Source organism: Pan paniscus, chromosome 1 (genome assembly GCF_029289425.2).
Source record: "Pan paniscus chromosome 1, NHGRI_mPanPan1-v2.0_pri, whole genome shotgun sequence".
Lineage (NCBI taxonomy): Eukaryota > Metazoa > Chordata > Mammalia > Primates > Hominidae > Pan > Pan paniscus.
The window spans coordinates 113,488,813-113,560,901 of NC_073249.2; the positions used below are offsets into that span (position 1 = coordinate 113,488,813).

The 72,089-nt window shown below is 36.8% G+C and overlaps 1 pseudogene; it reads right to left on the reverse strand.

The window, feature by feature from the left end:
* Positions 1-34,801: 34,801 nt before the first annotated feature.
* Positions 34,802-36,284, reverse strand: LOC134730808 (heterogeneous nuclear ribonucleoprotein A3-like; annotated as a pseudogene).
* Positions 36,285-72,089: the final 35,805 nt, after the last annotated feature.

A 72,089-nucleotide genomic window follows, 5' to 3' on the forward strand; every position in this document is an offset into this window, starting at 1 on the left:
CTCATCTCTCACCTTATACAGAAATCAACTCAAGATGGATCAAACACTTAAATCTAAAACCTGAAATCATAAAGATTCTAGAAGATAACATTGGAAAAACCCTTCTAGACATTGGCTTAAGCAAGGACTTCATGACTAAGAACCCGAAAGCAAATGCGACAAAAACAAAGATAAGTAGATGAAACTTAATCAAACTATAAAGCTTCTGCGAAGCAAAAGAAATAATCAGCAGAGTTAATTGACAACCCACAGAGTGAGAGAAAGTCTTCACAGTCTATACATCTGGTAAAGGACTAATATCCAGAATCTACAAATAAACAAATTAGCAAGAAAAAAACCCAAGCAAACAATTCCATCAAAAAAAGTGGGCTAAGGACATGAATAGATAACTCTCAAAAGAAGATATACAAACGGCCAACAAGCATATGGAAAAATGTTCAACATCACTAAGCATCAGGGAAATGCAAATCAAAACCACAACGTGACATCACTTCATTCCTGAAAGAATGGCCATAATCAAAAAAATCAAAAAATAATAGATGTTGGCATGGATACAGTGAAAAAGGAGCACTTTTACATTGTTGGTGGGAATGCAAACAATCACTATGGAAACGAGTGTGAAGATTCCTTAAAGAACTAAAAGTAGATCTACCATTTGATCCAGCAATCCCACTACTAGGTATCTATCCAGAGGAAAAGAAGTCATTATAAGAAAAAGATACTTGCATATGCATGTTTATAGCAGCACAATTTGCAGTTGCAGAAATATGGAACCAGCCCAAATGCCCATCACAATGAGTGGATAAAGAAAATATGGTATATATGGGTTAGGCGTGGTGGTTCACACCTGTAATCCCAGCACTTTGGGAGGCCAAAGCTGGCAGATCACAAGGTCAAGAGATCAAGACCACCCTGGCCAACATGGTGAAACCCCATCTCTACTAAAAATACAAAACCAAAAAAAATTAGCTGGGCATGGTGGCGCACACCTGTAGTCCCAGCTACCTGGGAGGCTGAGGCCAAAGAATTGCTTGAACCCAGGACACAGAGGTTGCAGGGAGACAAGATCACGCTGGTGCACTCCAGCCTGGTGAGAGAGCGAGGCTCTGTGGAAGGGAAGGGAAGGGAGGGGAGGAGAGGGGACGGGAGGGGAGGGGAGGGGAGGGGAAGGGAGGGGAGGGGAGGGGAGGGAAGGGAAGGCAGAAAGGTAGATAGATAGATAGATAGATCTCATAGAACACTGCTCAGCCATAAAAAATAATGAAATAATGGTATTTGCAACAACCTGGATGGAATGGAGACTATTATTCTAAGTGAAGTAACCCAGGAATGGAAAACGAAACATCGTATGTTCTCACTCATATGTGGGAGCTAAGCTATGAGGATACAAAGGCATAAGAATGATATATTGAACTTTGGGGACTGGAGGTAAAGGGTGAGGGGTGGCAAGGGATAAATGACTACACACTGGGTACAGTGTACACTGCTTGGGTGATGGGTGCACTAAAATCTCAGAAATCACCACTAAAGAACTTATTCATGTAATCAAACACCACCTATTCCCCCCAAAATCTACTGAAATAAAAAAATTTAGAAAATAAAACAAAAATTCACAGCTTGAATTCAATCTGGATTAGAATCATACTTCAGGATATTCATTTAAAATTTGCCACAGTTTCCCATATGGTAAATCATCTTTAAAACTCCAGATTTTTCAAAGTGATTTTCAATTTTTCAAAGTAATTATGCCCTTTTAGAATCATTTGCTATTTCTAAATCTGAAAACTGGAGAAACTTGCATATGAACGATATGATACATAATATTGTATCAATGTTAAACTTCCTAAATGGGATACATGCTAAAATATTTGGAGGTAAAATATCTGCAACTCACTCTCAAATGGGTCAGGGAAGAAAACAGATAAACACACACACACACACACACACACACACACAATCACATTAGAAAAAGTACAAGTGTGCTTTTGCAGCAAAATAATAATTAAGACACACTGGTACTATTGTACTGTATTGTTCTATTCTTGCAACTCTTCCGACATGTGAAATTTTTCACAATAAAAGTTGGAGAAAAATAAACAAAACCAAACCACCTCATCCTGCCTCAACAATATTTATTTCATACCTTTAGATCTTTTAGATCTAAACAACAGAGCTTTGAGGCTCCGGTACTTTTATTTAATAGCACAATAAAATTTAAACATCTCTGTCTTAGTCTGGGCTACTATAACGGAATACCACAGGTTGGGTTGCTTAAACAGAAACTTATTTTTCACAATTACGGGGGATGGAAACTTTAAAATCAGTACCAGCATGGTCACATTTGGTGATGACTCTTGCTGGTTTGCTGTCTTCCTGCTGTGCTCTCACAAGCCAGAGGACAGAGACAGAAATCAAACTCTCTTGGGTCTCTCTTTATAATGGCACTAAGCCCATCATGAGGGCTTTACCCTCATTACCTGATTACCTCCCAAAGCCTCAATCCCCAGATATCATCATATTGGGGATTATGTTTCAACATAGGGATTGTGGGGAGACACAAACATTCAGTCCACAGCAACCTCTAAAAAGAAAGAGCATCAAAAGTCAGTTACTACGGATAGATCCCATATGTAAATATCAGCACCAGTTTGCATTCATATCAAAATGGCATTCACATATGTTAAAATGTTGAGGCATGTTCAAAATTTCCAGTAATCTTTTAAAAGGTAAGAAAAGGATCTGCATGGGTACATTGGCTCACATGTGTAATCCCAGTATTTTGGGAGGCCAAAGTGGGTGGATCTCTTGAGCTCAGAAGTTCGAAAACAGAAAGTGGCAATATGGTAAAACCCTATCTCTACAAAATACACAAAAAACTAGTTGGGCATGGTAGTGCATGCCTGTGGTCCCAGCTACTCAGGAGGCTGAGGTGGAAGGATGGCTTTAGCCCAGGAGGTTGAGGCTGCAGTGAGCCAAGATCATGCCACTGCATTTCAACCTGGGCAACAGGGAGAGATCCTGTCTCAAAAAAAAAAGGGGGGATCTTAGATATTGCTTCGGATGTTAACAAAGCAATTCCAAAGGGCATCGTGCCTTTAACCCTACTGTCAATTCACAAATATACTTACATTTTCCATAAAAAATTATTAGATTTAGTCAGAAAATAAGATCTCCAGTTGTTAAAAAAAAAAAAAAAAAGAAAAACTAGGTTGAGGTCTGGTGCAGTGGCTCACACTTTCAAGCCCAGCACTTTGGAAGGCTGAGGCAAGAGGATTGCTTGAGCTTAGGAGTTCAACACCAGCCTGGGCAACATAGTGAGACCTCGCCTCTATGAAAAATAAAAAAATTAGCCAGGTGTGGTGATGCATACCTGTAGTCCCAGCTACTTAGGAGACTGAGGTGGATCAAGGATCACTTGAGCCTGGCAGACTGAGGCTGTGGCAGCCTGAGTTATAGAGTGAGACCCTGTCTCAATGAAAAAAAAAAATAGGCTGAACAAACTGAATTAAATAGGAAACTCTCAAATATCTTAATAACTAAGACAACTATCAAAAGACTACCAGATGACTTTCATGTGTATAAAAGGGAAACTAAGACCCTCAAAGGTTCAACATCATAACAGCCATCACCATCACCATCAACAGTAAAGTCTCTCTCTCCTGTCTTCTGAGTATCACAATTAAAGAAATAATTAGAAAATTGGAATACTGTGAGTTAGATAAAACTCACAGTTTTTATCTTATAGTTATAATCTTAAATATTTAAATTTAATTTTATATTAAGTTTATTACATAAATTAATGACTATTACATAGTTTAAGTTTGTTTCTTCCTGAATGCTGAACTATGTTTCACGGGATTACAATCATATTGAAAGAGATGAAAAAAAAAGAGAGAATGAAAGAGAAATGAGAAAGAGCTTGTCTAAACCTTGAGCAGGGAAATGAGTTTTCCCCTAATATCTCCAGAAAGGAATATAGTCCTGTGACATCTTGACTTTGGCCCCATGAGATCCATGTTGGACTTCTGACATGCAGAACCATAATTTAAGAAATTTGTGTTGTTCAAGTCACTGAATGTGTGGTGATTTGTTACAGCATCAACTAAAAACAAATACAAAAATAGAATTAAGTTTATTATGCAGTTGTTTATGGGATTGCATGGTAAACACTGGCTTTGATCTGAAAAAAATAGAATGAGCAATTTGGGTTACAAGATTTAGAAATTTGCCAATAGTAATAACAAATTCATCCCACCAGTTACAGTTGCACTAAATTAAAGAATTAAAAATCAAGACAGAAGCTTGCTTCTCTTTTTCAAAAAAGAAAAAAAAAACAAAGGTAAAAATCTACAACCCTAATTAGTTCAAAGCTACAAGCTTTATATATATAGTGAATTAGATAGCTAACATAATTGAATGTAGTAACTCTGGTGAAATTCATCCATTTGTTTCTGTCAATGTATAGTGTTCATTATTTTAGAATAAAACCTTTACCTGAACAATCAAAATATAAGAAAATAGATTTAGACAGTGAACTACAAAGGCGGACCTAACTAGGTTTCTAAGATTTGGGGTATAAAAGAAATAGAAGTCATGCTAGAAAGTATTTCTGAATCCTCATGTAATCTTTGCTGAGATGCATAATTCTAGAAAAGCAATATGCATTACTAAATGGCAGAAAATTTTTGAAGAAAACTAGGAAAATTAGGAACAAAACAAAAAGCAAGCAAGCCTTTAAAAAGAATGCTTCTAGAAAAGGAAAGAAGAGAGATGCATAGTATAAGTAATATGGAGGTAGTGATAATATGAAACAGGAATCTGTAGGCTTTCCAATTCTGACTTTATTAAATAGTAGTATATTGAGAATCAAGTCCCTTCTTCTGGCTTTTGTGGACCAGGTCCTTCTGACTATCCTTCCAAATTCAAATAAAATAGCTAAACACATCTGTGCTTCTTAGGATGATAAAAGGTTTCCTACTGGCGGATTCAAAAGTCACACTAGAGTGCCATCAGTAAGATGGCAGAATAGGAGTTTCCAGCCCTTGTCCCCTCATAGAAACATCAATTTGAACAACAATCCATGCACAAAAAAAAAAACTTTCACAAGACCTGAGGAATCCAGGTGAGAAAGTATAGCACCTCAGTGAAGCATGGAAATAAGAAGGCACACTGAAGACGGTAAGAAGGACAGTTTCACATTACCTGTATCATTCATTCCTACCCTGCATAGCACAGTGTAAAGAGAAACACCCTTTGTATGGGGCAAGGAGAGTAACGTGAGCACATGACTTCACCACAGACCTTAGCACCAGGTCAATGCCTATAGCCCCAGGCTCCAGGTCCACTCCTACAGAGCTAACATCCAGGTCAACCCCTGTGGACCCAGATTCCAGGGCCATTCCACTGCCACACCAGCTCTCATGGCCCCAGGCTCCTGGCCTGCCCCTGTGGACCCAGGCACTCGGCCAGAGAGCCCTTAACTGTAGAACTCCCCCCAGTACCAGGCCAGCCCCCACAGACCCAGGCACTAGGCAAGCCCTCCCTGTGGGCCCTGCAAAATGGCCTAACCAGAATCTGTAAATAGTTGACTGTTGCAGGGCATTCCCTGCAACTGGAATGCAGACTGGAAGAGGTGCCTACTTCTTCAAACGGGCAGATACTAATGCAAGGCAACAAAGATCATGAATCATCAGGGAAATATGACACCACAAAGGCACAAAATGAAGCACCACTAAATGACCCTAAAGAAATACAGATCTACAAATTACCTGACAAGGAATTCAAAACAAACATCTTAATGAAGCTCAGTGAGCTACAAGAGAATCCAGATAGAAAATTAAATGAAGTCAGGAAAACAATGCATGAACAAAATAAAAAAAATCAAAAAAGAAATAGAAACCACAAAAAAGAAACAAACAGAAATTCTGGAACTGAAGAATACAATGAATGAACTGAAAAATTCCATAGACAGCTTTCGACAGCACACTTGATCAAGCAGAAAGAAGAACCAGCAAGCTGTAAGATGGTTCATTTAAAATTACCCAGTCAGAGGAACAAAAAGCAAAGGGAGTTACAAAGAGTGAAGATAGTCTATGGCACTTATGGAGTATCAAAAGAACCAATATATGTATTACAGAAATAAAAGAGAAAGAGAAAGGGGCATAAAGTTTATTTAAAGAAATAATGATGAAAACCATCCCAAATCTGGAAGAAAAAAATGAACATCCAAATCCATGAAGCCCAAAGAACCTGAAATAGATTCATAATAAAGAGATCTTTACCAAGACACATTTTAATCAAATTCTCAAATGTCAAAGACAAGGAGAGAATTTTGAAAGCAGCAAATGACTAGTCACATACAAGGGAACGATTTTAAGACCATGAGTATATTTCTCAGCAGAAACTTTGCATGCCAGGAGAGAATGAGATGACATATTTAAAGTACAGGAAGAAGAGGAAGGGAGGGGCATTCCAAGATGGCCGAATAGGAACAGCTCTGGTCTGCAGCTCCCAACGTGATCAACGCAGAAGACGGGTGATTTCTGCATTTCCAACTGAGGTACGTGGTTCATCCCATTGGGACTGGTGGAACAGTGGGTGCAGCCCATGGAGAGTGAGCCAAAGGAGGGCAAGACATCACCTCACCTGGGAAGCACAAGGGATCAGGGGATTTCCCTTTCCTAGCCAAGGGAAGCCATGACAGACTACCTGGAAAAACAGGACACTCCCGCCCAAATACTGTGCTTTTCCCAAGGTCTTAGCAAGCGGCAGACAAGGTGATTCTCTCCCATGCCTGGCTCGGCAGCTCCCATGCCCACAGAGCCTTGCTCACTGCTAGCACAGCAGTCTGAGATTGATCTGAGAGACTGCAGCCTGGCTGGGGGAGGGGCGTCTGCCATTGCTGAGGCTTGAGTAGGTAAACAAAGCGGCTTGGGGAAGCTTGAACTAGGTGAAGCCCACCACAGCTCAACAAGGCCTACTGCCTCTAGACTCCACTTCTGTGAGCAGGGCATAGCTGAATAAAAGGCAGCAGAAAACTTCTGCAGACTTAAATGTCCCTGTCTGACAGCTCTGAAGAGAGCAGTGGTTCTCCCAGCACAGCATTTGAGCTCTGAGAACAGACAGACTGCCTCCTCAAGTGGGTCCCTGATCCCTGCGTAGCCTAACTGGGAGACACCTCCCAGTAGGGGCCGACAGCCACCTCATATAGACAGCTGACCCTCTGGGACGAAGCTTCCAGAGGAAGGATCAGGCAGCAATATTAGCTGTTGTGCAATATTTGCTGTTCTACAGCCTCCGCTGGTGATACCCAGGCAAACAGGGTCTAGAGTGGAACTCCAGCAAACTCCAACAGACCTGCAGCTGAGGGAACTGACTGTTAGAAGGAAAACTAACAGAAAGGAATAGCATCAACGTCAACAAAAAGGTCATCTACACCAAAACCCCATCTGTAGGTCACCAACATCAAAGACCAAAGGTAGATAAAACCACAAAAATGAGGAGAAACCAGAGTGGAAAAGCTGAAAATTCTAAAAATCAGAGCACCTCATCTCCTCCAAAGGTTTGCAGCTCCTCACCAGCAATCGAACAAAGCTGGACAGGGAATGATTTTGACAAGTTGACAAAAGTAGGCTTCAGAAGGTCGGTAATAACAAACTTCTCCAAGCTAAAGGAGGATGTTCGAACCCATCGCAAGGAAGCTAAAAACCTTGAAAAAAGATTAGATGAATGGCTAACTAGAATAAACAGTGTAGAGAAGACCTTAAATGACCTGATGGAGCTGAAAACCATGGCACGAGAACTTCGTGACGCCTGCACAAGCTGCAACAGCTAATTCAATCAAGTGGAATAAAGGGTATCAGTGATTGAAGGTCAAATTAATGAAATAAAGCAAGAAAACAAAGTTAGAGAAAAAAGAGTAAAAAGAAATGAACAAAGCCTCCAAGAAATATGGGACTATGTGAAAAGACCAAATCTACATTTGATTGGTGTACCTGAAAGTGATGGGGAGAATGGAACTAAGTTGGCAAACACTCTTCAGGATATTATCCAGGAGAACTTCCCCAACATAGCAAGGCAGGCCAACATTCAAATTCAGGAAATACAGAGAACGCCACAAAGATACTCCTCAAGAAGTGCAACCCCAAGACACATAATTTTCAGATGCATCAAGGTTGAAATGAAGGAAAAAGTGTTAAGGGCAGCCAGAGAGAACGGTCGAGTTACCCGCAAAGGGAAGCCCATCAGACTAACAGCAGATCTCTCAGCAGAAACCCTACAAGCCAAAAGACAGTGGGGGCCTATATTCAACATTCTTAAAGAAAAGAATTTTCAACCCAGAATTTCATATCCAGCCAAAATAAGCTTCATAAGTGAAGGAGAAATAAAATCCTATACAGACAAACAAATGCTGAGAGATTTTGTCACCACCAGGCCTGCCTTACAAGAGCTCCTGAAGGAAGCACTAAACATGGAAAGAAACAACCACTACCAGCCACTGCAAAAACAGGCCAAATTGTAAAGACCATCGATGCTATAAAGAAACTGCATCAATTAACAGGCAAAAAAAACCAGCGAACATCATAATGACAGGATCAAATTCACACATAACAATATTAACCTTAAATGTAAATGGGCTAAATGCCCCAATTAAAAGACACAGAATGGCAAATTTGATAAAGAGTCAAGACCCATCAGTGTTCTGTATTCAGGAGACTCATCTCATGTGCAAAGACGCACACGGGCTCAAAATAAAGGGATAGAGGAAGATCTATCAAGCAAATGGAAAGCAAAAAAAAAAAAGCAGGGGTGCAATCCTAGTCTCTGATATAACAGACTTTAAACCAGCAAAGATCAAAAGACACAAAGAAGGCCATTACATAATGGTAAAGGGATCAATTCAACAAGAAGAGCTAACTATCCTAAATATATATGCACCCAATCCAGGAGAACCCAGATTCATAAAGCAAGTCCTTAAGAGACCTACAAAGAGACTTAGACTCCCACACAATAATAACGGGAGACTTTAACACCCCACTGTCAATATTAGAGAGATCAATGAGACAGAAGGTTAACAAGGATATCGAGGACCTGAACTCAGCTCTGCAACAAACAGACCTAATAGACATCTACAGAACTCTCCATCTCAAATCAACAGAGTATACATTCTTGTTAGCACCACATCACACTTATTCTAAAACTGACCACATAATTGGAAGTAAAGCTCTCCTCAGCAAATGTAAAAGAACAGAAATCACAACAAACTGTCTCTCAAACCACAGCGAAATCAAATTAGAACTCAGGATTAAGAAACTCACTCAAAACTGCACAACTTCATGGAAACTGAACAACTTGCTCCTGAATGACTACTGGGTAAATAACAAAATGAAGGCAGAAAGAAAGATGTTCTTTGAAACCAATGAGAAAAAAGATACAACTTACCAGAATCTCTGGGACACATTTAAAGCAGTGTGTAGAGGGAAATTTATAGCACTAAATGCCCACAAGAGAAAGCAGGAAAGATCTAAAATTGACACCCTAACATCGCAATTAAAAGAACTAGAGAAGCAAGAGCAAACATATTGAAAAGCTAGCAGAAGGCAAGAAATAACTAAGATCAGAGCAGAAGTGAAAGAGATGGAGACACAAAAAACCCTTCAAAAAAATCAATGAATATAGAAGCTGGTTTTTTGAAAAGATCAACAAAATTGATAGACTGCTAGCAAGACTAATAAAGAAAAAAAGAATCAAATAGATGCAATAAAAAGTGATAAAGGGGATATCACCACCGATCCCACAGAAATACAAACTACCATCAGAGAATACTACAAACACCTCTACGCAAATAAACTAGAAAATCTAGAAGAAATGGATAAATTCCTGGACACATAAACCCTTCCAAGACTAAACCAGGAAGAAGGTGAATCTCTGAATAGACCAATAACAGACTCTGAAATTGAGGCAAAAATTAATAGCCTACCAACCAAAAAAAGTCCAGGATCAGAGGGATTCACAGCCGAATTCTACCAGCGGTACAAAGAGGAGCTGCTACCATTCCTTCTGAAACTATTCCAATCAATGGAAAAAGAGCAAATCCTCCCTAACTCATTTTATGAGGCCAGCATGATCCTAATACCAAAGCCTGGCAGAGACACAACAAAAAAAGAGAATTTTAGACCAATATCCCTGATGAACATTGATGCGAAAATCCTCAATAAAATACTGACAAACTGAATCCAGCAGCACATCAAAAAGCTTATCCACAACGATCAAGTAAGCTTCATCCCTGGGATTCAAGGCTGGTTCAATATACGCAAATCAATAAACGTAATCCATCACATAAACAGAACCAACGACAAAACCACATGATTATCTCAATAGATGAAGAAAAGGCCTTTGACAAAATTCAACAGCCCTTCATGCTAAAAACTCTCAATAAATTAGGTATTCATGGAATGTATCCCAAAATAATAAGATCTATGTATAACAAACCCACAACCAATATCATACTGAATGGGGAAAAACTGGAAGTGTTCCCTTTGAAAACTGGCACAAGACAGGGATGCCCTCTCTCACCACTCCTATTCGACACAGTGTTGGAAGTTCTGGCTGGGGCAATCAGGCAAGAGAAAGAAATAAAGGGTATTCAGTTAGGAAACGAGGAAGTTAAATTGTCCCTCTTTGCAGATGACATGATTATATATTTAGAAAACCCCATTGTCTCAACCCAAAATCTTCTTAAGCTGATAAGCAACTTCAGCAAAGTCTCAGGATACAAAATCAATGTGCAAAAATCACAAGCATTCCTATACATCATTAACAGACAAACAGAGCCAAATCACGAGTGAACTCCCATTCACAATTGCTACAAAGAGAATAAAATACCTAGGAATCCAACTTACAAGGGATGTGAAGGACCTCTTCAAGGAGAACTACAAACCACTGCTCAAGGAAATAAAAGAGGACACAAACAAATGGAAGAATATTCCATGCTCATAGATAGGAAGAATCAATATTGTGAAAATGACCATATTGCCCAAATAATTTATAGATTCAATGCCATCCCCATCAAGCTACCAATGAATTTCTTCACAGAATTGGAAAAAACTACTTTAAACTTCATATGGAACCAAAAAAGAGCCCACAGTACCAAGACAATCCTAAGCAAAAAGAACAAAGCTGGAGGCATCACGCTACCTGACTTAACCAAAACAGCATGGTACTGGTACCAAAACAGATATATAGACCAATGGAACAGAACAGAGCCCTCAGAAATAACACCACACATCCGCAACCATCGGATCTTTGACAAACCTGACAAAAACAAGAAATGGGGATAGGATTCCCTATGTAATAAATGGTGCTGGGAAAACTGGCTAGCCATATACAGAAAGCTGAAACTGGATCCCTTCCTTACACCTTATACAAAAATTAATTCAAGATGGATTAAAGACTTAAATGTTAGACCTAAAACCATAAAAACCCTAGAAGAAAACCTAGGCAATACCATTCATAACATAAGCATGGGTAAGGACTTCATGACTAAAACATGAAAAGCAATAGCAACAAAAGCCAAAATAGACAAATGGGATCTAATTAAACTAAAGAGCTTCTGCGGGGCAAAAGAAACTACCATCAGAGTGAACAGGCAACCTACAGAATGGGAGAAAATTTTTGCGATCTACCCATCTGACAAATGGCTAATATCCAGAATCTACAATGAACTCAAACAAATTTACAAGAAAAAAACAAACAACCACATCAAAATGTGGGCAAAGGATATGAACAGACACGTCTCAACACATCTATGCACCCAACAGACACATGAAAAAATGCTCATCATCACTGGTCATTAGAGAAATGCAAATCAAAATCACAGTGAGATACCATCTCACACCAGTTAGAATGGCAATCATTAAAAATTCAGGAAACAACAGATGGTGGAGAGGATGTGAAGAAATACGAATGCTTTTATACTGTAAGTGGGAATGTAAATTAGTTCAACCATTGTGGAAGACAGTGTGGCGATTCCTCAAGGATCTAGAACTAGAATTACCATTTGACTCAGCCATCCCATTACTGGGTATATACCCAAAGGATTATAAATCATGCTGCTATAAAGACACATGCACACGTATGTTTATTGCAGTACTATTCACAATAGCAAAGACTTGGAACCAACCCAAATGTCCATCGATGATAGACTGGATCAAGAAAATGTGGCACATATACACCATGGAATACCATGCAGTCATAAAAAAGGATGAGTTCATGTCCTTTGCAGGGACATGGATGAAGCTGGAAACCATCATTCTCAGCAAACTATCACAAGGACAGAAAACCAAACACTGCATGTTCTCACTCATAGGTGGGAATTGAACAATGAGATCACTTGGACACAGGGCAGAGAACATCACAAACTGGGGCCTGTCAGGGGGTGGGGGGGCTGGGGGAGGGATAGCATTAGGAGAAATACCTAATGTAAATGATGAGTTAGTTGATCGGTGCAGCAAACCAACATGGCACATGTATACCTATGTATCAAACCTGCACGTTGTGCACATGTACCCTAGAACTTAAAGTATAATAAAAAAATAAATAAAGTACTGGAAGAAAAAAAAAATGTGTCAACCAAGAATACTATACCTAGCAAAGGTGTCCTTCAGAAATAAAGGAGAGATAAAGACTTTCCTAGAAAAACAAAAGCTGAGGGAGTTTGTAATCACTGAACCTGCCTTACAAGAAATGCTAAAGTGAGTTCTTCAACTTAAAATGAAAGAATGCTAATTGACAACATGAAAATACATGAATTTTAAAAAGTTACTATAAATTCAAATTCAGAATATGCTAATACCGTAATAGTGGTGTGTAAATCGCTTTCAACTCTACTATAAAAGTTTAAAATGTATTAAAACAACTTAGCTATAATAATTTGTTAATGGATATACAATACAAAAGATGTAAACTGTGACATCAATTACATAAAATGTGGTGGGAGGAAAAGTTAAAGTGTAAAGTTTTTGTAGGTATTTGAAGTCAAGTTGTTATCAGTTTAAAATAGACTGTTATAAGATGTATTCAGTAAGCCTCATGGTAAATACACACACACATACACACACACACACAACTGTAGTAGATACACAATATCAGTAAGCCTCATGGTAAATACACACACACACATACACACACACACACACCTGTAGTAGATACACAATAACATAAAGAAGAAGGAATCAGAGCATATCATTATTAAAAAAAAAACTATCAAATTCCAAAGGAAGGTAGAAAGAGAGGAGGAAACAAACTACAAAACATTCAGAAAAAAATTAACAAAACAGCAATGGTAAGTACTTACCCATCAATAATTATTTTAAATGTAAAGGGATTAAATTCTCCAACTAAAAGACAGAATGGTTGAAGGCTTAAAAAAACAAGATCTCCATCCTGGCTAACACGGTGAAACCCCGTCTCTACTAAAAATACAAAAAATTAGCCGGGCGTGGTGGCAGGTGCCTGTAGTCCCAGCTACTTGGGAGGCTGAGGCGGGAGAATGGCGTGAACCCGGGAGGTTTAGCTTGCAGTGAGCCGAGATCGCACCACTGCACTCCAGCCTGGGTGACAGAGCGAGACTCTGTCTCAAAAAAAAAAAAAAAAAAAAAAAACAACAAGATCTATCTATATGCTGCCTACAAGGAACTTTAGCTTTAAGCACACATACAGGCTGAAAGTGAAGAAATGGGAAAAGATATTCCAAGCAAATGGTAACTAAAAGAGAACAGAGGTAGCTATTCTTACGTCAGACAAAATAGACTTTCAGTCAAAAACTATCACAAGAGACAAAGGTCATTATGTAATAATAAAGGAGTCAATTCATCAAAAGGATATAACAACTGTAAAAATATATGCACCCAACATATGGACCAGAACATCTAAATATTAATAAACAAAGCACGTATTAACAGAAGTGAAAGGAGAAACAGCAATGCAATACAGTCATGAACTGCATAATAATGTTTTAGTCAACAACAGACTACATATACAACAGTGGTCCCATAAGATTATAATGGAGCTGAAGAATTCCTATAGCCTAATGATGTTGTAGACATTGTAATACATTACTAAGGTGTTTGTGGTGATGCTGGTATAAAAAAACCTAATGTATTGCCAGTCATATAAAAGTATAGCACATACAATTATATTCAGTAAATAATACTTGATAATGATAATAAAAACTATGTTACTGGTTTATGTATCTACTATATTATACTTTTATCATTGTTTTTAGAGTGTACTCCTTCTCCTTGTAAAAAAAATGGTAACTGTAAAACAGCCTCAAGCAGGTCTTCCTGTAGTCTTTTTTGATGTAGGTGTTTACTGCTATGAACTTCCCTTTTAGAAAGGCTTCTGCTGCATCCCTTAAGTTTTGGTATGTTGTGTTTCCATTTTTCTTTACAATTTTTAAAAATTTTCATTTTGATTTCTCCATTGACCCACTGGTTGTTCAGGAGTATGTTGTTTAATTTCCACATATTTGTGAGTTTTTCAATTTTCTTCCTGTTAGTGATTCTAGGTTCATACCATTGTGGCTGAAAATATTTGATATGATTTCAATCTTCTTGAATTTGTTAAAACTTGTTTTGTGCCCTAACACATGATCCCTCCTGGAAAATGTTCCATGTGCTCTTCAAAAGAATGTATTTTCTGCTGTCAGCTGGAATGTTATTTATATATCTGGTAGGTCCATTTGGTCTGTAGTATTAGACCCTCATTTCAGACCATAAACAAAAACCAACTCAAATGGACTAAAGACGTAAATGTAAGACCTGTAAGATTACCAGAAGAAAACACAGGGAAAAGCTTTTTTACATTGGTCTGGGCAATGAGTTTTTTGGATATGATGCTCAAAGCACACACAACAAAAGCAAAAATGAACAAATAGCTTTGCATCAAACTAAAAGGCTATATACTATGGATTATTATTTGGCTTTTAAAAAGAAGAAATTCCTGTCATTTGAAACAACATGAATGAACCTAGAGGGTATTATACTCAGTGAAATAAGCCTAGCATAGAAATACAAATACTCCATCTCACTTATATATGGAATATTTTCAAACTCAGAAGCAGAGAGTAGAATGGTGGCTGTAAGGGACTGAGTGAGATCAGGGGATGGGGAAATGGGGAGATGTTGTTTACAGGATTCTAAGTTTCAGTTATACAATGAATAAATTATAGAAATCTAATGGACAGCATGGTGACCATAGTTAATAATTCTGCATTGTAAACTTAAAATTTGCTAAGTGAGTAGATCTTAAATGTTCTCAATTTTTTTTTAATATAGTTACCATGTGAGGTGATGGCCACATTTGCAGATAGATGTGTCCATGTGATTAAGTTCTGCTCAATAGGTTATAGCATGAAGTGTTGTGTGTAACTGTGAAGTTTTCTAAACTTCATACTTTTTCTAAAGCTGCTTGCTTTCCACTTGTTTTTTTCCCCTTTTCCCACAAACTAGAATGCGAATGTGGTGGTGGTGGCAATTCAGACTCATCTCTGCAGACATGCAACACCTTAGGGAATGGTAGAACAAGAGAGAAGAAACAAAACAAGGTCCCTGGATGGCAGTGTGAAACAGAGCTGCCCAATATTCAGAACTGCCTGTCAGCTCAGACTGAGCAAGCAAGAGAGAAAAAAAAAAAAAAGACTATTTTCTGCATGCAACATGATAATGCCTACAAATAAATTCATTTTTCTACCTAGAATCCATCTCCAATCTTTTAATGGCATAGTTTTTAAGCTAAGTTTTCCTGAATACCCTTACAAATGTGTGTGAATTAGCAAAAGGTATGCCACTACTGAAAAGAATCACGTAAACAGAAAAAACAGATAAACTTAGCATATATGGGAAATTGTGGCAGCATGTTAAAAATGAAAAGGAATACATCTTTTCCTTTGAACCTTATACCCTCCTGTTTTATAACTATTTATTTATAAAAGATTTATTCAGAATAATAACATACTGGATTTACAATTAGATATGAAATAAAACTTTCTGTGGGAAATGTTAACAGAAAGCTGAAGGGAAATAAACTTATATTCTTGCCTTTTTGCTTCATCCCCAAAAGTAAAGTATTATAAATCTATTACCAAGCAGAAATCTCTCCTATTAATAACATGAGATAAGTTGATTCTTGGGACCACTATATAAATAACCATTTCATTTTCCCAAAAGTCAAATGATAATTTTTCACTCATACACTACCAGTGACAACACTTTCTTTATCCTTTTCCCAGAGCTGAAAAAAATATTACTGGAAGTATAAACATAAAAGCTGATGCCGAACAGAAAAAAAAAAAAGACTTTGCTTGCTGAACTTTAATAAATCTTAAAGCAATTAAAAGCAGATTGTAAGGCCTAAGTAAACTTTCTTCATTCCAGGAAAGCAAAAGAGGCATCAAAAAGTCCCCCAAGTCCAAAACTGCCCAGGATTCATTCATACACCTCCTTTCACAATTTTGAAAGTGATAATTATGGATGACCAAAATTACATGACATTTCTTTAGCATACTGCTTAAAGGTACAAACTACACAGCCAGACTGCCTGAATTCAAATTATTTCTATCACTTAATATTTCTGTGTCATTTTGTTACTTAATGTCCCTGTCTCTGTTTCCTGTAAATGAGGAATATTAATAGAATTTTGCTTACAGATGCTGTTATGAGAACTTAATTCTTCAATTATTAATAGAATTTGGCTCAAAACAAGTGCTATTACTCTTGTATTCCTAGATGTAGGTTTCTTCCTGTATGTGCAAGTGTGTTTATGTATGTATCTATCATATATATGCTTTAATTCAAAGCCTCAATTCTTCAAAAGGCTTATGGTCACAATTTCTAGAGACTATGTTATTCATTCAACAACTATTAAGTATCTACTATATTAAAGACACAGTAATAGTCAAGATTAAAATGAAAAGGGTCCTTCCCCATGAGGAGCTTACTGTCAGAATAGCACTGTCCTATAGAAATATGAGATCTACAAATGTGAGCCACAAGTAGAATTTTAAATTTTCTAGTGGTTACATAAATGTAAAATAAAATAGGTGAAATTATTTTAATAATTTATTTAACCAAATATATTCATATTACATCATTGCAATGGGTAATAAATAATTAAAATTATTGATGACAAATTCATTCTTTTTTATGTCTTTGAAATTCAGCATGTGTTTTACACTTATGGCATATCTCAATGCAGATGCTACCGGAAAAACTCTGATCTACCCAATTCTTCCCTTCTTCACCTACTGGCACATGACAAAAGTGGTGAGCTGTCCTGTCCAATACAGTATCCACTCATCACATGTGGCTACTTACATTTAACTTATATTAAATAAAATTAAAACTTCAGTTCTTTGTGATCTAAGATAAGTTGTCATCTCTTTAAAATACCTTGTTATAAGATGTTTTGTGTAAGCCTCATGGTGACCACAATGCAAAAAACCTGTAATAGATTCACCAAAAATAAAAAGCAATGAATTAAAACATTCTACCAAAGAAAATAACCACAAAGGTAGACAGTAAAAAAGGAAGAGAGGAATTACAAAACAAGCAACAAAATGGTAGTACTAAGTCACTATATATTAATAATAACACTGAATGTAAATGAACTCAATTCTCCAATTAAAAGGCAAAGACTGGCTGAACAGATAAAGAAACAAGATTCAACTTTATGCCGCCTACAAGAAACTTAGCACCTATAAAGAAACACAAAGACAGAAAGTGGAAGGGTGGAAAAGATATTTCATACAACTGGAAACCAAAATAGAACAAGAATAGCTATACTTACATCAGATACAATAAACTACAAATCAAAGACTATAAAAAGAGACAAGGTCACTATATAATGAGAAAGGTCATTTTAGCAAAAGTATATAGCAATTATAAATATTTATATACAACAGTGGAGCTCTGACGTATATATGCAAACATTAATAGATCTAGAGGGAAAGATGGACTGCAATACAATAATAGGAGGGAGCCAGGTGTGATGGCTTATGCCTGCAATCTCAGCATGTTGGGAGGCCAGGACAAGAGGATTGCTTGAAACCAGGAGTTCAAGACCAGCCTGGGCAACATAACAAGGCCCTGTCTCTACTTAAAAAATTTAAAAATTAGCCATATGTGGTGGCATGCACCTGTAATCCCAGCTACTTGGGAGGCTGAGGCAGGAGGATCACTCGAACCCAGGAGGTTGAAGCTGCAGAGAGCTATGACCATACCACTGTGCTCCAGCCTGAGTGACAGAGTGAAACACTGTCTCTAAAAAGAAAAAATAGTAGGGAACTTTAACACCCTACTCTCAGTAATAGATCATTCAGAGAGAAAACCAACAAAGAAACATCAGGGTTAAACTACACACTAGGTCTAACTAACAGAACATTTCACCTAACACAAGCAGAATACATTCTTCTCATCAGCACATGGAACATTCTCCAGAAGAGACCATATCTTAGGCCACAAAACAACTCTGAACAAATTTAGAAAAGTAGAAATCATATCAAGTATCTTTTCTGACCACAATGTAATAAAACTAAAAATCAATAACAAGAGGAACCTCAGAAACTGCACAAACACATGGAAATTAAACAATATGCTCTGGAATGACCAAAGGATCAATGAAGAAATTAAGAAGAAAAAATTTTAAAATTTCTTGAAATAAATAAAATGGAAATACAACATAACAAAATGTATGGGATACAACAAAAGCAGTATTAAGAGGGAAGTTTATAGCAATAAACATCTATATCCAAAAAGTAGAAAGACTTCAAATAAACAACCTAATGATACATCTTAAGGGACTAGAAAAGCAAAAAGAAATCAAACCCAAAATTACTATAAGGAAACAAATAATAATGATTAGAGCAGAAATAAATGAAATTGAAACTTAAAAAACAATACAGAAGATCAATGAAACAAAAAGTTGGTTTTGTAAAAGATAAACAAAATTGACAAATCTTTAACTAGACTAAGAAAAAATAGACCCAAATAAAATCAGAAATGAAAAGCTGTAACAACTCAGACCACAGAAATAGAATCATTAGAGACTATTACAAACAACTATATGCCAACAAATTGAAAAACCTACAAGAAATGAGTAAATTCTTGCACATATAAAACCTACCAATATTGACCCATGAAGAAACAGAAAACCTCAACAAACCAATAACAAGTAACACAATTGAAGCTGTAATCAAAAGTCTTCCATCAAAGAAAAGTGTGGAACCTTATGGCTCTATTGATGATTCTACCAAACATTTAAGGACAAACAAATATCAATTCTACTCAAAAAATTGAACCGGAGGGAATATATCCAAACTCCTTTTATGAGGCCAGCATTACCCTGATACCAAAAACAGATAAGGACACAACAAAAAAAGAAGACTACAGGCCAATATCACTGATGAACATAGATGCAAAAATCCTCAACAAAATTCTAGCAAACCAAATTCACCAACACATTAAAAAGATCATTCACCATGATTAAGTGGGATTCATCCCAGGGATGCAAAGATGGTTCAATGTATGCAAATCAATAAATGCGATAATTAACAGAACCAATACAAAAACCCTATGATTATTTCAACAGATAAAATAAGCATTTGATAAAATTCAACATCCCTTTATGATAAAATCCTCATCACAAAGGGTATAAAAGGAACATATCTCAAAATAATAAAGGCCATATATGACAAACTCCCAGCTAACACTGCACTCAAAGGGGAAATATTGAAGATCTTTCCTCTAAGATCTGAAACAAGACAAGGATATCCATTTTCACCACTTGTATACCACTTAATCTTGGAAGTCTTGGCCAAAGCAATTAGGCAAGAGAAATAAAGGACACACATTCAAGTTGGAAAAGAAGTCAAATTAGTCTTGTTTGCAGACAACATGATCTTATACTCAGAAAAACCTAAAGATTCCACCAAAAAAACTATTAGAACAGATAAACAAATTCAGTAAAATTGCAAAATACAAACTCAACATACAAAAATCAGTAGCCTTTATACACACCAACAGCAAACAAAGTGAAAAAGAAATCAAGAAAGCAATCCCATCTACAATAGCTACAATGAATATAAAATCCTGGGAATCAACCAAAGAACTGAAAGATCTCTATGTTGAAAACTATGTAACACTGATGAAAGATACTGAAGAGGATGCCAAAAAAAATTGAAAGATATTCCATGTTTATTGATTAGAAGAATTAATATTGTTACTATGTCCATACTACCCTAAGCAATCTATAGATTCAATGCTATTTCTAACAAAATACCAGTAACACTCTTCACAAAAATAGAAAAAAAAACTTAACATTTACATGGAATCACAAAAGACCCCAAATAGCCAAAGGAATGCTGGGCAAAAAGAATGAAGCTGGAAGGGTCACACTACCTGACTTCAAACTTTACTACAAAGCTATAGTAACCAAATCAGCATGGTACTGGTATAAAAACAGACACATAGACCAATGGAACAGAATAAAGAACACAGATATAAATACATGCATTTACAGCCAACTCATCTTTGACAAAGGTACCAAGAACATACAATGGGGAAAAGACAGTATTTTCAGTAGATGCTGCTGGGGAAACTGGATTAACCATATGCAGAAGAATGAAACTATACCACTATCTCTCACCAAACACAAAAATCAAAGCAAAATGGATAAAATACTTAAATCTAAGACCTCAAACAACTGAAGAAAAACTACTAGAAGAAAACACTGGGGAGATGCTCCAGGACACTGATCTGGGCCAACATTTTCTGTGTAGGATGTCGAAAGCACAGGCCACACAGCAAAAATAGACAAATGGGATTATATCAAGCTAAAAGCTCTGGACAGCAAAGGAAACAACCACAAAGCAAAGAGACAACCCACAGAATGAGAGAAAATCTTTGCAAATTATCCATATGACAAGGGATTAATAATCAGAATATTTATGGAGCGCAAACAACACAACAGCAAAAAGCCAAAGAATCTGATTTAAAAATGGGCAAAAGATCTAAACAGACATTCCTGAAAATAAAACATACAAATGGCCAACAGGTAAGTGAGCAAATGCTCCTTGTTAGTAATCATCAGAAAAATGCAAATAAAAACCACAATGAGATACCATCTCACCCTAGTTAAAATGGCTTTTATCAAAAAGACAGACAATAACAATGCTGGTGAGGATGGAAACAAAGGGGAACCTTTATACATTGTTGGTGGGAATGTAAATAAGTACAATCACTACACAGAATAGTATAGAAGTTCCTGAAGAAATAAAAAATAGAACTACCATATGATCAAGCAATTCCACTACTGGGTATATATCCAAATGAACGTAAACCAATATATCAAAGATATATCCGCACTCTCATGTTTATTGCAGCACTATTTACAACTGCCAAGATATAAATCAACCTAAGTGCTCATTAACAGATGAATGGATAAAGAAAATGTAGTATGTATACACAATGGAATAATGTTAAGCTACAAAAAAGAAGGAAATCCTGTCATTTGTAGCAATGTGGATGAAACGGGAGGTAATTATGTCAAGAAATAATCCAAGCAGTAAAAGAAAAATATTGCTTGTTCTCACTCATATGTGGGAGCCAAAAAAGTGGATCTCATAAAGATACAGTAGATTGGTGGTTAACAGAGGCCAGGAAGTATATGGGCAAGGAAGAGATGAAGAGGAGTTGATTAATAGGCACAAATATATGGTTTGATAGAAGAAATAAGACCTACTCTTTGATAGATCAGTAGGGTGACTATAACTTAATCTATTGTACATTTTGAAATAGCTAGCATAACTTGAATGTTTATAGCATAAAGAAAAGACAAATATTTAAGGTGATGAATATCCCAAGAACACTGATTTGATCTCTGTACGTTATAGGAATATATTTTCACATGTACCCCCAAACTATGTACCTCTATTATATATCCATAAAAGAGAAAAGGAGAGAGAAGAATTCTGCTCTATTCTATACAGTATTAATGTGAGAGTATTAATGTCAAGCCTTAATATGTTAATTTAAGGTACCAATATCTCCCTGATTGACATCCCCAATTCCAGGTACTCTACCAATTCCTCTCAATCCTCTAAAGTGGGTTAAAAGAAACTCTCACCAACTACCATCTCTCCCCCGCCTTCACAGCAAAATTTATTGTAAAATTTGCCTCTATTGCTTATCTCTACTTCCTCATTTTAATCCATCACAAACAGGCTTTCAGCCTCATCACTTCAATGAAACAGCTCTCCTAAAGGTCATCAAAGATCCCTATTCTTAAAAAAGTCAATGATCAAACTTCTCTGACCTTACTTTTTTAAAAATTACTCTTATCTTTTGATCCAATTGACTTCTCCCCACCTAAAACACTATTCTCCAAGTTATATCACAGGTTTCTACCTCACTGGTTGCACCCTCTCAGTATCTTTCTCCTAAATGAGATTTCTAAAATCTAGTGTGCCACAGGGCTCTATTCTTGGCCCTCTTCTCTTTCCAATTTATCCTCTCTTTCCTGGGTGATCTCATCTAGATCCAAAGTTTCAAATGGTTGATGACTCTCAGACTGAAACCTCTAGTCTAGACCTCTCTTCTGAGGTTTAGATTTCTGGAGACAACCACTACTCTACATCTCCAATGGGATATTTAATACACACTTCAAACTTATCCCTTGGTATTATCTGGGACCACTAGACTGGAGATGTGTTTTTTAAATTTGTTTCTGGGCAGTTCTATTTGTAAGGATTGATATTTCATGAGTTTATTCTTTCTTAGAGGTATTCAAGAGCAAACAGAACTCTTACTTGTTTTTAAAACACACTCATTTTGTCTTGCAATTACCATATGGGTCCATTGGACTCTTTCATAAATCTAAGATATATTACAGGGCCTCAGTGATCTTATTCTTCCTATATCTTAAATCTTTCGGTAATCCATCATCCTGAAAATTATTTCATCATTATTTATCAGTTATTCCCAACTATATTTTTAAAAATCTAAAATTGTAAGAATAATAGAATTGCCTAAAAGGATGCTGTACTACTATACCCTCCTTCAGTTTTCTTATTGCATTACTCAAAGTATTGCCTCATCTTTTGTTTTTCACCTTTTATTTTAGGTTTGGGGGTAGAAGTGAAGGTTTGTTACATAGGTAAACATGTGTCAAGGGGGTCTGTTGTACATATTATCTCATCACCCAGGTATTAAGCCCAGTTCCCAATAGTTATATTTTCTGTGCCTCTTGCTCCTTTCACCCTCCCCGTCAAGTAGCCCCCAGTGTCTGTTGTTTTCTTCGTTTGTAGGTTCTTATCATTTAGCTCCCACTTGTAAGTGTGAACATGCAGTATTTGGTTTTCTGTTCCTGCATTAGTTTGTTAAGGATAATAGCCTCCAGCTCCATCCATGTTCTCACAAAAGACAGGATTTCGTTCTTTTATGGCTGCATAGTATTCCATGGTATTTAGGTGCCACATTTTCTTTATCCAATCTGTCACTGAGGGCATTTAGGTTGATTCCACATCTTTGCTATTGTGAAGAGTGCTGCAATAAACATTCGCATGGATGTGTCTTTACAGTAGAATGATTTATATTGGTCTGGGTATATACCCAGTAATGGGATTGCTGGGTCAAATGGTAGTTCTGCTTTTAGGTCTCTGAGGAATCATCATACAGCTTTCCACAATGCTTGAACTAACTTACACTCCCACCAACAGTGTATAAGTGTTTCCTTTTCTCTGCAATCTCACCAGCACGTTATTTTTTGACTAATGATAACCATTCTGACTGGTATGAGATGGTATCTCACTGTGATTTTAATTTGCATTTCTCTAATGATCAGTGATATTAAGATTTTTTTCACATGCTTGTTGGCCTCATGTATGTCTTCTTTTGGGAAGTGTCTGTTCATGCCCTTTGCCCACTTTTTAAATGGGGTTGTTTTTCTCCCCTAAATTTACTTAAGTTCTTTATAGATGCTGAATATTAGACCTTTGTCAGATGCATAGTTTGTAAATATTTTCTCCCATTCTGTAGATTGGCTGTTTATTCTGTTGATAGTTTCTTTTGCTATGCAGAAGCTCTTAAGTTTAATTAGATCTCACTTGTCAATTTTTGCTTTTGTTGTGATTGCTTTTGGTGTCTTTGTCATAAAATCTTTGCCGGTTCTATGTCCAGGATGGTATTGCCTTGGTTGTCTTCCAGGGTTTTTATAGTTTTGAATTTTACATTTAAGCCTTTGATCCATCTTGAGTTGATTTTTATATATGGTGCAAGGAAGGGATCCAGCTTCAATCTTCTGCATATGGCTAGCCAGTTATCCCAGCACCATTTATTGAATAGGGAGTCTTTTCCCCATTGCTTGTTTTTGTCAGCATTGTTGATGATCAGATGTGTGGCCTGATTTCTAGGCTCTCTCTTCTGTTCCATTGGTCTATGTGCCTGTTTTTGTACCTGTACCATGCTGTTTTGGTGACTGTAACCTTGTAGTATAGTTGGAAGTTGGGTAACATGATGCCTCTAGCACTTGTTCTTTTTGCTTAGGATTCCCTTGGCTATTCAGGCTCTTTTTTGGTTCCGTAAGGGTTTTAAACTAGTTTTTTCTAGTTCTGTGAATAATGCTGTTGGTAGTTTGATAGAAATAGCATTGAATCTGTACATTGCTTTAGGCAATATAGCCATTTTAATGATATGGGTTCTTCCTATCCATGAGCATGGAATGCTTTTCCATTTGTTTATGTCTTCTCTGATTTATTTGAGGAGTGTTTTGTAATTTTCATTGTAGAGATCTTTCACCTCCCTGGCTAGCTGTATTCCCAGGTATTTTATTCTTTTTGTGGCAACTGGGAATTCGATTGCCTTTCTGATTTAGCTCTCAGTTTGGCTGTTGTTGGTGTATAGGAATGCTAGTATATTTTTGTACATTGATTTTGTATCCTGCAACTTTGCTGAAGCTATGTATCAGCTGGAGGAGTTTTCAAGCTGAGCCTATGGGGTTTTCTTTTTTTTTTTTTGCTTTGAGATGGAGTCTCGCTCTGTCACCCAGGCTGGAGTGCAGTGGCGCAATCTCAGTTTGCTGCAAGCTCTGCCTCCTGGATTCATGCCATTCTCCTGCCTCAGCCTCCCAAGTAGCTGGGACTATAGGCGCCCACCACCACGCCCGGCTAATTTTTTGTATTTTTAGTAGAGATGGGGTTTCACCGTGTTAGCCAGGATGGTCTTGATCTCCTGACTTCATGATCCGCCCACCTCGGCCTCCCAAAGTGCTGGGATTACAGGCGTGAGCCACCGTGCCCAGCTGAGACTATTGGGTTTTCTAGATATACAATCATGTCATCTGCAAACAGAGAAGACTTCCTCTCTTCCTGTCTGGGTGCCCTTTCTTTCTTTCTCTTGCATGACTGCTCTGGTAAGGACTTCCAGTCCTATGTTGAATTGAAGTGGTAAGACAGGACATCCTTGTCTCATGCCGGTTTTCAAGGGTAATGTTTCCAGCTTTTGCCCATTCAGTTCAATGTTGGCTGTGGGTTTGTCATAGATGGCTCTTATTATTTTGAGGTATGTTCCTTCAATACCTAGTTTATTGAGAGTTTTTTACATTAAGGGATGTTGAATTTTATTAAAAGTCTTTTCTGCATCTATTGAGATAATCATGTAGTTTTTGGTCTTTAGTTCTGTTTATGTGATGAATCACAATTACTGATTTGTGTATGTTGAACCAATCTTGCATCCCAGGGATGAAGCCTACTTGATCATGGTGGATTACCTTTTTTATGTGCTGTTGGATTCAGTTTGCAAGTATTCTGTTGAGGATTTGTACATCAATGTTCATCAAGGATACTGGCCTGAAGTTTTCTTTCTCTGTTGTGTCTCTGCCAGATTTTGGTATCAAGATGATGCTGGCCTCATAGAATAAGTTGTGGAGGAGTCCTTTCTCTTCAGTTTTTTGGAATAGTTTCTGTAGGAATGGTGCCAGCTCTTGTTTGTACATCTGGTAGAATCTGGCTGTGAATCCATCAGGTCCCAGGCTTTTTTTGGTTGGTGGTATTGTCTCATCTTTTGAAAAGAAGGCTGGAAATCCCATCTTTGTATTTTTCAGGGTTTCAGTAAACACGGTTGAAAATTCAGAATATTTCATTTTCTACCCATAATGGCAAAGAGAAGAAAACTGACAAAGAAAGATATTTCACAGTTATTAGATGGTGAATGTAAAGAGGCAGGTAGTAGTGAAATCTCAGGTTATGAATCTTCAGATGATGATATCCTAGATAAATTTTCTGAAACTTAAGAAGGAATGAATGTACAATATGATTTTTAAGGACAAGAAGGAACTATGGTACTTTTAGCCAGACAGTCATTCAACAGGAAACTTCATTGTGCAATATGTTACAAGATCCTAGACCATCCCATTTAGTTAAAAGAATATGTGGTAGTATTCATTGATCTTTTTATGATGTTTATGAAGCTAAATTTACTTGATGAAGTTCATAGGTAGACAAATGCTGATGATAAGTATCTATATAAAAAGTGTGGAGAAAAAATAACTGATGTAGAAATAACAAATTTCATTAAATCGATCATTCTCATTAGTTGATAAATCTAAAAAACAAAAATACTTTTCAATTGAAAGTGTTTATCCTTTCTTCAACAAAATCTTAGCCATCAAAGTTTTCAAAAATGCTGCCTTTTGACAATAAAATGCAAAAACCAGAAGTAATGATAAACCCAGAACATAATAAGAGATTCATTTTAAATCTGGAAATCAGTATTTATATAATGTATATGTTACAGGTTTGTATATAGCAATTGATGATTATATTCAAAGGACTTTTTCTGATTTTGAATATGTATGTGTCTTCAAAACCAGGAACTTACAGGAAAAAAAAAATTGGGTTTGCTATGGTTAAATTCTTATTAAAGTTTCTAATAAGGTTGTTTTTCATTATTCCTGTATGTTTATTTATGTTAATTATTTATAAAATAACTTACAAAATGAACAGGCAAAGTGGCTCACACCTGTAATATCTGCACTTTGGGAGGCCAAGGCAGGAAGTTCACTTGAGCCCAGGAGTTCAAGGCTGCAGTGAGCTATAATTGTGCCACTGCATTCCAGCCTAGGCAACATAGTAAGACCTCGTATCCACAAAACAATAAAAAAATTTAAAACTAGCTGGGTGCAGTGGCACACTCCTGTAGTCCTAGCTGCTACCTGGGAGCCTGGGGTGGAAGGATTACTTGAGCCCAAGAGTTCAAGGCTGCAGTGAGCTATGATCATGCCACTGCATTCCAGTCTGGGCAACAGAGTGAGATACTATCTCCAAAAAAATATAAAAGTAAAAAACATAAAAATTGAAAGTAAACAGGGTATAATGGATTCAGATGGCAAATGATAATAATGACTTCCGGGGGATACTGAGAGTTAACACAGCCAAAACAGAGAAAATGCTCTCAACTCATAGCTTCACTTCCAATCTCAAGAGTTGCCCATTTCAGCAAACAGCATTCATTATACACTTTATTATTCAGATCAAAAAATTAGGGCCATCCTTGACTCTTTCTTTCATACCACTCCAATCCATCAGTCAAATTCTACTTGCTGCCCTGAATCTCCATTGCACCCACCTGGACCCAAGCCACCAGCACAAGCAACGATGTCCTACCTGGTCTTTCTACTTCCACTTTTGTTTTCTTCTTGTCTGTCTTCCACACAGATCATAAACATCTCACTTTGAAAAACAAACAAACAAACAATCTAAAGGTTTTCCATCACATTTCCAAAAATCCAAACTCCTTCTTATGGCCCACAAGTTCCTAAGTGACCTGGTTTTTGGCTACTTCTCCAGCATTACCTCTTCTTACTCTCCCACTTAGTTCACTGTTCTTCAGCCACATTGGCCTCCTTTCTGTCCCTGAATTTATTGTCACCACATAGTTCTTTATGCTGGGAAATGCTCTTAGAACAGGTGCCCTCATGGCTTCCTCTTCCTCATCCTTCATGACTCAATTCAAATGTCACCTTTTCAGCAAAGACTTCTTTGACTCCATCTAAAAAGCTCTTGCCATACAGTATGCCATTCATAATTGGTCAATACCTATTTTATCTTCTCTATATTTATCAGTATTATCTTATTTATAATTAAATTTATCTTATTTATACACAGCTTATTATCTATCTATCCCCTCTGCAATGTAATCCTCTTAAGAACAGAAAATATCTTCTTCACCACTGCAATCCTACCACCAAGAACAGGAACTAGCACTTAAAAGGTACTCAAATATCGGTCATTTAATTGACAAAATCTATGAAAATTACCATATAGTCCTTGCTGAGGACAAGATGAGAAATGTACGGGGCAGCACATGACCTCCATTCTCCAACTTAATTCAGTATTTCTTACCGAATAAGACATAGAAATGTCTGCTTATCAACCTGTTACTGTCGTATAATCTCAAATGCAAATTGACTTTCAGATTAATTGTAAGGGTCAAATGGGAAATTGTAGATTTGTAAAAAAGAGATAATGATGGCTCTGCCCTCCTCCAAATTCCTTTCCTGAAAGAAAAGTCTGTTTACAAATATCAAGCAAATGAAAACCTGCCAAATTTTGATCTCTTTCAACAACCATGTTGGTTTAATTCCATTGAAAAAAAGAAATATGACTCAGAACAATATAGGAGCCAGTCAGGCTCCTTCTCTTCCCCTGACTCATGACTGCATACTAGCGAGCCAACTTTAAGCAAACACAACCTAGTAAAACACAAAGGAGCTTGGAAAGCCTTTGCATGAATCAGCTCAAAAACATGTGTATCCAACCCAACTCTCATATTAATTCATACCTATTCTTACTAATTCCAAAAGTTTTTAATTTTCTCTTTGGTTTCTAGGTATAACCAATCTGCCTGCAAATAAATGGGAACTGTATCTCCTTTTTTCCAAAAGCCCTGCTTCTAATTTCTGTTATGTTTTATTGCATTGTCTAGAACTTGGAAAAAAAAAAAGGCTGTATCCGCAAGCCTCTTTATTTTATCCTATTTTCACAGAAATGACTCTATCATTTCATTATATAGCAAGATACTGGGATAGTGGTTTGGATAGAAATTCTTCTTTGTTTTTCTTTAACTGAAGAAGTCTTCATCCAAACCATTAAATACTTTATAAAGAATGAATATTGAGTTTTATCAAACTCTTTTGTGGCATTAAGATCACCATGTGGTTTTTCATTTTTAATCTAATATTCACCTACTTTTTAAATTCAATGTATAACTTATGTTATGAAATGTTCTTTTAATATCCTGCTGAATCTGATTTGCTAGAATTTTATATTGACTTTTCCCATCCATATTCATGACTGAACTAGGTCTGTATTACTACTTTTTGGTACTTTATCAAATTTGAGATTGAAATAAAATGAACTGGATAGCTTTCCATATGTATATGGGTATGTTACAAAACAGTTGGATATAGAAAATTATTTCCTAGAAAGCTTACAAGAATGTGTCTGTGAAACCACTTAGGTTGTTTTTTATGTTTGAGAGGGAGAGAGAGAGAGGATGGGTTTCTAAATCTCACTATTAAAGAAAAAATGGGGCCGGGCGTGGTGGCTCACGCCTGTAATCCCAACACTTTGGGAGGCTGAGGTGGGCGGATCACGAGGTCAGGAGATCAAGAACATCCTGGTTAACATGGTGAAATCCTGTCTCTACTAAAAATACAAAAAAAAAAAAAAAAAAAAAAATTAGCCGGGCGTGGTGGCGGGCGCCTGTAGTCGCAGCTACTCGGGAGGCTGAGGCAGGAGAATGGCGTGAACCCGGGAGGCAGAGCTTGCAATGAGCCGAGATCGTGCCACTGCACTCCAGCCTGGGCGACAGAGCAAGACTCCATCTCCAAAAAAAAAAAAAAAAAAAAAAAGAGAGAGAGAGAGAAAAGAAAAAATGGAAAAGGTTATTTGACTATGCAAGTCCTTATTTAATCAGAAAATACTGAGTACTTCTCTCTGTGCTAGGCAAGAATAAGCAAAACAGCCATCAATTCTACCATCAAAGAAATTATGATATACTTGGGGAGAAAGAGACATAAATACCCAGAAATAATTGTTAACAGTGTTAAGTATGAAAACAAAGTATAAGGAGCTATGAGAGCAGATGGCACAGGGACCCAAACCTAGTCTGTGAAGAGTAAGGTTCAGTTTCCCCATGACATGAAACTTGAGTAGAAATCTAAGGATTAATAGAAATTAAGTGTTCAAAACACACAAAACAAACAGGACGTGCAAAGGTCCTGGTGCAAAAGAGAACAGTATTAGATGAACAGAAAGAAGATCAATATGGCCAGAGTGCAGGAGCCCAAGGGAAAAGAATGCAAGGCCTGGATGGCAAGAAACAGGTCAGATCAGGGAGGACTGGAAGACAAGTTGAAAGTATCTATCTTTATCTTGAGAACAATGGGAAGCTATTTAGGGGAATTTCAAGCAGAAGAATGACATAATCACAGTCTTCTATTTCTCTAGCTGATTTTTATATCTGCTGGGAAATTTTAGATTTCATCAAGATTTCCAAATATCTTACCGCACAACTCTGCATAGCAGTCTCTCACACTATTTAGGATCTCTTCCTGATCCTCTTTTTAACTTTTTAAACGATTTCCCCCATTCTTTTTCTTTTCCAATTAGATTTGCTGTAGGTACTCATGTATTATTGGGATTTTTCAGAAAGTCCACTCTCGAATTTATCCTACTGTATTTCTATGTCATTTTTATTATTTCCTTCCTCCAGCTTATTTTTTTATTTCCACCCTGACCCACTATTTATCTTTTAATGAACAAGAGGTAACGCCCAGAACTATGACATCTATTCTGGACCACACATTAATTTTTCACGTATGCCTTCTCTGGTTCTACTTCTTGTTTATTCTGTACCTAATCTCCAATACTATGTACTTCAGATTCATGTTTCTGGCTATATTTTCAACAATAATATCACTATTTCCCTTTTTCAAGGTTGATAAGGATGATGATGACTATCATTTACTGAGCATTTACTATACACCAGGCACTGTTGTAAGAACTTCACATGAATCCATTTAATTCTCATTGAAATTCTGTGTAATACAAGAACAGAAAACCAAATACCGCATGTTCTCACTCATAAGTGGGAGTTGAACAATGAGAACACATAGACACAGGGAGGGGAACATCATACACCGGGGCCTGTCGAGGGATGGGGGGCTAGGGGAGGGATAGCATTAGGAGAAATACCTAATGTAGAGATGGGTTGATGGGTGCAGCAAACCACCATGACATGTATATACCTATGTAACAAACCTGCACATTCTGCACATGTATCCCAGAACTTAAAGTATAATAAACTAAATAAATAAATAAAAGAAATTCTGTGTAATAGATACTAATCCCTATTTTATAATGAGGTAACTGAGACAAGAGAGGTAAGGTAACTTGCCCGAGGTCACACAGCTACTAAGTGAAATTAAAATGTGCGGACAGGTCATACTTGTTAGCTTGACTCCAGAGAGTAAGCTGCACTGCCTCTTATGGGTAAAAAGTAGTTACCCTTTCTTCTCTTGAACTGAATCAGGCTAAAGACTGAGCTAAGCTACCCCTAAAGGAAGAAGACCCTGAAAACTGATTTAAAACAAGCAAAATATGCATCCCAAATAATAATTATCAACCAAATGGCTTTTTCAGTTTTGTTATTTATAATTCTATTTGAATTTCATCTACATAAATGGCTTGCATAATTCCTGTTCTTACTCATTTAGTGGCATACTGTTAACCTAATAGAAGATCAGTTTTGGTAACTCTTCTAGAGATATCTGAGGTATATGCTCTGTTTTTTGAGAATAATGTTTAATATAGAAAAGGGTCGGCATAATTATATTATTTCCTATGCACCATTTCTTATCTACTTGCTATATTATGGACATAGAGTGGCGTGCTAATACTTCCCACAAGGGGAAGCAGTAGATAGCATGATGGTTAAGTGCACCAGTTCTGAAATCAGATTGCGTGTTGCTCTCTTCTCATACTAATGTGTATATTTAGCTCCTTAACAACTCACTTCACCAAGTATTATTGTTTAAAGTCTTAGCCATAAAGGCCTATCATAGCTAATTATCCCTAAAGAAGAATACAGGCATCAGCCAAATCAAACAGAGCAGAAACTCCCCAAATGGGCTATCTCCACTATGTAAGGGCTAGCTCTACATTTCCTGTTTAAAACATGCAGCTGCCCACAGGCAAGCTAAATCAAACAGACTACTCCAATAGCAGTATGTCTTCACATTCTGTTTTACCAAGTTATGTTCATTCTCACTGCTTTTATGCCAATTTGTGATTATGCAATTTAATATTTAATTAAATATTATGAAATATGAGTACAAAAAGGGTGTTTCTATGAAAACAGATAAATGTTTTGGGAAAACACTGAAAGCTTTGGAAAGGTAAATCTCAAAATGTTAGAAAAGAAAAATTGTTATAAAAAATATAAAAATCGAGTAGGATTCCATACTCAGTTTGCTAAGCTCTTGTTCTACTTTATGGAAATCTGAATTGGAAACAGGAGACAAGCATTATATGTTGTTGATGCAAGAAAGATGATAGCAGTCTCCAGTCAGTATATGCTTTAAGTTAAAAATCAAATGCTCATGAAAATTTATATCAATTTATGTAATTCCCTACCTTAATTGTCATTTTCAATTAATCAACCATTGGCTCCACTTGTATCCTATACATACAAGAGAACACTAGGTGGCATTCAGGCTAGGCTGAGCTGGTCTGCTTTCCCATGAAGAACCTGTAACATATACGCTTATATACTTAAAAAGTATATCATGCAACTGCTTACTTATAAGGGTCTGACTTTTGCGTGCACAGTGGAATGTATCAATTTGCTGGTCAACTTATTAATTCCACTCTTGCTTGTTGATGGATAATCAAAGTAAGATTTCCTGCTATATTGCTTTGGGGATGGTGAAGGAAGAAAAAACCTCTTTATTTCTTTGAGTAAAATTTCTTCACTGAGTCTTTCTAATCTTGGGTTTTCCTTTGTCATGTTTTCCTTGTTTCTCCCTCATCCTACTTTAATCTCCTTACTTTTTGGCCTGTGCCACTTTGCTGAATGGGCAAATCACCCTAGAGGTTATTTAATCCTATTCAGGTCAACAGAGAAAAAAGTATACAAAACAACAACTGCATTTGTGGGTTTTTTCCCACTATAAAATATTTTAAAGTAGTTGCTTCTAAGAGGCTGTCATAGATCAACCTTTATTGTCAGTGCAAACTCACAGTACTGCATTCCCATCGTAACTTTCCTCAATAGATTATGAAAAGATATCAAATAAAAATTAAAATTTAAGGGAACAATGAGGCTTCAGTGTGTGTGTGTGTGTGTGTGTGTGTGTGTTTGTATGTCTATGCACATAAGTTAATCCAACAAAATTAACACATAAATACTTGGCTAAATCTGATGTCCTAATGGAATAGTTACAGTGAAGTCCCATAGAGAGATCATCAATCTTTAGAACATAATTCAGACTAAAATTCTGCAATGAAGCAGCTTTCGGATCAAAACTCCAAAAATAAATGAATGCCAAATGACTTCACTGAACCTTAATCCTAAACAGAAGACCTTATGGCTACTACATACCTTGACTTACTAAAAATTACTTCCCCTTCCTGAAAGGGGAAATTGGGTGACATAAGCAAGGTCCTTTCTTTGCAGGAAAAAAACAAAAAGGAATCAACAGTTTGCCCTGCTTCTGCTCAGGAAAGAAAGCTATTGTGATCTCTTGTTCTTTATTAAGCAAAGAATATCACTCCAGAGCAAAAAGTGGTCATTTCAGCATGTCTGTAAGCAGCACTTACAATGGAATGCTTCAGAATCCCTTTTGAGAGCTAAGGAAGTAATTGTGAAGAAACATTTATTATCCATCCACCCTCATTTACCTAACCAGTTGGGTCATTGCCAATGGAAGGTGGGTAGACAGGAGAAAAAAAGTAATGTGTACAGACACACTGCCATAGCAATTAACATCACATTTATTTCTACTACATGTTTACCTTTTCTAGAAAACATGTACAAAAATAGAAAAGACAATGTTGCAGAATAAAAACCACTGCACAGATGAAATTGTTAATAGTTGGGATTATTTTCTCTTCTTAATGCCGTGTTCCCCAGGGAAATATACATATAGTTGCTTGACCATACTACCCATTTCCACCTCCAAAAAAAAAATTCCCTCCTTAATTGATGTCTATTTCCTTATAAGGAACAAAAGTCTCAAAAATAACATTGTTCCAGCAATGATCTTCCTTAGGACATTTTCGAGAACACTTGGCATCAAAAAGTCAGTCTTATGGTGTACCATAAATGAGAAGGGTGATAAAACTGCATATGTAGGGAGTTTTTAAATATATAATATTGTGTACAATTTTAAAGATTTATAAATCTGCACAGTTTTGATTATTTTCTTTAACATATATAAATTATTAAAACAAATCCAAGATGATGAAGAGTATCTGAAGAAACCAGAGAAGAAAAATAGTCAACTATCTATATACTCTCAAAGCTGTTTACGATGAGATCAATTTTACAGGTTAAAGCCTGTAATAAGCCTTATAGAAAGTTTATCAGTCCATTCTTCAGGCTAACATAATCCTGATAACAAACGGAGCTTCCTCTAATACACATGATGGACCAATTTCATTTATGCAGATATACTGAAAAATTTTTTTTTTGAAAAGTTAAAAATTCCTCAATTTTTCATTCCTGGTACCACTACCACAATTTACAGGGCAATATACTTGATGTAATGAAAAGAAAAAGAAAAAGACAAGGCTACAACAGACAAAAGACCTCAGGAATGTACATCTAATTGACACTACATTGCATTAATCAATAACTGCACTTTTTGCAAACTGTGGCTACGACAGTCCTGAACAAGAAGGGTTTCCTGTTTAAGCTGCAATAACTTTTCTGTCTACGGATCATCGTTCCTTCTGCGGCAGATTTTTACAGTTCCTCTAATGCATTTGGGAGGACTGTCCCAAAGTAAGCTGCAGTTTTCCTGACAACTCCTCTCTCTCTCCCCTACTAAGAACTGTAGCCCTTTTCTGCTGTTTTTCGAACCTTCTGCTACCATATCCACCACTTCCACCACCAGATCCATAACCACCACCATAGGGACTGCCCGAGCTTCTTCCACCAGAACTGTCCCCTTTCATGGGTCCATAATTTGATTGCTGTTGTCCACTATAATTTCCAAAATCATTATAGTTCCCACCACCACCATAGTTACCACCACCAAAATTTCCTCCTTCATTGTAACCATCATATCTTCCACCATCTCCACCATATCCACCACCTTGGTTTCCATATCCTGGTCCACCACCACCATAGCCCCCTCTACTACTATAACCAGGACCACCACCATAGTTGCCACCATCACCTCCAAATCCATTATATCCACCATCACCTCCTCCATAACTACCTCTGCTGCCACCACCTCCACCACCATAGCTCCTCCACCACCTCCAAAGTTTCCTCCGCGACCCATAAAATTGCCAGATCCACCTCCACGACCTCTCTGTGATCCAGCAGACTGCATCTCTTGTTTAGAAAGGGCCTTTTTCACTTCACAATTATGCCCATTAATAGTGTGGTATTTCTGAACAACAATTTTATCAACTGTATCATGCTCATCAAAAGTTACAAAAGCAAATCCTCTCTTTTTCCCACTCTGCCTGTCTTCCATAACTTCTATGGTTTCAATCTTGCCATACTTTTCAAAGAAGTCTCTCAAATTATATTCTTCTGTATCTTCTTTAATACCACCAACAAAAATTTTCTTCACTGTCAGATGGGCACCAGGCTTTACAGAATCCTCTCTAGAAACAGCTCTCTTTGGTTCCACTGCACACCCATCAACCTTGTGTGGTCAAGCACACATTGCTGCATCCACCTCTTCAACACAAGAATAAGTCACAAAACCAAAGCCCCTGGAACGTTTTGTTTGGGGGTCTCTCATTACCACACAATCTGTGAGTGTGCCCCATTTCTCAAAATGTTCTCTTAAACTATCATCTGTAGTTTCAAAGCTCAGACCACCAATAAACAGTTTTCTCAACTTCTCTGGTTCCTTTGGATCATGGCCCTCCATTTTGAGACCAGACTCGCCTCTTCCAACTCGAGTTCAATATTGATATACTGAAAAATTTTTTAATCAGCAAACTGAATGTTGATAATAAACTCAATCTATTGGGAAAAAAATGCACTTGCAGATAATTTATCCAGAATCTCCAGGATCTACTCTGTTCTGGATGGATGTCGTCTCCAACGGTCTGGAAATTTTAACCCCCAAATGTTAAAATGATGAAAAAATATAGATCCAGCCCCAAATCTTCTAAGTGAATTCATTTGTTTTTTCTTAATATTACATGATTTAAGGATTGAAGCCTCTCTCTCTCTGTCACACACACACACACACACACACCATAAAAGTAATGCAACACTTATAAAGGATTTATTTGCTGCCTCAAAGTAAGACTAAATGAGGAAATTCACCACTCATGCATTATCTGCTATTCCACTATGACGTCATTCTCATCATCAATTACGATCAGCAACTTCTTATCTATTTTGCTTAGACTAGGCATCTATGTCCTCATTAACTTTTTACTATCCAGTATATCACATTATTGCCCCCTGATATTGCAAAATATTCTTTTTTTTTTTTTTTGAAATGAAGTTTTGCTCTTGTTGCCCAGGCTGGAGTGCAATAGCGTGATCTCGGCTCACCACAACCTCTGCCTCCCAGGTTCAAGCAATTTCCCTGCCTCAGCCTCTCAGGTAGCTGGGATTACAGGCATGCGCCACCACACCTGGCTAATTTTGTATTTTTAGTAGAGATGGGGTTTCTCTATGTTGGTCAGGCTGCTCTTGAACTCCCGACCTCAGGTGATCTGCCCACCTCGCCTCTCAAAGTGCTGGAATTACAGGCGTGATCCACTGTGCCCGGCCTCTTTTTTATGTTTTATTTTTTAGCAACTAATGTAACATTAAAAATGCATCGAGGGCCGGGTATGGTGGCTCATGCCTGTAATCCCAGCACTTTGGGAAGCCAAGGTGAGGTGGGAGGATAGCTTGAGCTCAGCCTGGGCAACATGGTGAGATCCCATCTCTTAAAAAAAAAGGCATTTAGATCATAATACCATAAATCATTGCTTTAAAAGAAATTAGGGTTACCTACAGGAAGAAATCTCACTATTAATCTGAGGAGGCATGTCACAGCAACCAAAGAACTCTGATATTAGTTTATAGGACAAGAATGTAGAAATACTGCCACACACAAATTATTTATCAATTAAAAAACATTTCGTATCCAATATTTAACGGAATATCTGACAATTCTCCTCTTATACTGGTGATATAATGTGAAAGGAGAAGGGTAGGTTCAAATTTCCCAGTTACTTCAACTCCCAAACAGTAGCCTCAGTGAAGAAAGGATCTTTATTAGAATAATCATATTACTCCACTCAAAAGAGAAGGCCTATTCTAATATTATAACCTAAGCCTTGTTGTAACATACATCTTCAAGAAATATTTGAAGAGAATTAGTCAAATTAGCTGTACGTGCTCACATAGAAAGATCACCAAAAAGCCCAGATATGACTTTCAGCCTAGATAATTATTCTAGAAACTCTGATAGCCTCCACCATGTACTACTGCCTTGAAAGAAGCTTCTTGGCTCTAAGATGGGTTAAAGAAAATAATTAAAAGCATTATTTGCCCATTATTTACATCTGTATACTTAAAATATAATGAATATTACCAAAATTAGAATAAGACATTCCTATCATAGCTTCAGCTTTTATTTTTAGTCATTTAGTGGTTGCCAGGGGCTAAGCAGAAAAGTAACTGCTAATGAATATGGGTTTCCTTTGGGGTGATAAAAATGTTCTGGAATTATATATTGATGATAGTTGCACAATTTTTTTTTTTTTTGAGACACAGTCTTGTTCTGTCACCCAGGCTGGAGTGCAGTGGCGTGATCTCGGCTCTACTGCAACGTCCGCCTCCCAGATTCAAGCAATTTTCCTGTCTCTGTCTCCCAGGTAGCTGGAATTACAGGTACATGCCACCACACATGGCTAATTTTTGTATTTTTAGTAGAGACAGGATTTCACAATTTTGGCCAGGTTGGTCTCCAACTCCTGACCTCAGGTGATCCACCTGCCTCAGCCTCCCAAAGTGCTGGGATTACAGGCGTGAACCACCGCTCCCAGCCGCACAATTTTTTTTTAATTTCCCAGTTTTATTGTGATTGCTATGTTTTTAATATTTATCCCCTCCCAAAGTTACGTTGAAGTTTAATTCCCATTGTAATTGTATTAAGAGGTGATACCTTTAAGAGGTGATTAGCCCATGAGGGCTGTGCCCTTATGAATGATTTAATGCTACTGTCTCAGAAGTAGGTTTCTCATAAAAAATGAATTTGATCCCCTTTCCTTTCCCTTGCCCTCTCTTTGCCCTTTTGCCATGGGACAATGCAGCAAGAAGGTCCTTGCCAGATGCCAGTCCCTGACTTGGACTTCCCAGTTCTAAAACTGTGAGAAATATATTTCCATTCATTATAAATGACCTAATCTCAGGTTTTCTGTTATAGCAGCACAAAATAGACTGTCATAGTTGTAAAATACACATAACATAAAGTTAACATATTAATCATTTTTAAGTGTACAGTTCAGTAGTACTAAATACATTCACACCATCATGCAACCATCATCACTATTCAAAACATTTTTATCACACCAAAATGAAACTGTGTACCCATTAAATACTAATTCTGCATTCTATCCTCCACTGCACCCCTGGCAACCACCATACTACTTCCTGTCTCTATGATTTTTGACTACACTCTATACCGCATAAGTAGAACCATATAGTATTCGTCTTTCTGTGACAGACTTATCTCAGCATAATGTTCTGAAGATTCATCCATGTTGTGGCATATGTCAGATTTTAATTGTTGTATCATCTTGCTGTATTGAACCATTTATTAATATATAATGTCCTTCTTTGTCTCTTACAACATTTTGATTTAAAGCCTATTTTGTCTGATAACAGTATAGCCACTCTTGCTCTCTTTTGGTTACTATTGCATGGAGTATCTTTTTCAATCCTTTCACTTTCAATCTGTTTGTGTCTCTGGATCTAAAGTGAGCCTCCTGTAGACAGGATATAAGTGAATCATGTTTTTCTAATCCATTCTGCCAATCTCTGTCTTTTGGTTGAAGAGTTTAACGCATTTAAGTTCAAAGCATTTATTGATATATACTTCTGTCATTTTGCTATTTGTTTTCTATATGCTTTATACATTTTTGTCCATCATTTCCTGCATTACTGCCTTCTTTGTATTTCACTGACTTTGTTGTAGTAAAATGTTTAAATTCCTTCCTTATTTCCTTTTGTGTATATTCTATAGCTATTTTCTTTGTGGTTACTATGGGGATTACATTTAACATGCTAAAGTTAAAACATTCTAATTTAAATTATTACCAGCTTAACTTCAACAACATACTAAAACTCTGCTCCCATAACAGCTCCATTTCCTCCCCTTTTGGCTGTTGATGTCAAAAAATTATATCTTTAGACACTGTGTGGCCAAAAACAAAAACTAATAATTATTTTAAATGTGATAGTTTCTTAAATTATGTAGAAAAAAAATGTGGAGTTACAAACCAAAGTGACAATAATACTAGCTTTTGGACTAATGATTGTTTTTCTTAATGTATTACTCTTAAATCATGAAGAAAACAAAAAAAGTGGGGTTACAAACTGTTGTTACAATAATACTTGCTTTCATAATTACCCATGTATATACCTTTATTGAGATCTTTATTTTTTCATACAGCTGTGAGTTACTGTCTAGTCTTCTTTCATTACACTCTGCAGTACTCCCTTAAGCACTTCTTGCAGGACAGATCCAGTGGTAATGAAATCCCTCATCTTTTGTTTATCTGAGAATGTCTTAATTTCTCCCTCACTTTGGTAGGACAGTTTTGCCAGAAATAGAATTATTGGCTGATAGTTTATTTCTTTTAGTACTTTGAATATGCCAGCCCACAGCCTTTTGGCCTCCGAAGTTTCTGATGAGAAATCTGCCAATAATAATATTAAGGATCCCTGGTATGTGATAAGTTGCTTCTCTCACTGCTTTCAAGATTCTCTGTCATTCAAAAATATGATTTTTTAAGAGATAGGGTCTTGCTCTGTTGCCTAGGCTGGAGTGTGGTGGCATAATCACAGCAAACTCCTAGGCTCAAGCAATCTCTCATCTCAGCCTCCCAAGTATCCTGAGTAACTGGGACTACAGGTGCATGCCAACACACCTGACTCATTTTTTTATTATTATTTTTTAGAGAGGTGGGTTCTCACTATGTTGCCCAGGCTGACCTTGAATTCCTGGCCTCAGATGATCCTCTCACCTCAGCCTCCTGAGTAGCTGGGACTGTAGGCACAAACCACCACACCTGGCTGTCAAAGTATGATTATGTGCCTTGGTGTGGGTCTCTTTGGGTTCACACTACTTGGAGTTCATTGAACTTCTTGGATGTTTATATTCATGTATTTCACCAGCTTTGAAAAGTTTTCAGCATTAAGCCTTCAAATATTCCCTCTTCCCCTTTCTCTCCCTCTTCTCCTTCTGGGACTCCAACAATGTTTATGTTGGTCCACTTGATAGTGTCACACAGATTCCTTAAGCTCTGTTTATTTTTCTTCAGTATTTTTTCTTTCTGTTCCTCAGACTCAATAATTTCCATTATTCTCTCTTCAAGTTTGCTGATTCATTCTTCTGCCTGCTCAAATATGCCTTTAAATTCTGCTAATGGATTTTTCATTTTAATTATTTTATTTTCTAGCTCCAGAATTTCTTTTTGGTTTCTTTTTAGGTTTTCCGTTTATTGAGATTTCCACTTTGTTCATACATTATGTTCTTGACTTTCCCCACGTCTTCCTTTAGTTCCCTAAGCATCTTTAAGACAGTTGTTCAAAGTCTTTGTCAAGTAGATTTGACATGAGGTCTTTTTCAGGAACAGTTTCTGTTGATTCAGTTTTTTCCTTGGAATGAGCCATACTTTTCTGTTTCTTTGTATGCTTTGTCATTTTTATGTTGAAAACTAGAATCTAATAATATGGTTACTCTGGAAATCAGACTCTCCTCTTTCCTCAGGGTTTGCTGGATTTTGTTGTTATTTCTATTTATTGTTTTTGTCTTGATTGGTATTGTCTTTGTGCCAATGATCAGCCTGAAATGTAAACTTAAGGTTTTCCCAGGTCTTTTCCAAACCTGTGCCTTTCCCTGGGCATGCACAGTCACTTTCTAATTTTTCCTCACATATGCCATTGTTTTTGAATATTCTAGCCTTTCATGTCTGCTCCCAAAAAGAGAAAAATGAGGAGGTAAAGGTGCTAACCCTTTAAATCCCCTGGAAATCACTTCAGCTGAAGGGGGAGGGGACTGCAACAATGGGGGTAGGTATACAACAAAGGCTGCCATCCTCTCTCTGCACCTCTGTGAGCAGAAATAGCAATCAGAGCACAGATCCCCAATATTTGGAGGACAAGGTGCTTTTTGCCCACTCTAGCTCCCATGAGCTGTGTGAAAACTGTTTCTGGAACACCTGTTGGCACAACTGCCTGCCATGGGGCTGGGATAGTGGATGGGTAGCTGCTACCATGCGAAGAGCTGTAACTGACCAAAAATAACCACAATTAGATCCAAACCTTCTCCCTGGAAAGTGAAAGCCTTCAGTAGACTCCAGAGATCCAAAATAGTTATATCAGACAGATTCTGCCAGTGCAGTTATTGTCTAGGTGAGGTAAGACCTTCTGATGCTTCCCACTCCGTCTTACCAAAATCCTCTTCTGATAGTTGCATAACTTTGTGAATACACTAAAAACCACTGAAATGCATACTATAAAAGGGTAAATTTTACCATATGTAAATTATACCTCAATTTTTACAAAATGAATAAATATATAAAACATATAGTCTGTCTGTAAGAAACTTGTTTTCATGATATAAACACTTTTCTTAAAAACAATGTCACAACAGGTAACCAACAATTTTTATCACATTTCAATGTATTAATCAAACTTTAGGTTAAAAGGGACTTTAAAAAGAAAAGTTGCAAACTAAAACAAAAACTACGGATGGGATTGTACCAGTTACTCACAATATTCCATTAGGGTAAGTAACGAATCATTGGTACATTCTAAGCATCATAAATGATCTTGGTTAAAGACTTATTTATACAAGGTAAAGATTATAAACTTTTAAAATAAGCTTTATAAACTTCTGATCAAGAGTAAAACTTCTAATGAGGAGTCGTCTGCTAATTTTTACTCTGTACCACAATAAATATCCAAAACCTAGTGTATGCTCTTGTTATTACTCAATTCCATTAATTCCCTTCTAGGAAAAAGAAAGTAATTCTAACCAAAACAAAGCTTCCTGCTAGTCTTCAAGAAGGTAGACATTACTATATTCTGTGCATTAAAAATTTTCAACTCTAATCAGAACTACTGGAACTCAGAACCATTGCACATAATAGCTTAACATCTTACTAATTCAAATTAACAGAACCAGCGGGCTGTATAAATTACTACTGTAAAATTATGTGTGAATTATTAATATATTAAAATAATGTTATTATTCCTACTACACAGAATAATTCGTTTTAATTTGAGCAAGGCATACTGAATTGCTAAGCCAAGAATCTGCCTAGGTCTATCCCATTAAGTCAACAACTATTAGCTGAGTAGTTACTATGTCCACAACATAGTGATGAATAAAAAGATGTTAGGCTCCACTCAAAGAATTTACAATATAATACAAGATGGAAATGCCCAGCTAATATAAACTGAGGGCAAATTATAAATTTTGAGGATCTTATACTTTAACATATATGTTATGAAGAAATCATTAAACAATCTAAACTATCTACTGTATCAGACAAAACTAGCAGCTGTGAGGCTAACACAATAGTCAAGATAAGGATGAAGAATCTAAACTAAGGCTATGGAGCCAGTTACAGTAGCTTGTAATCCCAGCAACTCGAGAGGCTGAGGTGGGAGGATCCCTTGAGCCCAGGAGTTTTATATATATATATGTATGATATATAATACATATATAAACTCACTGCTATGATCATTATATATACGATCATTGTATACATGACATATAATATGCCTGTACGTTATATATATATGAAATACATAATGATCATATATATATATACATATATATTTTTGAGAATGAAGACTCTAATGGGTTAACCAATTTTTTTTGCAAGTGACCTTGGTATGACTTATCCACAATAAAACCAATTCTTCAGTAACACATATGGTAGACTAGATACTGCCAATGTTTTAGGCTTAGAAAATGCTTTTAATTTTTTTTTATTTCTCCATGCTGTGTTCACTGCTTTACATATGTCTCTGACTGCCAAAGAATTGTTAACTAATCGGCATGAGATTCATTTTGTTAGTGCACAGCTGGGTACTTCCGTCATACAACATCTGCTTCTCAACATATCTTCTGCCTTTTCTTCATCTATCTCAAAACAGTTTCTAAAAGTTGTCACAGTAAAGTATATATATGCTCTCTCTCAAATATTTGGAAGCTGAACCTGATAATCATTATTATGTTTATTACTCTACTAAATTATAAGTGGCTTCTGAATGACTAAAAACCATCTAGTAAATCTAAGGATCTAGAAAATCTGGCATTAACATTGATTTGCTTGAGAAAACACTGGAAGAAAATTTTTAAAATACAAAAGTAAACAATTATTCGATTTGTAAAACAATTTAGTTAAGCCAAAGAATGAAATCATGCAATAATCAGATGTTAATTCTCTACACATATAGATCTCTAAGCTCTCTGAGTAAAGACCTAATGGAAAAATAACTGCTTCAACATGTAAATATTAAAAAGAAAATTAATACATATGAAGTACCCATAGGAAAGAACATACTTCATTCTGCAACCAAGACGGATTTTCCATGTTCTTAACTTTTTTATTATAGAGGGACTAATCAGGCAACTAATTATCCATGTCCTTAGCTTCTGCCTTTTTACTGGGGATGAGTGTGTATTACTCTAGCATCCTATCAAGGTACAGAATGGTAAAAACCCAAACATAGGTCATTCAACTCATGATATTAATATATTCTACTCTGAATGTTTGTTTTCAAATTGGTTGGCAGTCAAAGTATTTCCCTAAAGGAATCATATATAGTGGTATTTTATAGATCTCAGGCCAGTCCTCCAAAGCCAAAATGTAGTTGAACTAGAGAAGCAATAATAGTACACAACCCAAACATCCATTATACCAGTTTCTATGGCAAAATTCATTCCAGAACCCAAGCGAGCATTGGGTAATATCCTCCCAATCACTGGCAACGCAGCAAGAGCTTCACAGTTCAGTTTTCCTCTTCTCTCCCAATCAGCCCAAAATCAACAGGGTGAGAAGGCAGAAGGAGATCTAATAGTTGTGGAAGGCTCCAATAATAGGAAGCTGAGGGGTAGAAGGCAGAACTATAGCAGATCCCTTTGTTTTCACTGAGTCTGGTAAGAGTGAAAGGGGAAATCCCAACATGAGATATTAGGGGTAGAAAAAGTGGCCTTAAGAATACTATCATCTTCCGGAAGTTGACATTGAAGCTACAGATCTCCAAAAAGAGCAGGAGACAAAAAACTATCAGAGGGACTCTAGCAATGTTAAGGGGTTTCTTTGTTATATATCTGGTAGTGGCGGTTGTCCACTTGGTTTTGTTGTTTGATGTGTGTGTCGGGAGGGTAGGAACAATCAGAAGTAACAGAAGCAGCATTTTTTTAAGCATTCTTAAGCTAATGAGATAAGAAAATGCCTGTAAAGCCAATTTTGTAAAATGTTAGCACTTAAATATAAGGACATAGCTGAGCTACTCTTAGTCTTTATGTGATATGGATTAAAACAATGCACAATGCTTACTTATTAACTGCTTCAGACTAATGAAATGATAAGCATACCTTGCAATGGTTTTCAGTGCTATGTCATCACATAGCATCATCATCACCACCACCACCAGAACTGTACAAGACACTTCTGTAACTTTATATGAGGGAGCAATGTGCTCATCCCTAGTAGAAGAATAATTGTTGATCTAATCACAATCAACTTGTTCTCCACTTTTCCAGTGTTTTTCACAGCTTAGATAATGGCAAGACTGGAGTTAGGACAGCAGCTAAGCTATTACAGTAGTCCATGTAACCAATTCCAGCCAGTGAGATACAAAGGAAACATCTGGAAAGGGTTTTTTCTCTTCTAATAAAAGATATAGACACAGATGATACCATTCCTTTTTCTGCTTTAAATGTAACACCTGCAACTTCACAGATATCCTAAGACTATGAGAAAGAAAGAAAGAAAGAAACTTAAGTCATTGAAGACTATCTCCAAACTTTTTATTATGTGAAGCCATTTAAAAGTGTTTTTGCTAAGCCACTGTAAGCCACTGTAAGTTTTTCTGTTGCTTGTAGCTATGATAAGATCAACTACCTGTTGATCAACTTATCTGTTGATCAGATAAGATACAACTAGCATCTTATAAAGCATGTATCATGTGCCCAGCACTGCACAAAACCCTCTAATACATTATTTCATTTAATTCTCACAATAATCCTCTAAAGTAAATAATGATAACAACCACATTTTTTAAAGGGGGGAAACAGAGATTTATAGCGATTAAGACACTTGTCAACATTAGTTAAATGGTAAACTAGAACGCAAATCCAGGTCTGTATGATGTCCAAGTCCATGTTCTTTACATTACACAAGATCATATCATCAGTTATTACACTAGTAGTAAAGAAACAGCACGGTAAAATGAAATAACCGGAGACCGTAGAGTCAAAACAGGCCTTGGTTCGAGTCCTGGCTCTAGTATTTAATAACTGGGGAAATTAATTAATTTCAGTTTTCTGAACTATATGATGGAGATAATATGTAATAAAAATATATACTAATTATGATAGTATGTTCTTACAAAATTTATTGTGGCAATTGAATTTATTCCATTGTGTCTAAAACAACACAATTAAGCACATTCCCTGGCACATAAGAGACACTCAAACTTTAGTTTCCTTTCTCCTTTCCAGTCTAACAATTGAGTGTTCTGTCCAAATCATGAAGAGAGGTGAAATAGTCCATTTATGTTCTCATGGAGCTCAAAGTCAAGGGAGGTGATAAAACACTACAGTATAGTCATCTTAAAGGCATACATCAGATGCTATAGGAGGAATACAGAAAAGGAGGAAGTGTAATAAACTGGCTTCAGGAAATAACCTCTGAGCAAGCTAAAAAGAGCTTGCCAGGTGATAAGAAAGGGAAGGGCAATAGCAGAAATACGCTCTCAGTAGAGGAAACAGTATGTGCAAAAGCACAGAGGGAAAAGAAATCTGGAAATACAGTAGTCCCTGCTTATCCATGATTTCGCTTACCAGTTTGTTATCCTGAAGTCAATATTGGTCCAAAAATATTAAATGGAAAATTCTAGAAATAATGCATAAATTTTAACTTGCACACTGCTCAGAGTAGCAATCTCGTGCTGTTCCACTCTATCCCACCCAGGATGTGAATTATCCCTTTGTCTGGCATGTCCATGCTGTATATGCTCCTCACTCATTAGTTACTTAGTAGCTTGCTCTCTTATCAGATAAACTGTCACGGTATCACAGTGCCTGTGTTCAAGTAATCCTCATTTTATTTAATAATGGCCCCAAAGCTCAAGAATAGTGATGCTGGCAATTTGGATATGCCAAAGGGAAGCCATAAAGCACTTCCTCTTAAGTGAAAAGGTAAAAGTTCTCAACTTAACAAGGGAAAAAGAAATTGAATGCTGAGGCTGCCAAGATCTACAGTAACAATGAATATTCTATCTGTGAGATTGTGAAGAAGGAAAAAGATATTTGTGTTAATTCTGCTACTGCACCTGATAGAGTTTAGATGTTTGTCCCCTCCAAATTTCATGTTGAAATGTGACCCTCAATGTGGGAGGTGGAACCTAGTGGGAGGTGATGAGTAACAAGTGAATTCTCACTGTATTAGTTTACGTAAGAGCTAGTTGCCTTAAAGAGGCTGGCAACACTTGATCTCTCACCAGGCAACACACCTGCTCCCCCTTTGCCTTCCACCATAACTGAAAGTTTCCTGAGGTCCTCACCAGAAGCAGGTGCTGGTACCATGCTTGCTGTACAGCCTGCCTAACTGTGAGCCAAATAAAGCCTCTTTCCTTTATAAATTACCCAGCCTCAGGTATTCGTTTATAGCAACACAAAATGGACTAATATAGCACCTCAAACTGCAAAAGTTACAGCCATAGTATGTGATAAGTGCTTAGTTAAGATGGAAAAGGCATTAAATTTATGGGTAGAAGATGTGAACAGAAACGTGTTCTGATTGCCAGCAATCGAATTCAGTATTATGCCCAGTTTCAGGCATCCAATGGGGGTCTTGGAACATATCCCCTCAGGATACAGGGGGACTACTGTATTTCAGGACTATAAGTAAATAGGAACAGTTGGAGCTAGTAATGGGGAGTGATAAGAGAAGGGGGCTTGTTGCTTAAGCCCAGCAATTGGAGGCCAGCCTGGGCAACATAGCAACAACCTTGTCCCCCCAGCCCCAAACAAAAAGATTGCTACATCAGTCTTGCAGAGCCAGGTACCGTGGCTCATGCCTGTATTTCCAGCTACTCAGGAGGCTCAGGTGAGAGGGTCACTTGAGCACAGGAGTTCCAGACCAGCCTGCGCAACATAGAGAGATCCCTGTCTCTATATATTCAAAAAAGAAAAGGAGGAGGAGGAGGAGGAGGAGGAGGAGAAGAAGAAGAAGAAGAAGAAGAAGAAGAAGAAGAAGAAGAAGAAGAAGAAGAAGAAGAAGATAGAAGAAGAAGAAGAAGAGAAGAAAGAAGAAGGAAGAAGAAAGAAAAATGAAGAAGGAGAAGAGGAAAGGAAGAAGAAAAGGAGAAGGAGGAAGATGAGGAGGAGGAAGGGGAAAAGGAAAAGGAGGAGGAGGATTAATTCTATAAGCTTTTGGACTGATAAGAGTAACTGATATATATAGTTTAAAAATAATGTATTATTCAATATATACAAAGATAGTAGAGAAATATTTTTGCCAGTGGCAAACACAGCTAAATAACTGAATGAAAAATTATTAAGTAATCTTTATTTATGTTCTACCTTCTTTCCCTTTCTATTATCTAGGGAGAAAAAAACTTAAAAACACAAATTACTCATAAGATAATGAGATGGGCAAGAAAGAAAAAAGGAGGAGAGTAAGGGTCTAGAAAAATAAAGACATTTAATTAGTTATGAATTACTGAATTAGTAATCAGTTTAAAAATAACATGTACTTGCTCTAATTCCAACTTTACTATTCTCATTTAACATTAATAGATAAAGATGAGTTTAGTTCCAAGCCTGTTTTGGAGGGGGAAGGGGAAAGAAAAGACTGAAAATAAATATTAAAACTTATAAAATATTAATATTAAATAAAAGTATGTAAAAACTAGGCTAAGCATGGGAGTGGGGCAGATAATCAAAGAAATAAAGGGAGATAAAAAATATTTTCCAGGCCGGGCGCGGTGGCTTATGCCTGTAATCCCAGCACTTTGGGAGGCCAAGGCAGGCGGATCACAAGCTCAGGAGATAGAGACCATCCTGGCTAACACGGTGAAACCCTGTCTCTACTAAAAATACAAAAAATTAGCTGGACGTGGTGGCACACGCCTGTAGTCCCAGCTACTCTGGAGGTGGAGGCAGGAGAATTGCTTGAACCTGGGAGGCAGAGGTTGCAGTGAGCCGAGATCAGTGCCACTGCACTCCAGCCTGGGCGACAGAGTGAGACTCTGTCTCAAAAAAAAAAAAAAAAAAAAAAAAAAAAAAAAAGACTGTCTTTAAAATAAAATTTGGAAAAAAAGAAAACAGAATAACAGAATTTTAAGAGTAACTTCACTTTAATATAAGTTGTGCAGCTACAATTCCATTCTCCAAAGTGCTTTGACAGTATTTAAAAAAATGATGTTTATTCATTAAAGGAGCACCAAAAGAGAAAAAAGAATCATTTTGCATCCTCCGTGAACTATTAACATTACCCAGCTCAAAGGTTAAATAATATCCTTTCCATTTTAAGTAAATGAAAAAAATTAAACCCCAAATGTCCTAACTTTTGCTTTTTGAATACTTTAAACCTCCTTGCTGATCTACAGATTCATTTATTATTCATGTTTAAATAAAAACACAGAATAAAATTCACTTAGGCATGTAAATATATGAGCTACTCTGTATCATCTCCATCATTCTTACAAACAAACTGCCCATTAGAGAAATCTTTGGTTTTTATCTCACTAATGTTTTCATGTCTTAATCTGGTCATCTATATACAAAATATATATATAGAGAGAGAGAAGGCAATTACATTATTTCACTCATGGAAAATTATTTCTTACAAAACACACTGGAATTGTAAAGAGATTAATGGGAGAATGATTGTTATTCAGCCCTTTTCTGAATTATCAAATTATAACATCCCTATATCTGTAGTCAAGATAATTTATAATATGTTATAATTCTAACAATTATTCATCATTTTGAACTATTCAGGTATTAACTAATTCATCTGACATAACTTTCCTAAGATGCACATGTTTGTATTCATGTTTTTCAATAATCATTATTTCTAAATACTGAATTCAATCCTCACAAACTCACTGCAACAATATATGACACAAAGATTTAGAGTAATAAGCAGATGCTATAAGTACCTCTAAAAATCTTTCATTTATGAAAGAGCTACAGCCTCATGCTTTCAAATCAAAATATCAGAATATTATTTGCTAAATATATTTTATAGAATGGTCAAGCTGGATGCCAGAAAAGGTTAAATTCCTTGCAGTTCTTTGCTGTCCCTTTTTCCACCTGATTTATACTCTAGTCTTTTGTAATATTTCAAATCTCACACAGAGATTTAAATATAAATTAAAGACATCCCTCCACATATCAGCTGTGTTGAATTCCTCTTCATAATACTAGCACCTTGCACATATGATAAGGACTGAAACACATTTATTAAATGGATGACTGGCTGAACCAAGAATGAATCAGTAAATAAATAAATGATGTGACTATGACATAACATATTAAGAAGAATCTTGCTATTAATTATTTTAAGGTAATAAATCACTTCTCTAAATTTTCCTTAATTTCATTTTTCAAAACACTTCAAGTAGGTTAGCAATTGTGAAACTGACACTTCCAAATTTGCACATTAATATTTTTAAGAGTAAAATGAAGAAGGAAAAGAGGAAGTAGGTATTGTGATCCACAATGAAAAAATTTACTTAGGCTGAGGGTCAAGAATTCATGTAGCCATTTAAAAGTCAGTCAAAAATAATCATCTTTGGTGAAATTCTATGAAATAGAAAACCAAAGAGGCTATTACTACAAACGAACGCTTATTAAGTGTCCACTATGTATTTGGCATTGTGCAAAACACTAAAATCTAATTTCCCGTGAGTAAAAGGAATTTAGAATTTCAACTCTGAATCTTAAAATATGTAAGACATACTGCTAACGGGGGACAAAAGTGAATAACCAAGAAAAGAGTTAACTACTAAGGAAAATAGTATATTAACTTAAACATACTTGGTATGTAAAACATACATATTGCATAACAACAAAATATGTAACTATAAAAATCAAAAGTGATGACTAAAGATAAAAATTTTGCAAGAATATAACATTAAAAGGCTCATGGATAAAAAATGGTTTGGGGCCAAAATGAAAAAACAAGGCCTTGCTAAAAAGCAGAATGATACTAAACTTGCTAAAAAGCAGTATGATTAAAAATACTGCACTTGCAATAAGTTTCATGAATGCAAGAACCTTCCTTGTCTGTTCTGTTTACTTCAGCACAGTGACTGAAACAGCACAGTGACTGAAACAAAAACTGAAATATTTGTTGAACAGCAAAAGATAAATAAGAAACTGATCCTTGTCTTCAAACACCTTACTTAGGAGATAAATTTTTAATCACAATTCAACATTAACCAGTGTTATAATACAGTGTGTTATAAAATAGAGAGGCACAGAGGACAGAGGAGATTCTCTCAATAAAGAGAGCAGCTGTAAAAACTGAATGGTCTTGTTCCATCCCTTGAATTTGGGCTGACCTGATTTGTTTTATTCACAAATTATTTAGGGAATGCTTACTAAGTAACAGGTGTTGTTCTAAGCACTGAAAATAGAGTAGTATAACTAGTACGCTTTTTGTGTGTGTGTGTGGTGGTGGTGGAAATAAGGTCTCGCTATGTTGTCCAGGCTGATCTGAAACTCCTGGGCTCAAGCCATCCTCCCACCTCAGCCTCCCAAAGTGTTGAGATTACAGGCATGAGCCACCTTGCCTGGCCTATCAGTGTGCTTTTAATGATTAACTCACAACCCTCAAATGTAGTGGCAAACAGCAATCACCATTTAGCTCATGTTGACAATTTGTACTAGATTCAGCAAGTGGTTCTTTTGGTTTTGGCTAGGTTCATTTATGCATTTGCGGTCAGAAGATAATCTGGTATCTTCTGGGTAGCACAGTACAGCTACCAGGGTACAGCTCTAATATCACAAATCAGGGCAATGAAGGATGAATTTGGAGCTGAGAGGCAATTAATTGGTAATTGGCACATGCTCCCATTTCATCTCTCAAAAGACTTTAAAGTGGCCACAACTTTTTAAAAAATCACATCCAGGAAAGAGATAAGAATAAAAATAAGAAAATACATAAGTAATCAAATTAAATCACAAATTGTGACTCAACGTCTGTGTGATTAAATTTCTAAATAATTATGATTACCTGTGGGGTTTTTAATGGGGCATAATAAGAATTTAAAGCTCCTCTTTTAAAATGGGGCTGTTATTCTCAACTACGTACGCAAAGGTTACAAAAAAAAGACAAAAGAATATACCGTGTTAAGTCACAGTTCTCTAAATGGTTTATTATTATCTATGAGTTTGTATTTTCCAAAATTTTTTCACATAATTATTATTACTTTTTAAATTAGGGAAATTTTTAAAAATTGTTTTGAAGTTTAACTGGTCACTAAATATCAATGAATGGGATTAAAGCTGTATAGCCTCTTATGTAACAGGATTCTAAATTCCTTTGAGAGAGCATACATTAGAAGGAAATCATTTCTGCAAAGTAAATCCTGAAGTTTTAGGTTATTTCCTAATAGCTACGGATTTAGAGAGAATAAACCAAATGTTAATCCCTTCAAATGTTATGAACTGCACCAGCAAATTTATAGTGTTCTATTTAATGACTCAGGAGTACAGCTCTAAATGAAAACAAACAAATGAAAAATCTCCTAGAAATAAAAAATCAGCCAGAGCAGGAGATCTGATCATAGTTGCCTCTCTGGTTTTATAGAATGCACAGACCCAGTAGTACCTGAAGGTAGAATCACATCACCTCTCACAAGCTCAACATAGTGCCAACTGTCAGCCCCATGTTCCATCTCCCACAGGTTCTTCACTGAAGAAAATATCACAAATGGCCATTAATAGAGGAAATTATGCTTACCCTCATTAAAAATCAAGGGATGCAAATTAAAACCATACATATACCATTCTATGACCACCAGGATCAGAATAATAGCAATAATACTGTTTATTTATTATTATTATTTGTAGAAATGGAGTCTCACTATATTCCCTAGGCTGGTCTTGAACTCCTGGCCTCAAGTGATCTGCCTTGGCCTCCCAAAATGCTAGGATTACAGGCATGAGGCACCGTGCTTGGCAGAAGAATTATAAAAGTCTAAAATACCAACCGTGCAAGAGGATGTGGAGCAACAGAAACTTATACCTTATTGATACGGTAGAAATTCTACATATTTATGGTTACAGGGTACAATCCTGTCTTATTATCAGTATTAAAAATATCTTCTCCAAATTTCTGATTTGCCTTTTTTTAATAGTGTCTCCTGATAAATAACTCTTTAAGTTAGCCAAATTTATTTTTTTCCTACATGATAAACATAAAATCCTTCCTTTAAAAAAAGAAACAGCCTATAGTCCCAGCTACTTAGGAAAATGACTTGAAGGCAGGGAGTTTCAGTTCTGTCTCGGAAACATATAAAGACCCAATTATTTAAAAAAAAAATTAACAAAAATTTAAAAACAACCCTTCCCTATCCTACGGTCATAAACAAATGCCCTTATATTGAAAATTTTAGTTTCGTTCCGCACATTTAAGTGAAAAAGTATAGCATAGTGGTTAAAAGCATAGACACTGGAGCCAAACTACCTGGTTAAAATGTGGCTCTGCTACTGTGACCCTAGGCAAATTACTTGACTTCTCTGTGCTTGCCTCAGTTTCCTTATTTTAAAAAATGAAGGTAACTAACATGATAAAAAGAGTAAATGTATATAAAGTGCTAGAACAAGGTCAATAATATGATATGTACAACATAAGTGTTGGCTATTTTTATTAAGCCTTTAATTTGCCTGAAATGGATTTTTATATAGGGTGGGAAGTAGAGATTCCACTTCATTATTTCCCATGTAGATAACCAATTGTCCCAGCAATATATAGTGAACAGTTTATTCTTTTTCCACAAACTTGCAGTGTCACTCTGACATACATTAAGTTTCCATAAAGGTCTGCTTCTGTGCCTATATTCTGCTTCACTAGTCTATTTATCTATCTCTGTGAAGCTACCATTCCATAAAATTATAAATTATTGACATCAGTAATATAATACTACATAGTGTAGATCAAGTGCCTGCTCCCTAACTTGTTCTTCTCCAAGTTTCCAGGATAATTTAACCTCTGCAAATTTTAAAATAAGTTTCCAAATTTCATTTTTAAAAACCACAGGAATTTTTGCATGAAATTGCATGAATTTACAAATCATTTTGTGAATAAATGACATAATTATGATATTCAGTCGCCCTATCTGAAAATATTTTTTCTCTCCATTTAGGATTTTTAATTTTCACTCAATAAAATCTTACTACCTTCTCTGAAAACATCTTACACGTCTGTTCACACTTACATCTCGATATACTTTTGTGAAATTATAAATATTGTCTTTTTTAAAATAGATTTTGGTTTTAGGTTTACTTAAATACTATTTATTTTTAATCATTACCTTATATCCAACAACTATGCTAAAATATTGATTTTTCTGTAGACTCCTTGGACTTTTCTACATAGACAATAGTATCATCTACAAATAATACCACTTTGTTTCTTCCTTTCCAACTCTTATACCTTTCATCTCTCTGCCCTGTGTCATTACACTGGCTACAATTTCCAACTGAAGATATATTTTAAATAACTTACAAATAGCTCACCGTAACTTCGAACTCTTGGGCTCAAGCAATGATCCACCTTCAGTCTCCTGAGTAGCTAGCACTATAGGCATACACCACCATGCCAGGTTAATGCTTGTTTATTTTTTTGTAGAGATGAAGTCTCACTCCATCGCCCAGGCCCCAGCCCCTTTTTACTCCAAGTTTCCAGGTTACCTACTAGGTCTGTGTATGTCCCCAGGTTATCCAGTGGTTTCAAATCTCGCTAGCTTCCCTAGTCTCCTGCTCATTCATTTTTGTAGTTATCTATTCATTTAAAATGACCCTTTGTTGTCATGCCTTTTTAAATCAAATATGTTTTAAATGTTTTATAACTGATTCAGTGAGCCCTATTATCAGAAAAATAAATCCAATTAATGTTTTCTTGACTGTTCAACCTAATGCCATAAGTCATATGAAGCTTTTGAACATGTCCTAGCTTAAAACAACTGTTGTAGAAGTTACTTTAGGAGAGTCTATTCCAACAGGAAAATTCCTTTAGAACAAGAATTTAATAAGTCAGTTCATTTGGTTGATGAAGAAATCAAAGACATTTAAATGTAGAGATACTTCTATTAGAACAATCAGCCAGATAACTGATCTAGTACGAACACAATTTGAGAACTATTTTAAAAACATGAGATGATTTACTTCAATAGTGTTCTATTTAAATCAGAACAATTCACTTTCCAGTCATATATCATGCATCATGAGTTATACCAAATTAAACAGCAATTCTATTGTAATTATGTCCCCAAACACCTCTTTTCATATTCTAAAAAAAGTCACAAAGCCAAATGCCATATATGACTTTGTATAATATTACTCAGACATTTCAGCCAAAAAGTCTCAGTTTACAGTAATAGAGGGCCTCACTCATGAACTACAAGAACAATGGCTCCATATCTGATCAATGAGTTCTGTTAAGTATAATGCTTCCATTTATTTGCCAAAAATTTGAATACCTAGTATGTGCCAGGCCTTGTGCTAAGTACTAGAAATGATAGAGCAGTATGTAATTTCCAAAATCAGCAGCTACTCCAACCTCTTCCCTGGTCCTAACACCTTCATAGACTCCACTCTGATAAAATAAGAAGAAAAAAAGAAATGTATTTATTCACTTTTTTCCCCCTTACTTCTATATTATATGTTAAAATCCTACCCTGTGGTTTGCATTTGTGGCCTGAATAACTGATATTCAGAATTATCTGGAAAAGCTTATTTGCAGAGGTGCAGATAAAGGAATGGCAGTGTTTCACTAAGTGTTTCACTTAGTGTTTCTGAAACACTAAGGCCAGTGTTTCAGAACCAGTTGTTTAGTTAGGAAAAGAACCAAGTCAACTATCCAGCCTTCATGGTGAGGCAGGAGAATAGGGTCTGGAGGCAGGGAATCTAAGGCCAATTCATGCTGACTTCCCAGAACTGAATTAAAAGGAACACCCTACCTCTCCACATCCAAGTAACAAAGGGATCAGAGGCTACTCCCTTTGTAATACCCCTACTTTTTCTGCAGTTGCAGATGAAAAATGAAAGTACCTCTGACTGGTCTTTTCCTGCAACCAAACTGGTCACGGGCCCAGTCTTCATTTGCATAGGAGTACAGCTTTGTAACTTCACTTCAGCCTCTGACTGGTCACTTTCCGCAACCAATCACACGTTTGCATAGGGTATAACTATGTAACTTCACTTCAGCCTCTGATTGGTCACCTTCACAAGCAATCAGACTGATTGTGGGCCACTACTTCATTTACATAGGGTGTAAACCAAGTTACCAATGGGAAACCTCTAGAGGGTATTTAAACTCCAGAAAATTCTGTAACAGGGGCTCCTGAGCCACCTCCTGGAGCCCACTCCCACCCTGTGGAGTGTACTTTCATTTCAATAACTACATGCTTTCGTTGCTTCATTCCTCCATTGCTTTGTGCATTTTGTCCAATTCTTTGTTCAAAATGCCAAGAGCCTGGGCACCCTCCACTGGTAACAATAGCTCAATATCACTTTGGATTTCTTGTTGTCACGTATGCAGCTAACAATGTAAACAGTAGTAAACTGTGATGAAAAAATGCTAGTGGACATTGACAAGGTGATTCCAAAATTTATATGAAAATTTAAATGATTAGCAATAGCTGAGGCAATAGCCAAAAGCAAAGTTGGAGGACTTATACTACCACTCTGATTTATGATAAAGTGACAGTAATTACAAAAGTATGTTCTACAGTAAAGACTGACAATAGAATAGAATAGAGCTGCACTGTCCAATATAAGAGCCACAAGACACATGTGAGTGCTGAGCACCTAAAATGTAGCTAGTGTAATTAAGGAACTGAATTTGTAATGTTTAAATTTTTAATTAATTTAAATTCAAGAACTGATAAGTGATTCAGTTACTGGAAAACTCTGAAGTATGATTTGGACAAATTTAGGCATATGAACCTACTTATTCAACTGTGATTGTATGAAACCTAAATACAGATCAAGTATTTCTGGTGAAAATTTAGAGTCTAACTTGAGACGTGCCACACATGTTAAATTTATGCCCAATTTCAAAGACATAGTACCAAAAGATGTAAAATATCTCATTAATAATTTCCTATTGATTACATGTTAATATTTTCACAGGTAGGGTTCAATAAAACATGTTATTAAATAAAATTCATAAATTTCTTTTTACTTTTTAAGATATGGTCATTAGAAAATTTAAAGTTACACATATGGCTCACATTTGCGGCTTGCATTATATTTCTACTGAACACTATAGTGGTTCAGAAAGAGTTGGACCAGTTGCCACTGGTATAGTGAGTCCAGAAAGAGTTCCACATATAGAGACCTCATTTATAAGAAAGGCAATACTGCAAATGTGGTGAGCAAAGGATGTCTTTTCAATAAATAGAGCTGAATGAACTAAAAATCCATATGGGGAAAAAATGAATCTTGAGCCCTCACATAATAAATAAAAATGCCCAATTCCAGATAGACTGTGTATCTAAATGTGAAAGTCAAAGCAATAAAGCTGTTAGAAGAAAACAAAGAGTATCTTCATTACCTTGGGCTTGCCAGATATTTCTAAGCAGAATTCAGAAAGTATTAATCATTTTTAACAACAAGTTGAACTACACTAAAATTAAGAACTTCTCTTCATCAAAAGATACCATTAAGAGAGTGAAAAGGCAAGCCAGAGTGAGGAAAAAAGCCATTAGAGCAGAGAAAGCACAAAAAATGGAGAATATGAGGAATGGGGACACACACACACACAGAACACATTCATTGTATATACTTTAATGCCTCAACATTTGACTATTGCTTTCCTGTTAATATGTTCCACTTAAGAAAAAGTTCAAGTAACTAAAGTTTACCCATTCAAGAAACAAAATTTTAGTGAGCCAATTTTGATTCATTTTAAAAATAGTTATATACATGTATTTCTTGTTGTTGAGTTATCCTCAAAAAAAAAGGCAGCGTTGGAAAAAGTTACCCTCAAATTAAAATTAATAAAATATTTTAAAACATGATTGAGACTTTCAGTCCTGACAAGCTAGCTTAGACTGATTTCTCTTGTTCTTCGCCTGTATATACAACTATAAACCCAAGAAATACTGCAAGAGACAGCCAAAAGAAAACTTTGGAAGGTACGGTAGTAAGAGGACAGCAAACTAGTTTGGGATTTCAGGACTATATGTGCCCTCTACTCTACAGAAGAAAGCCAGTCTCAGCATGACCCAACCCCCAATTTGGTATAGAAGGCAGTCCAGGTAGGCTCATTCCTCCCCAGGATTGAACAGGAATACTTTCAACAACACCAGGTAAAGCTGACAAGCCAAAGGCAAGAGGGTTTATGACTGGGAAGCTTGCTAATAAGCAGCCAGGGGAAGCAATCTCCTTCTCCCACAAGGTCTGAGATTCTCTTGTCCCACAAAGGGAGACTGGGTTAGGGGGCCAGATGGCACTGGCAAGAGGGATTCCTTCAAAAGCGTCTCTCCTGAGATGCATCTTTGGCCTCAAAGGCCTGAGACTCCCTTTTCACCCAGAGGTGGCCCAGCCTGGGCAAAACCCTTCTGCGTCCTCTGGCAGTACCAAGAGGGAACCATGGGAGCCCCAGTGGTATCAGATAAACTTCACAGATCAAAATAACATCACAAAGACTCTGGGACTTAAACATCATTGAAATCACAGCCCACAAAATGTGGCAGGATTTCATGCTAAATCTAAACGGGGTGACTGTCTGTAACAAGTAATATATGTATACATACACAAATATATAAAGAGAGGGGGGAGAGAGACATATATGATCATATATATAGATAGATAGATACATATATATATATATAGAGAGAGAGAGTAATAAAAGGGCAGAGTTAAGCTCTAACATATTAATAATTACCTTAAATGTAAATGGTCTAAACATACTCATTAAAAGACTAAAATTGGCAGCATGCATACAAAAAAGATGAACAAACTATAGGCTGTCTACAAGAACTTGGTCCAAATTCAACATTAAGTAAGCTAAAAGTAAAAGGATAAAAAAAATTATATCATGTAAACATTTTAAAAAGCTGAATTAGCTAAATCAACATCTGCTAAAGTAGATTTCAGAGCAAAGAAAATTATTAGAGACAAACAAGAATATTACACAGTGATAAAAGGGTCAATCTACTAGGAAAACATAATAATTCTAAATGTGTATGTACCAAATAACAGAGCTTCAAAATACACGAAGCAAAACCTGACAGATTTGAAAGGAGACACAGACAAGTCCACAATTATAGATGGGGACTTCAACATGCTGCACTCATCAACTGATAAAACTACTAGAAGGAAAATCAGCAAGGTTATTTTGAACAGCAAAATTAACTAACAATTTAATTGACATAAATAGAACACCCCACCCAACAACAGCAGAATATACCTTTTTTTAAGCACCAATGGAAAATCCATTAAGAAAGGCCATATCTTGGGCCTGAAAACAAACCTCAGCAAATGTTTAAAAATTGAAATCATAGATTGTGTTCTCTGACCATAATGGAATCCAACTAAAAGTCAATGACAGAAAGACAATAGGATAATCTCTAAACATATGAAAATTAATCAACATACTTGCAAATAATCCATATGACAAACAGGAAGTCTCAAAGGAACATTTAAAAATACACAGAATTGAAAGAAAATGAAAATATAAAATCAAAATATGTGGAATGTAGCTAAAGCAGTGCTGACAGGAAAATTTATAGCATTAAAAATTTATAGTAGAAACAAGAAGAGGCTTCAAATCAATAAGTTATTACCTCAAGAAACTAGAAAAAGAAGAGCTAAATAAACCCAAAAAAGCGTAAGAAAGGAAATAAAGATAAAAGCAAAATGAATGATATTGGAAATAAAAAATCAATTAAACAAAAAGCTGGTTCTTTGGAAGGTTTTTAAAAACATCAAAATTTAGTAACCTCTATGTAGGAAGACTAAATAGAGACAAAAATAGAGAAAATACAAATCACCAATGTCAGGAATGAAACAGGGTCTATTACGACGGATCCTGCAGTCATTTAAAGGATAATAAAGGAATATTATGAACAATTTTATACTCATAAATTCAATAATTTTGAAGAAATGGACCATTCCTCAAAAACCACCCAACCTAGATGATGAAAATCTGAATAGTCCTATAAACATTTTAAAAATTGAATTTGTAGGCCGGGCGCAGTAGCTCACATCTGTAATCCCAGCACTTTGAGAGGCTGAGGTGGGCAGATCACGAGGTCAGGAGATGGAGATCATCCTGGCTAACACGGTGAAATCCCGTCTCTACTGAAAAATACAAAAAAATTAGCCGGGCATGGTGGCGGGCGCCTGTAGTCCCAGCTATTCGGGAGGCTGAGGCAGGAGAATGGCGTGAACCCAGGAGGCGGAGCTTGCAGTGAGCTGAGATCGCGCCACTGCACTCTAGCCTGGGCGACAGAGCAAGGCTCCGTCTCAAAAAAAAAAAAAAAAAAAAAAAAAAATTGAATTTGTAATTTAAAGGCTTTGAAAAAAGAAATCTCCAGGCCTAGCCTATTTCACTGGATAATTTTACCAAACATGTAAACAAAAATTAATACCAGTTTTTTGTTTGTTTTGAGACGGAGTTTTGCTCTTGTTGCCCAGGCTGGAGTGCAATGGCGCGGTCTCGGCCCACTGCAACCTCCATCTCCCAGGTTCAAGTGATTCTCCTGCCTCAGCCTCCCAAGTAGCTGGGGTTACAGGCGCCTGCCACCACACCCGGCTAATTTTTCATTTATTTACTTATTTAATTTTTTGTATTTTTAGTAGAGACAGGGTTTCACCATGTTGGTCAGGCTGGTCTTAAACTCCTGACCTCAGGTGATCCACCCACCTTGGCCCCCCAAAGTGCTGGGATTACAGGCGTGAGCCACCACGCCTAGCCCCAGATTTACATAACGTGCTAATCTCTTCTAGAAAATAGAAAAAGAGGGAACATTTCCCAACTCATGAGCCAATATTACCTTTTAATTTATGGTCACATTAAAACCTTTATATGAATGCTCATACCAGCTTTATTCATAATAGCCAAAAACTGGAATCAGTCTATGTCTTTCAACAAGTGAATGTTAAACAAAAATACTACTCAGTAATGAAAAATTGGTATAATTGCTACATGCAACAACTTGGATGAATGTCAAGGAGATTATGCCATTCCCAAAAGGTTATATATCACATAATTCCATTGAGATAACAGTTTTGAAATGACAAAATTATAGAAATAGAAAACAGATTAGTGGTTACTTTGAGGTGTATTTCTAGACTGCTCTTGTTTTTGCCCACATAATGTCATTCTTCCTGGATGTGGGGTAGGAAGGAGGGGTGGCAAAGAGGTGGGTATGGTTCTAAAAGAGCAGTAATAAGAGAGACGCTTTTGGTGATGGAACTGTTCTGTATCTTGTCTGTGGTGCTAGATACACAAACCTACAAAAATGGTAACATTGTATAGAACTAAATATACATATGATGTCAGTGGCGGCCCATGTGGAGTGGTCACTGCGAGGATGCCAGCTGTAGCGGGGGGCGGGGGGGGAGGAGGCGGGGGTGGCTGGAGCTGCACACTCCTTGGAGCTGGCAGGGGCTAGGAACAGGTGATCCCAGCAGGAGTCCTGCGCCCTACTGAGTTGGCAAAGTGGGAGCCCGCACTCCCTAGTGCAGGTGCCGCCCAGCAGCAGCTCCAGACTGGGTATCCTTGCGCTCTTGCAGGGCGGGAAACCCCCTGCCCCCGTGGGCTCAGAAGTGCCTGCACCTGCTCCCTGGCTTCTCCCTGCCCAGGCTCACAATTAGGCCGGGTGTGCAAGCACTTGGGGTGGCGCTGACACACCAGCCCCTGCCCCCACCCCACCCGCCACCTCAGTCCCCTCCAGAAACTGCTTCTGAGGCTGAAACTTTGGATGCCGACAAGCATGGAAGGGAGGCTCCTGGCAGACAGATTCCCAGGCGGGAAAGGGACGGTCCCTGGTGAAACCTCACCTTCAAGCAAGGGAAGGCCTGAAGCCTGGATGCCGGGCTGCCAGTACCGGGTGGAGTCTGAGACTAGGAGTGAGAACTTCCTTGATGCCTTTTGGCCAATGGGATGGTGCTTTTTCCAGGCCTACCCATGGCTGCGCATGGACCAATCAGCACACACTTTCTCCCTTCTGTGCCTATAAAAATCCCCAGACTCAGCAGGGCCCAGTGGCTCACGACTGTAATCCCAGCACTTTGGGACGCTGAGATAGGCAGATCATGAGGTCAGGAGATCAAGACTACCCTGGCTAACATGGTGAAACCCCGTCTCTACTAAAAATACAAAAAATTAGCTGGGCGTGGTGGCGGGCACCTGTAGTCCCAGCTACTCGAGAGGCTGAGGCAGGAGAATGGCGTGAACTCGGGAGGTGGGGCTTGCAGTGAGCTGAGATCAGGCCACTGCACTCCAGCCTGGGCAAAAGTGCGAGACTACATCTCAAAAACAAAAACAAAAACAAAAACAACCCCCCCCCCAAAAAAAAAAAAAAAAAAAACGAATACTTACCAGGACAACCTGCCTGCAGATAGGAACTACGCGCTTTGGGTCTATTCTCCACCGAGAGTTGTTCTGTTGCTCAATAAAGTTCTTCTCTGCCTTGCTCATCCTCTAGTTGTCCACATAATCTCATTCTTCCTGGATGTGGGACAAGAACTCAGGACCTACTGAATGGCAGGAGCCAAAGGGGTATGTAACACATTCTTGGTCGGCTCACCAAGCTGTGGGCAGTGACATACTCTCAGACTGCAGAAGTGAAGGGTGGCAACCCTTCCGGAGGCCCAGACCTCAGGATTCCCCAAGCCAGAGTTTCTGTAACACTATAGCCCTCCCGCCCTCCACCAGCACCAGGCAGCCACACATGCAATGGGAAGTAGCGGTGGGGCCGGATCAGCCCAGGAGCTGCAAGCCGGAGCTGGGTAGTGAGACTGAAAGAGCTATAACACAATTGGGCCAAAACATGCCCCCCGAAACACGCCTCCCCCACTCGCCACACTGAGGGCAATAGGGTTCTGCTGTTCCTGGTATCTCTCAGCTTTCAGGCGCCACCACGTTCCCTTATCCAGACACTAGTGCCCGCAGCAGAAGCTGCTTGCAGTATGTCTGGTATAGATGCACCCTTGCACGGAGCAGGCGCCTGTGCCAGCGCCGGGAGCTGCCTGCCCTGCCACCCCGCCCCGCAGCAGCTGGCATGCCTGTCTGTGCGCAGTGGCCAGACCCCACACTCGCTCACTCACATGCCCCTCACCGCTCTGTCCTGGCTCACCCTTGGCAGGTATGGGATCCGGGCAGGCATCATGAGCCAAACGCAGCCTGCCAGGCCAAGTGGGCAGAACGAGCCCAGCAGGTGCGAGCAAAACTCAAGTAGAGGTGCCACCGGCACAGAAGTTTCCGGCTAGTGAAGCAACACCCTAAGGATGCTGTCACACATACACATGCACAAATGAATAGAAGTAAAACTAGGGAAATCTGTTAAGATTGGTGGTATCAATGTCAATATCCTGACTGTGATATTATACTGTAGTTTTGTAAGAATGTTACCATTGGTGCAAACTAAGGGAAAGGTATACAAGATCTCTATTATTTCTTATAACTACATGTGAATTTAGTTAGCTCAATAAAAGTTCCAATTAAATAAAAAACAAGAATTGCTATCTAAGCTTACTCCCTTACAGTCAGTAAAAGGGTAAAGAGAGAGAGATGGGCAGGGCATGTTTTACATAAAGTTTTAAAGTCAGTTCACACTAATGATAAGAGGTGAAATTCCAAAAACAACATGAATTCTAAGAAAGCACTCAGTCCAGCATCCAGGTCACCAAATTCCACATCAGACAATCAGTAAGCAAAGCCAAATCCAAACACATATAGATTGAAAAAAAAAAAATCAAGGTGGTTTCAGACATTAGCGTATAGCAAGAATCCAAGAGCAGTCCAGAAATACACCTCAAAGCAAATACAGAAGTAATTACAGAGCCATAGTCCCTTATATCTGGTTCCTTGTTTTAAGATTGGCTACTTCCTACTGGCTGTAGATAAAACAAAAGATCAAGTTTATGAAGAATCATATATTAAGAGTATGGTCCAAGTACCTGGTACAAGCTTCACATAACATTTATTAAAATACTGAAGAAAGGTAGGGAATAATTCATGAATGAATACATAAAAGTTGATGGACCCTCATCCCATAAAAAGACACAATCACAGAAATTTTGCATGCAGCTTCAGAGGGTTCTTGAAGGCTCTAAAGCCTGGATTTTATGAAACCTTGGTTTAGAGTCTGCATTTTGAGGAAACTAACGAATTAGGTCACTTGCCTCTTTAAAGCAGAGAGTTAGATGAGACAACTTGTCAAAGCCCTTTCTAATACTATTACTTAATGATTTATACTCTGGTCATATCCTCAAATGGGACTATCTCTTTTTCACTGTCAAATGAATAGCACAAAATTTTTAACTTGACATTGGATTTATCTAAGAGGACCCTTAAGCATATTTACCATGTGGGACAGGCTTGAAGTATAAGGAAGAAGCTACAGAAACCATGGAATTTTTTTGTGTATCATTAGTAAGTCATACTTAAATAGAAAACATGAGGCACAACAGCCTCAGGGAAAAAAGGTAAATACCATGATGCTGCACTATGCCAGACTGGTTAGAAAATATGTTCAATTTCACTCTGTTTCAGCAAAAATACCTTTCAAGAAAAAAATACAGTTAGCCCTCTCAAAAAAAAAAGTTTTAATCTATAAGGTCATTAAAAATGTATGGAGAAAACAAATTTGCTACATAATACATTATGAGATGTCTGAAAGTACATAAACTTTTTCAGCTCTCCCAATGCAATATTCACTGACTACCAGCTTATAAAAGCCACTCCCCCCATGTACAGACATTTGACTTGTATTCCCTGAGATACAGAAAAGCTTTTTGAGTCTACCTGAAAGTGAACTACTAACTAGATCTCTCAACTAAAACTACTGAAATTGGTTCATATTGGTTGGTTATAATCAAAACCATGAAATATTCAACACAGATGAACAGATGCTATGTTCCTCACCTAAAGCCTTCACATAGGCCTATTAAATTCCAAAAAATTTTTTTTCTCCTATTTGGAAAAGTGTAAGATTAAATATTCAAACTCCTTCCACATAACTTTTTAGGAATGCCATCCATTCAAATTGTGAAAAAGTCTGAATATTTTTCACCTGAATGGAAGAATGAGTCATTCAAAACAAGTGAAAATATATTTAACCCAAAAGAACTTCATCAAACAAAAGTAGGTTTGATTGTCTAAGCAGTAGGTTCCTAAATCTACAGCCCTTGTTTTCAGTCTTTCTTTTAGGCCTTATGTTTACTGTTGTATTGAAAGGGGGCAATAAAGCAATACAGCAACTAATGGAGTAAAAGTTGAATTCCTTAAGGCAGGGATTGTTTCATATCCAAATTATAATAGCACTGAGCTATGTATAGAGAATCATTTGATCTCAGGGTTGGCAAGGGTCTAAGGCTCGTGTAGACCCACCAATGTTTATAGATCCTATCTACAACAATTCTGGGAAGAGGTTGTTCATCCTCTATTCAACACTGCCAATGTCTAGGACATGCTGCTGCTTTCTGAGACTGCCCACTCCATCCTTACAGCTGATGGTTAGAAAGTTCTCCCTTAATGTGAGTACAAATCTGTCTCTGTAATTTCCACCCACAAATTCTAATTCTATCCCTTTGGACTGCACAGTATCATCACAAAGATCCTTCTAAGAGGGTAGTAGGAGGGTCAAAGTGAGAGAAGGAGATGTGACAACGGAAGGAGAGGCTAGACTGATAACGCTCTGAAGATGGAAGAAGGGGCCATGAGCCAAGGAATGCAGGCAGGCTCTAGAAACTTAAAAAGGTAAGAAAATGGATTCTTCCCTAGCGCCTCCAGAAGGAATGCAGCCCTCCATACCCACTTAGACCTCTGACCTCCAGAACTGTAAGATAATAAATCTATGTTATTTTATGCCATTGAATTTGTGGGAATCTGTTACAGCAGTAATGGAAACCAATCACTCTCTTTGCAAACCAAGAAGAAAAAGATGTCTCCAACCACTCTCCAAAAATACAGGTCTTGCTCTTGGGATATTCCCAATCTTTCTTTTTTCTAAAACTCCATGCTTTCTCTTCCTCCTAGCCCTGCACTCTACACTCCCGGCCCAAAAGAGCCTCTTACACTTTCTCTCCAACAAAGATGCCTAAAGCCCTATCCATTTGGTTTACTTGCCCTCACCAAGCATAATCACAAAGTTCACTGCTCAATATCAAGTTGAAATGAAACAACTGTTCAGAACTCTGAACAGTTCTGATCTTCTAAAAGATAAAAAGGCCTCATTCCTCTATTCCTCCCAAACTGAGTAATAAAAATATAAGTTAACCTGTAGAGTCCCCAGGTTTTTCCCATCTATAAGGATTTAAGAGTACAGAATGTAGATTCGATAAATGACTTCTCAATTGAGACTTTCAGTCATATGACTCCTTAATTAATAAAGCTAATGTGGATATTGAAGATAAAAGTAGAAAATCCCTATATAATGTGTATGATTAAAATTTCCTAAAAATGGGCCCCCTAAACTCTATATTTACTTTTACTTATCATGTAAACTATTTACATTATAAGAATTATAAAAATCAAAAATCAATTAAACAAGTACTGCATTAGTTAAGCCAAATGTTTTTACAAAATATTTAGTTATATAATAGCTTTATCTGCCAACATTAATTTCTTCCAGGAAAACAATGATGTAGCAAAAAAATAAGTGTTTGATAAATGTACTGTAATATATATTGTTCCTGTAAAATTCACTTTAAAATCTTTAAAGTTGTTCTACAACACTTCTGTTCATAGATGCTAAAGTTTAGTGTACTAGTCATTATATTTTGGAATTTTATCAGATATAAAATGATTCACTATCATATTCTCTCATTAATTTTCTATACATAAGTGCAAACAGGTGTCTAAATACTCTAATCAAATATATATTTATTGAGGACCATTAGGCACAAGCCCTATGTTAAAGACAGCAGGAGATTCAAGCACATGTAAGAAATGGTCCTCAAACTCCATGTGCTTTCCATCTTGTGTAAGAAGATGGCATATTTATAAATTAAAAAAAGAGAAAGAAGAAGACTAGAAGGCAGTATTACAAATGAATAGCATAAATAGTTAAATCCCCTAAACGAGGTCAAAAGGGAGTGCTCTATGGAATAGAATGGTCAAAGATGTTGAAGGTGGGACTTGATTTGGGTAAGACTCAGAAAGAAATGGAAGAGAAGAACATACCGGATTAGTGAAATAGTACAAGTAATGGCTGGAAAGCAAAAAGCATGTTCAGAGAAAAGTAAGCAACCAAATTAGACACTGTGGAAAATTTTAAGTAGGGAAGTAGAAAAAGATAACAGGAAAAGTGGGTTGGGGACAAACTACACAGCCTAACAAATCACCCATCACAGTGCATTTGAAGTTATCAGACACCAAAACCTTGTAAATAAATGATAAAGGTCTTGAATGCTAGACACATAAGCTTACATTTTCTGTGGTAAACAACACAGATCCCACTGAGCTTTCTGAATAAGAGAAAAATTTACACAAAACTGAAATAGCCGTAGTATACAAGATAAAAAACAAAAACAAAAGACTGAAACCAAGGACCCCAGGTCTTAGGTCGAAAAAGCCCAGACAAGGAAGTGAATATGAAAATAAAAATGAATGGATGAGGATATAAAAAATATTATAAAGAAAGAAAAATTGATAAAACTTGGTAATTAGGCTTTCTTTCTTTTAGGAAGAGGCTTTAAAGAGTCTAATATTATTCTAAAGTATTTGAGTCTAGGTGACAAGAAAAACACATTCAGAAAATATCTATTACCTACTATGCCAATCACTGAGTTAGATGATAGGGATCGAATAATGATCAAGACAATGAAGCACCTCAGTGAGACTTACAGACTAACGGGACAGACAAGTAACTATCAGTTATAATAGTGTGATAAATGCTATGAATGAGGGAAGAAACATATACAGGAGGAATACATAGCCCAACACAGAGATCATGAGAAGAAACTGATTTTAGGCAGAAAATTAAATGGGAAAAAGGATAGGGGAGGAGGGAGTAGGAAAGTAAAAGTGTAGATTTACATTAAGTCCTGTTCTTAAATTGCTCAGTTAAATACAAGAAATTCAAATTACACTACCGTGAGCCCAGGAGTTCAAGACTGCAGTGAGCTGTGATGTCACCACTGCACTCCAGCCTGGGTGACAAAGCAAGACCCTGTCTCTGAAAATAAAAATTAATCTATCAGAAATCAATAAATGTGGTCCCCAATTTAAGACGTGGCTATACTCCAAAATCCACTTCTATAATAATTTGATTGTTTAAAACTGAAAACTTTTATTTCGTTGAAATACATTATAAGGTGAAATTGCATTCTCAAAAGATCACCAATCTACAGGGGGGGACCAGGGAATTTCATGGGGGATTTTTGAAATCTGTATTTTGATTGGGATAGTGATTATATGACTCTATACATTCATCAAAACTAATATAACCATATGCCTAAAATAGATGAATTTTATTGTATGTAAATTATACCCAATAAATCTTGACACTTTAAAAAAGGTCTAAAAGAACAATGGAGAAGTAAAAAAAAGAAAATAAATGAAATTTTAAAATAAAAGTTTTTTAAAAAATCAATTACTAATTGCTAATTCAATGACAATTAGTCAAAGGTGATTCAATAGTTACTTAATATTATATTAGAAACAAAGTATATGCTAATATCACCCTTACTTTATTTATAACCACTCCCCCAGCAACAAAAACTTTCTTAATAAATATGCAACTTTGTCATTTTTATTTGAATAGAACTCTAAGCATTCCATTCTGAATTTGAGAAATAAGTCTTAATGCTCAGGTTCTAATCTGAAGTCCATATTTATATCATCATTGCAAGCAAACCTATTTAAAATCTAAATCATATTCCTCCTTAAAACCAGCTCTCCTTCATAATCTCCCTTATTCTGTCATTATCTGTATCTCAAGATTTGTTGACTTTGATACCTGATATCTCTCTTCCTCATCCCAGGCATCAGTTCTACCTATCCTGGGAAATTTGACTCTTCCTTTAATGGTTTCCACGCTAATCTTTAACTCTTCTAGTGTCTCTTACACATCAGTGCCAGATTAATCACATATTCCCTTATTAATTATATATAATTAATATATATAAATGTTTTTGACCCCTGCTCAAAAACATTTGGCTACTTTCACTAGCTTTAGGATCTGACTAGCTTTCAAATCCTCCATAATCAGACCGAATACTATATATACAGTACGACTTTATAAATATAAAATGCACTCATTTAAAGACTACAGAAGGTGCAGCTATTGGGAGAGGGAGTAAGGAGATAACATACTAAAACTTTTGAAGCTTAAAAAGAAGTACAAAGCATATTCTGGTGAGAAACAGACCATTGCCATTGGTGTAGGAGAGAATAACTGGATGTGAGGCTGGAAGAGTAGGCTGGGTCCACACTTGTAAGATTTGCATGCTAAACTGAAGATTTTAGTTGGCAATAGGAGACATCATCATGGATTTGAAAAAAAACAGGAATGACTAAACAAAAGTGACGCTCAAGAATTATATTGGGGCTGGAGTATAATAGGAGCGGAGAAATAGAAAAGAGAGGCAAAGGAAGATCACAGCCATCACAAAGCAATCTAGGCAGAAAGTGACAGGAAAAAAAGGAGAAACTATTCATTCTCAACTATTGCTGGTATACACAAACCTCTGAAAATAGCCAATTAGTGTTAGATGTTCTATCAGGCGTGGGGAATGGGGATGGTTACAAAATTCATCCTCACAGTATCTGAGTAATTTCTGCCAGTTTTAATCAGTCTGGAAAGCAATGGCATAGACAATTCAAAAACACCCAACATTCCTACTTTCCTTTAAATGTGAATGAACTTTTGGCAGAAAGACTGCTTGAACTATAACTGCTTACTTTATTAGTATTACTTCTGCTACTAAAGGTCCTACTGGCAAAGCACTTAGAAGAAAGCTACTAAAAACATTATAGGGAAGAGGATCTGGGATTTAAAGTTGCTCTAGTTTCTATAAATGCAAAGATTTGCCTCAGATTTATACTATTTGGTCTAGTAACACATTTATACAAATACTGTGAAACTTGTAATGATAATAATGTCATCTCATTAGGAAAATTATATACCAAATTTCACATAATAATTGGAATTAGTGTTACAGGTATAAAAGGAACTCTAAAGTCTTTTATAATATCCAGCAGTGTCTTACACATAAGCATCATTTATTTAAATCTGCTTTAGTAATATATGTTAGCTTGGATTGAAATAAATTAACCCACCAAACAGTTTTATTATTAATACTAAGTAGTAAATGTAACTATTTTATTTTTTATTTTTATATCATGTTTTGTAATTTTTATAAAATAAAACAGAAGACTCAACATTCTTTAAAAATTAATTTCTATTCCAAACTACCACCAGAGAATACTATGAACACCTGTACGCAAATAAACTAGAAAATCTAGAAAAAATAGATAAATTCCTGGACACATACACTCTCCGAAGACTAAACCAGGAAGAAGGTGAATCTCTGAATAGACCAATAACAGACTCTGAAATTGAGGCAATAATTAATAGCCTACCAAGAAAAAAAATCTAGGACCAGATGGATTCACAGCCAAATTCTAACAGAGGTACAAAGAGGAGCTAATACCGTTCCTTCTGAAACTATTTCAACAGTAGAAAAAGAGGGAATCCTCCCTAACTCATTTTATAAGGCCAACATCATCCTGATACCAAAGCCTGGCAGAGACACAACAAAAAAAGAGAATTTTAGACCAATATCCCTGATGAACATCGATGCGAAAATCCTCAATAAAATACTGGCAAAACGAATCCAGCAGCACATCAAAAAGCTTATGCACCACAATCAACTTGGCTTCATCCCTGTGATGCAAGGCTGGTTCAACATACACAAATCAATAAACATAATCCATCAAACAAACAGAACCAATGACAAAAACCACATGATTATCTCAATAGATGCAGAAAAGGCCTTTGACAAAATTCAACAGCCCTTCATGCTAAATACTCTCAATAAACTAGGTATTCATGGAACGTATCTCAAAATAATAAGAGCTATTTATGACAAACCCACAGCCAATATCATACTGAATGGGCTAAAACCGGAAGCATCCCTTTGAAAACCAGCACAAGACAGGGATGCCCTCTCTCACCACTCCTATTCAACATAGTGTTGGAAGTTCTGGCCAGGATAATCAGGCAAGAGAAAGAAATAAAGGGTATCCAATTAGGAAATGAGGAAGTCAAATTGTCCGTGTTTGCAGATGACATGATTGGATATTTAGAAAACCCCATCGTCTCAGCCCAAAATCTCCTTAAGCTGATAAACAACCTCGGCAAAGTCGCAGGATACAAAATCAATCTGCAAAAATCACAGGCATTCCTATACACCATTAACAGACAAACAGAGAGCCAAATCATGAGTGAACTCCCATTCACAATTGCTACAAAGGGAATAAAATACCTAGGAATCCAACTTACAAGGGACGTGAAGGACCTCTTCAAGGAGAACTACAAACCACTGCTCGATGAAATTAAAGAGGACACAAACAAATGGAAGAATATTCCATGCACATGGATAGGAACAATCAATATTGTGAAAATGGCCATACTGCCCAAAGTAATTTATAGATTAAATGCCATCCCCATGAAGCTACCAATGACTTTCTTCACAGAATTGGAAAAAACTACTTTAAAGTTTATATGGAACCAAAAAAGAGCCCGCATTGCCAAGACAATCCTAAGCAAAAAGAACAAAGCTAGAGGCATCATGCTACCTGACTTCAAACTATACTACAAGGCTACAGTGACCAAAACAGCATGGTACTTGTACCAAAACAGACATATAGGCCAATGGAACAGAACAGAGGC